Source organism: Malus domestica, chromosome 08 (assembly GCF_042453785.1).
Source record: "Malus domestica chromosome 08, GDT2T_hap1".
Classification (NCBI taxonomy): Eukaryota; Viridiplantae; Streptophyta; class Magnoliopsida; order Rosales; family Rosaceae; genus Malus; species Malus domestica.
In genome coordinates, this window is record NC_091668.1 from 9,192,357 (window position 1) to 9,255,039 (window position 62,683).

Below are 62,683 nucleotides of genomic sequence, written 5' to 3' on the forward strand. Positions count from 1 at the left end.
TCCCCTACCCATAGAGCATCACTTGAGCAAAACGGTCGAATTTTTAGCATATGCTTTAGAGAAACATGATGGGCCATGCATCTAGAAGGGACGACGAACTTATCTAGTTGGTGGAGTAAAGAACAAACTGATGGGCCATGCATCTAGAAGGAATGATGCACATATTTTGTTTGTGGTTTAGTTTTGTTTATTATTTGGAGTTTGAAGATCTGTATATGGTACAATGTAGAGGGTGAACAAATATTATTTTGTGGTGGAGAATTAGCAGTGTGTGTTGTCAGCTGCTTCTGGTTTTTGGGCAGTTACGGCAGGTCATCTCTCACCTAAGCTTTTTTTTTTATAAGTTGAAGTATTGTTTTGGTAATAAGATGTTTTTAAAAAAAGTTGGGAGAGTTTATGGTGTTTGGTAAACACTCCAAACCAACTTTATTTTAAAGTTTTGGATGAAAAAAAAAACCAAAAACCTTCAAAGAACTAGCTTATTTTGAAAAACAAGGGTGAACGGTAAATTCATTAATGAATTTTTCAATTTGCCAACATTGCCCTCCTTTCTCTTGCCTTCCTCACACTTTCAGCACGCCTTCTCGCAAAACCCTTGCAAAACCAGAAAACTTCAATCTCAGCTCAAGCCAGAACCTCCTGCCTCGTAAAACTCCTACACTATTTGATTCCAACCATTTTCGAACCCCGACTTACCCTCTTGACCCAATGTCCCCCCAATCTCCTTCAGAATCCAATTTGCTACACTAGATCTGAAAGAAGCCATCCTTCATCCCAGGGATCTCTCTCGTTCTCCAGGTCGCGTTCTTCGACTCGGCGTCCTTCCTCTGGTAAGCTTATCTTGTCTAAAACTTCGTTATTTATTTGTTTGGATTTTTAAATTTGGGAATGGGCGAGTGAGAGTGAAAGAGGGGTTGGAAGAACAAAGGGATGAGTGTATGGGTGTCGGGAAAAAAAATTGGGGATGGAGGGTTGGGAAAAAATTAATTGGGGAAGGTGATATGGTTTGTGGAAAATATTAATTGGGATAAAATTAGGGTTTGTGGAGGAAACAAGAAAAATTGAAAGAGAAGTAAGAAAAATTAATTACTTCTGTAACGCCCTGACCCGAAATTTTTTATTTCGGAATTTACATTTAGTGGTAGGCCAAAAATTAAACTCTTGTTTATTTTCTACTATTTATCACGCCCCTAAGTTGTTTGGGCTTTGTTCCAGACCTCAAAAGGAGTTGTTTGATGGTGGTGGTCGACTGTACTACCTTCAAAAATAAAGGAATTTGAGTCGTACCCCCACGAACCCGCTGGTGAGTTTATCCCAAAATCAAACCCATTTAACTCAGTTTTTTTTTTATGAGATTGGAAGCCACCCATTTCTAGGGTTTTCGGCGGATCGAGGTCGAGTTGAGGTGTTTCCCGGTCAAATTGGATTTTGGCCCAAGTATGAAAGTTGTTCCTCTCATTGAACTCTACTTGCCTGTAAAATTTGGAAATTTTTAGAGTTGTTCGGAAAATGGAGTTTTCGTTCACCGGAAACCGCCACCCACGGCAGCGCGTGGCCAATGGGCTGACGTTGTCTTTTCATGTAAATTTTGATATTTTAAATTCGTAATTTGTACCCATTTGATGTGATTCGATTATGAAAGCTAATGTCGAATATTTCCGTTACTAGAATATCTCGGAGATGGAAAAAAAACAATGAATGTGAACTACAAAAGGCTTGATCCCGTTTAAGGGTACGTAGGCAATCTAACGGGAGTTAGATGCATCCTTAAAAATAACCGAGATTAATCTTTTGTTGGAAATTTGTCTAAGAAGAGGAATTGGGTGATTAATTTAAAAATTAACCTTATGTTTTTGGTAAATAAATTTGGGTTGTAGATTTTGTGAGTATCTAAGAATTAAATAAAACAATTGTGATAAATAGTAGAAAATAAACAAGAGTTTAATTTTTAGCATACCACTAAATGTAAATTCCGAAATAAAAATTTTCGGGTTAGAACATTACAAGTTCTCTATTCATTTTTTTAGAAGGTCTGGAGGAAACATTTTTATAGTTGTTGATTACTTTTTTTAGATTAATTTCTTGTTTGTCATTATCTCAATTGCTCTGTGAACTGCTTTGAATTGGTTTGTGAACTCTGCTTCTGATTTATATCTTAGGGTTTAGGTATATAAGAAAGGATAAAGTTCTGCTCTGTTTCTGATCTGTGAACTCTGCTTCTGATTGGTCATGCGCCGTTCCCTCGTCTCTTGCGATTCAGCACACCCCTCTAGGACGCCGTTTCATCGTCTTCTTCAAGCTCCGCAATCTCTTCTGAAACTCCAACCTCCAAGTCAGTGCTCGTATCTTATCTCTCTCACTCCATCTATTATCGTGTTTTATATTTTTTTTTGCTGAAGTCTTCATTTATGTTATTCTTTTAATTACTACTAGGTTTGAGTTTTTGGTTCACAATTTTTGGTTTAGGCTGGTTAATATATTTTTTTCCTTCTTTTCAGGATTTCTGCTAATTTTATTTGTCTAATTTTTATTTATTTGTAGAAAAATATGGTTAGATTTGGTTCCTTTAATCGATTTGGTTAGATTTGGTTCCCTTAATCGATTTGGTTCCTTATGACCATATATTTCCTGATATTTACGTGTTTGGTGTCTTTTATTGTCCCACAATAAAGACTGTCATCCAAAAATGATGCAGAGTACTGTCTGTGCCTATATCGTTTACTACAATTATGTATTCTATCTGTGTCTACTAGCTAGGCATACTAAAATGTTTAGACTTTAGTGTAACAGATCTACGTACCCTCTTTTGAGGGTGCAAATGGCTTGAATGTTAAACTTCTTGAGACTTTCTGCTAGTATGATTGTCTATGGTTTGAGCCTGGGAGATCCACGCATACATATGGTTTGTGGGCAGTGGTAAATCGTGAAATTTTAGCATTGGGAGGTCCACGCATACATATGGTCTTTGGGAGGTACTGTGGCTTTAGCTGCTTAGCATGATGATCTTGTCCTTAGTAATGTTATTGTTTATCTTCCAGATGTCAAATTGGCACCTTCTGGACCAATTTAATTGACTAGAGGTAAAAGTAGTGGGTTTCAAACATGAGTTATATAGTGGTAATAATAAAGAAATTGTTTGATTTCAAATTAGTTTGATTTCTCCAAGTGGTGTGTCTTTCCTTAGCAAAATAGTTTGATTTCAAATTAGTTTGATTTCTTGGTTATATTACAATATCATCTGTTCTTGCTTTAATATACACACACACACAAATCACTAGTTGGTATCGATGGCAAAAAATGGGGCATCTTCGTCAAATCCTTCAATTACTTGCTTTGTATAATTATTACGATACAAAACAAAATTTTCAATTGTCAGGAAAATATTACTTGGTAGATGCGGGGGGTACCCACAAATGAGAGGTTGTTTGGGACCATATAAAGGTGAAAAATATCATCTCCCGGATTTTCATAGGGGTGCCGAACCAACGGGTCATAAAGAGGTATTCAACCACATGCATTCTTCTCTTAGGATCATCATTGAACGAACTTTTGGAGTATGGAAGAAAAGATGGGCAATTTTAAGGGGTATGCCTAATTACCCGTTCAACAAGCAAGTGAAGATTGTCATTGCTACAATGGCTCTTCATAACTACATAAGTTGAATGATCACATGAGAGATAAGCATTAAGAAATAGAATAGCGGCAAGTTTGATGAATGCTTCTAATTAGACTACTTTCAAGTACATTAACAATATTGTACTAATGAATCCTAGCTATTCAGTCTAAAATATTTCAATTGAAGTAGTTTGTCATACTAATTAATATTTAAGTTAAAGTTTATAAATATTTTTCTTTTAAAAATAAAGTATATTTAATAATTCACCTTTATTTTTAAAGAAAATTAAATTAATGGCACATCTTGTATTATACCCTTTTTGGTCATTTCACACAGTCACAGTTGTTTTACATAAAAGTTTACCAAACACTATAATACTGTTTTTTTTCCAAAAGTCCTTTTACAAAAAAGTTACCAAACATTCTGCTGTTTTATTTCACAACTGCTTATTCTCACAGCACAGCAGAAGCAGTTTTTTTTCAAAGCATAGCAATACCAAACTAGCTCGAAACCCTTTTATGATTTTTCTTTTATGTCTATTTTGTAATTGTTGCAATGAATAACTATTACTCATGCTTTGTTTGCATAAGTAACGTCTTCTTTATGAATGCCGATTCTTAGGACTTTGTAGTTGTAATCTGTCCGTTTGGATTTCGCATAATGGATGTTCTCTACCATTGACAAAAAAAAAAAAAAAAAAAAAAAACCATCGTCCGCATCATATACAAGTTTCCCTTCTATATTAACTTTACATATATTTGGTTGCAGTGTACAACATCCCATTGAATTTCTTGCTAACATTGTTTTGTCATAGGCTGATGTTTTTTAGGGGAGAATTGAAAATATTAGAATAACCAACATGAATGTACCCAAAGGTAAACTAACACGTTTTAAGAGATTAGGAGAGCTCATAACTAAGTTGAAAGTTGAGATGGCATGTCAGAAGAATGTCATCCTAATTATTCTGTTTGCTCCTACTTTCTTTTATCAACAATTATCATTTGTAAAATTTGAACTCAGCACTCCCTCTAGCAAAGCAGATCTACTCAGTATTGTTAGACTAAATGGTCATTGTGATGATATAACCTAATTTGGAATCTATTATCACACACGTCTTGTGATTTTAGATTATTAGAGCACTTTGATAGTTGGTGCTTTTGATAACATTGATAATAGGCACATAGACATGCATCCAATTTTGTGCTCCAAAAAAGATTTAGATTAGTCTAAAGTGCCTAAGTGGGCTTCCACATACCACTTTTAGAAGTTTGAAATGCTTAAAAAGAGAGAAGAAAAAGCAGAATACCTTCGGGAAAAAAAAAAAAAAAAAAAAAGCATATGTGAACGTAGAAAATGAAGGCTGCATAATTAAAAGTCTCCCATCTAGTAACTAGACTACTTCATCATGTAAAAATTAAGAAAATAATTGTTCTTTTGAACACCAAACATGTTAATGGAGTAGTTAATAGGATAGTATAAGAGCCTAATGAGATTGTTCTTACGTAAACTTCTCAAATTATGTCTAATAACAACACTTAAGTCAGTTGCAACTCGTCCAAGGTGTATGTTCTTAGCAAAATCCTTTTATCTAATACACATAGCTATATGCCGATATCGAAGCATATACTAATTTTTGGTTCACTTCACTCTTTAAATTGGAAGACCTTGTAGGCTTTGAGACCCTTATACAGACCATGAATGGCACCAGATGCTGCAGCCAAAGAAAGAAGCAAGCACAAAAAACTAAACAATTGGAGCCCAAACCATCTAATTGTACATTTCCCAATCTTGTTCTGCACAATGTGCATCTCCAACGGAATGTACACTATGAGTGGCCAGTAGCCCAGGGCTCCAATAAGGCCAAGCATGTCGGAGAAGAAGGGCAGAGCTATGGCAAGAAACGAGACCAACACCCCATAGGCTGTCCTCCATGACAGCCTAAACATGTTGATGTTGAACTTTACCTTCCCTAGTCTGATTGGGATCTCCCTATTTATGAACTTGGACTTCGGCCACCTCCTTCTAGCCAATAGTTCAATAACACGAAACACCGGTTGGCAAAGTACCTGCTCAAATAGAATAACACCGACCTTAAGTTTATACGTTGACAATCTAACTTGTTATGTTATTAAAAATGTCAATTCGAACAACGTATTTAGATATATATAATATTTCACTTAGCTCATGAGGAATAACATGTTATATTTGTAATATGACATATGATGTTATTATATTGTTAATTTGACATATTTCACTTAGCTCATGAGAAATAACATGTTATATTTGTAATATGACATATGATGTTATTATATTGTTAATTTGACATATTTCACTTAGCTCATGAGGAATAACAAGATTTAAATCAATAATCACTAAAAAAACATTATCAACAGACACTAACATAAGTGGCACAAGATGATAGGGTGGCTAAAGCTTTTACTCACTGATAGCGCTTTTACTCACCTCATTTTATGCTACTAAACTATTGGAATGTATTCTTGTAGTGAGTTTAGATTGTCAGTTATCGAGAACTTAACGTGTCAGACTATCTAGCAAAACAAAATCTTCTAACGTGTTATTGTTGTCTTCATGTTTGAGCACACTTGAGAAGCATAAATTTAGGGAAAAGGTATATATATGTACCTGATATGCACCAACTATGTGCACCACAATGAAAACATTAGCCATATCAACGAGCCAGAAGGCTACATCATCTCCAAAACCAGCCAGTAGGTTTTCTGGGGTTTTATCTCCAAATGCAGCATATCCCAACGTACCACACATCGTGAATAATATTAACATAACCAAACCCCCTACTGACACAGCCTTCTTCATCACCTTGTTTTCTGGTGGCGATGACTTTAGAGTGTCCTGAAAATTAATAAATAGCAATATAATGTATAAAACTAAACCTAAATAGAAAAAGCCTCAGTATATTTTTTATAAGTGAGAAAAGAAAGAACTAATTAATTGACTTGGCAATTGGGATGTCTCACTTGGACATCCAAAAGCACTAGAGCATATGAGCAAGCAAAGGCAATATCTCCAGCTGCTGCAAACATCCTCCAAATTTTTTCAGATAAAGGCAGGTCCGCTCCTGCAAAAGAAGTTTTTCCTCCATGCCCTGCCCAATCAAAATTTTAAATTCAATATATACTAAAACTCAAATATAACTGAAGCACTGTTCATAAGCACATTGTATTTCTTTTTTTGACCATGTTAGGTTTTTGTTATTACGGGTATGCCATTGTTTTACAAATTATAATATATGGATCTTTTTTATTTGTTTCTTTTCTTTCTTCTCCGTTCTCTCTCCTCTCTCGCTCCTCTCCATGACTCTGCTAGCGACGACAGCGAGCTGTTGCCGTCCGAACGCCGGCAAATTGGACCTCATCGTTACCGCCAGTCGTCTCCCGTTCATCTCAGGAACAAGAAACAACTATTGCATGCCTTGAATCGCTACTGTTTCGATGAGGGTTTTCGAACTTAACCCCAATTGTATTTCAATCTCTCTCTTTTCATTTTGTACAGGCGTGGATGGGACGCGTAATTCTACAACCTCTTCAAGGTGTACACGCAGCTAGGAAACTTTCAGCAAGAAAAATCCCTAGAAACTCATCCTTCTGTTCTGTCATTGATATCTCAGCTCTGTCTCTCTCAATCTTGAGGTACTTGACGTTGGCTTCCATTTTCAGTCTGAAATATATAATTATTTATTTGAGTTTGCTGGGATTTATTCAATTCAACCGGGGTGGGTTTTTTAGTTGTTTGGATTATTTTTTTTATTAATTTAGGTTTCTGGTTTTTTTTTTTTTTTGTTGGTACGGTTCATACGCAATGAAAAATTTATGCGTTCTTTTGATTCTCGGGCATGCATCAAGCTTCCGTCTTTTTTTGTTTGTTCATGAAATCATGTTCAGTGAACTTGTTTTCTAGGGATTGAATTACCCAGATTGCCCAAATATATACACACACACATACTGTTTGAGAAGGCAATTAAAAATTTACTCATTTCTAGAATATGACGAAAAACATATTGTATATGTTTTGTTTTATAAGAAAGAATAGTACCATCATTTGGCTATTCTTTGGAGAATTTGATTGCAAGTTCCGGAGGTTAGCAATTGTAATTAAGATAACGAAAAGATTTGGACTGTCAAATATCTAACATTTCAAAGAAATATACACTAAACCCAACAACATTCCTATGTTCTGTTTAACAGGTTATTGAATGACACCATATTCAAAAATATTTTAAAATGAGTTGAGATTTTCTTATTAATGTTTAGTCTGGTTCATCTCTTCTTTTTCTGTATGAAGCAATACAACATTTGTGGCTGCTTAAGAGCTTAAAATAAGCCTACAAGAGCTTTTATGATAGATCTCTAGTTATGATTGTAATGAAAAAGTTTGTCACATGATTGTCATTGACTTAGTTCCATTGAAAAGGGATTAACTTTTTATCATTGTTTTAGGAAAAATTAGTATCCGGTCCCTAGTTTTTACTGTTCATTGACTAACACCTTATTAGTTCTCAAATTTTGATTCAAGTCCCTAGCATTAATGTGATAATGAATTTACATGTTTATTATATAATTTTTTTAATATAAAAATTAGTAATTAATTTAGGGTTTAATACTCACACCTCTATTAAACTTCTAATTAATTTTCAATTCAAACATTTCCAAAATAATAAAAAATTAAATTAAATTAAGTTTGTACCTATTAGTTTTTTTTATATATATAAAAAGATTCTCAATTTTTTAATCTTAAATGTACCCATTCATATAATTTTTCAATTTTTTTAATCTTAAATGTACCCATTCTCAAATATATCAATTTGTTATATGTAAAATGTACCCTTTTTTAATATAAAATCCTTTCAAATTTTTTAATCCATGTTTAAACTTATATGGGTACATTCTTTTTCGTTGATTTGAGAATGTATCCATGTTTTGGTACAATAACTTTTTTTTGTTAATTTTGGTTAATGTACCCATACATATGTATATACACACACACAATATAATAGAGAGAATAATTTATATTTTATTATTTTTAATCCCATAATTATGGGTTTTATTTAAAATCTCATTAATATAAACAATTACAAATTTCAATTTTTAATTTTTAATTAAAAAAATATAGTAACTTACATTATTACATTAATATCAGGGACCTCAATCAAAAACTAAAAACTAACAAGGTTTCAATCAAAGAATATTGATAGCTAGGGACCGCATTCAAAGTGTCCCTTGTTTTAAGTATGCTATACACTGGCAAACAAAACTTTGTTCTACATCGCTCATATATATACATGTAATCACTTGATTCACCTATATTATGAGGTATTTGATATGGAGCAGACACAATCATATGACATTGTTGTACAATGCTTAAGAATGTCTAAAACTGAAGAATTTATATGCTTTGTGTGTGTATATATATATATGAAAACTTGGTTTTGATAGGCACCAAAAGTTTGGCCATAATAATTTGTCGTTACAGTAAGATTAACGATTCAATGGGGTTGTGTTTAACTTTTTTGGAGTTTAAATTAAAGGGTTGAGCTTGATGGCTTATACTCTTTTCTTTTTTGCCTTTCCTTTGCTGCATTTTGTGTAAAGTTCAAATGGATTCTTCAATTTTTTTTTTTTTTTTTGGAGTTTTCTTCAGTAAAGTTTGGTTTTTTATGGTGAGTTCTTAATTGGGTTTTGCTTATTTTTCTGTCTCCAAATGTAAGTTATTCGATGCTTTTCTTTGTTTTTCTCTAATTTTTAAATTTATTTTTTTGCTATTTAGTGTGAGAAAATGGCTTCAAAATTGGAATTTCCAATATTTGGGCAAAGGAAAACAGGAAGAGAACACCAATAGTGGTGACGATGGAGAATCCCTTCTTTGCAGTGGAAATCGACGATCTATATGCAACATTCAGCGCAGTTTATAAAAGCAGGGGTCAAAATGAAGAATCAATGACATGGGGATTTGTTTAATTTTATCAAGTTTTGTACTGAGGTAAAACTCCCCCCATTTAACATAGTTTTAAATGCTGATTAGTATGTGTGTAAATAAGATTGTGAGCATGGTTGTATATACATCTTCATAATCTACAAAGTAAGTTTCACATTCAAATTTCCAATTCACAGTTTATCTTATTTGTCGGTTCTCATAGTCGTTTGTTCAACTCCCCAACCAAACAGTAAGGCGTGTTCCAAACAATAAAACCCAGGAGAGGCATGAGCAGGGAAGGGGTTTAGCTAGCACAAGAGGAAGGTGAATCAGAATAAGTTTTCTGTATTTTGTTTGTTTGATTTGTGAATTTTATGAGTAGATTATTTAGATCTAATTCAATGGCTAGCACTAGCTCTAGATCTAGTTTAGGCAATATTCCAGACATTGTTAATGAAGAACAAAAACTTGATTTTTAAACTGATGATAGTATAGATTTTGGAGATTGGAATATTCCCAAAGTCTCAAGTAAAAATATTTATAAAAAGAAATGGTCAGTAGCCTCATTCAGAAGTGAACATCATGTCAAGACAGTTGAAAAAGCTTATGCTCATAGTAAAGAACATGAGACTTGTCAATTGTTTTATTCAGAACAAATTAAATCCCATAGGAGAGATGGTCATAATTACATTCACATAGGCTTAGTTCAAATAGCCATAAAACCCTTAACAAGAAAAGTTCTAAATACCTCCATTTTGCTATGTCTTTGAGATGCTAGATTCACTAACTTTAGTGATAGCATACTTGGTATGATAGAGTCGAGTCTCTATAATGGACCTATCCATTTTGATTGTTTTCCAGACCTCACCATAAGTCTTTCAGACCCACACTTGCTGAAAGCACTCACTCTGAACATCAAAACTTCAGGATACCAAGTCCTTGAAGGAACACAACCCTTGGCATTAATTTATAGAGTTTATTACCAAGTCACTAGCACAAATATGAACTTTCAGGCTTTAACTAAAAGTCCGAGAGTTCATACACTTTTAATTCAAACCAATCAAGAAAATGCAAACATTAAGGTTCCAAGAACCATTAAGTGGTCAGACATCAGTCTACCTTCATATTGGTGTTTAATTGATGAAAGCAGGCCAGTAGCTATCCAAAACAGTCTAGTTAATTTAGATAATATAGAACAATATTTTGACGGGACTGTCAAAATCAATTTTGATCGTCCAGCTAGAAGGTCTTGTGAGTCAGTCCACTCGCATAAATCATTTGCTCCTAGCAGAAATATATATATGTATATATATAGTAGAATTAGAAACATTGTTGTAATTATGTGTAACTAAAGTTGTAAACCCGCGACATCGTGTGGGCTTTTTGCTTGTTATTTCTATATTTCAACCATTATCCTAGTTTGAAGAAGTTCTTACATACGGACGTCATGTCAATATGTGGTACTACCGACACAAATGATGGGCTTAGGCGAAACCAACATGCATGCTATGGAGCCCACTTTTTGTGTGGGTACATAGTGCCACATACGTAAAACTTTGTCAATAGTTTTTTGGACGGAGAGAACTTACCTGCTATGATTTTTGACATGGAAAGTCCAATTCCGATAAAGGCATACCCAAAAGACATAATTGCTGCAAGCTTTGAGAGCCAAGAGAGCTTGTGAAAATTTGGGAGTTGTGATAAGAGAATTTCTACAATTCCAAATGTAATCACATGTGGAATGTTGGAGAACTTGCATGGGTCATCACTACCATGTTTGCGATGACAATTCGATTTCTGTATGGCTCTGATTACTCAAATTCACATAAAAATTCGAATTAGTTTTTAGTCTAGTGATATTAATTTCTCAATTTTTCGTCTATAAATGAAGAACAAATAAGAAAAAACTTACATCATGCTCTTTCCCGTAGTTATCGTAAAGCCGACTCCAATGGTAGCAAGATTTAAATATATCATCCATCCACAGAACTTGTAAATTGTTCCACCTAATAGGTTGAAGAAATTAAAGACAAATATAGTAGTAATAAAAATTTGACCATGGAAAATAACGGAAAATGCTCTAATTTACTACTATACGTACTATTCAAAGTGAATGGTAAGCAACCCATGTATCCATTTCTGTCTAATGCAATAACGGTAGCTCATTCACTTTGAATAGTAGGGGCGGTGGACTAGAGCATTTTCCAAACATAAATTTGCATGAGAGTTTCCAAATCGTATGAGTATTTTACCTAAATAGGCTTTGACAGCCTCCATGTAAGAGTAATTTCTCTTGCCAGTGACTGGGTCTGGGAATCTGTAGCAATCTGCTAAGAGATTAGCAGCATAAAGTGCACCAACTGTGCAGAACAAGAGAATGGAAATGCCACCAAGCCAGCCAAGTTGAGCCATTGCCCATGCCAAAGAGAGCACTCCAGCACCTATTGATGTTGTGATTATGTGTGCACACGCACTCCACACTGTCCCTGCATATATGTCACATAAAAAGAAGATTAATATCTTTTGACGAAGAAAGAGGTCGAGTGCCTCGTGGCATGTGAAAAAATGTTAAAAAATTAAAAGAGACTTAGGATACGATCCTTATGAATATTATTTTATTGAAATCTTGTTGATTTTTAATTTTTGATCGAGGTCCCTGAAATTAATGTGATAATTTATTTCTATGTACGTTACTATATTTTTTAAATTAAAAATTATAAATTTTAGTTGTTTATATAAATGAGATTTTAAATAAAAAAACTATAATTTGTGGAATTAAAAATATTAAAATATAAATATACTATTGTGTGTGTGTGTATAGACATGGGTACATTCATCAAAATTAACCAAAAATTTTATTGTATCAAAACATGGGTACATTCTTCAAAATCTAACAAAAAAAAAAGATATTAGGCTTAATAATATTAGTAAATTTCTTTGATTAAACTTGACATGGATTCATTTTAAAATCAAAGAAAAAAGAATGTACCCATATATGTTTTAAAATGGATTAGAAAAAAAATGAATAGATTTTATATATAAAAAAAGGGTACATTTTACATATAACAAATTGGTATATTTAAGAATGAGTACATTTTAAGATTAAAAAGTTTTACATGATTGGATACATATAATTAGCATGGGTACATTTAGCAAAATAAAAAGTACAAATACAAATAAACTTTAAAAACTATGGGCACAAAAAGAAATTAATATATGGGTACAAATTAAAACTGAAAAGAAAATTGGTACAAGTAAAAAAAAAATTACAAATTAAAAATGGGTACAAACTAAAACTAAAAATATATGATAAAAAATTTAGTCATTAATATAAATATACTAATTGTAACATTTTAAACATTAAATGAATATATTTAAAATAAAAAAAATATTTTATTATTGAAATAATTAATGATGTTATTAATACCCGACCTTAATAAAAAATTGAAAATGAATAGGATTTTAATCAATGGAATAGCAAAAGAAATGATGAGAACCTAATTTCTCCAAATTAAAATCTAATTTAAGCAGTGTTCTAAAAATCGGCTTAGGCGACGCCTAGGCGTTGGACGGTGACCGACCGCTCCGATTAACTGTTAATCGGTCGTAAAATCAAAAAATGTATTGGGCGGATGCCTAGGTGGGATTAGATGGGTCTAGGCGGAGCTATACAGGTCTAGCGGGGTTGGGCAGAAGCTAGGAGGGCCTAGGCGGGCTTATGAGAAGACATCGGGATCTGAAAATGTATCTGGAAAAATGATGTTGCAGGTCGAAAGGAAGAAGATGAAGGGGATCAGGATTGGGACCATCATATTAATTTTTAACTTAAAGTTTAAAGTTTAAACTGACCGGTGGGGTGAATTTGTTATGGTCCCACCATGTCCTCTCTTTTGATTGCACGGGTCCTAGTCCCAATTAACTCTCTTTACCAATTTTTTATTCTTTTATTTCTTTGACCATCTACATAAATTGGTAAAAATCTATTGTTTTATTATTCTTTTTTCTTTTAAGACCATTTACATTAGTATGTATTTAAACCCTAACATCACATATATTATTCTTTTTTCTTTTATTATCTTATCCATGAATTTCATACAAGTATAATTTTTTGTAAGTGTCAATATACACTCATTTACAAGATATACAATAAATTTACCTAAATCCGCCTAGACGCCCGCCTAGACTCCGCCTAGCCGCCTAGGCGCCAGCCTGCTGCCCAACTAGCACCTAACGTTTTTTAGAACCTTGAATTTAAGAAGCAGGATCTTGTATAAGCAGCCAGTATTAGTTGATGAACAACCAGTATTAGACTATTAGTTGATGAAAAGCCAGTATTAGTTGATGAAAAGTGTCTGCACAAAGGAGATTCAGAGAAGATTTCCATCCTATTCTAAAAATGAGTCGTCTAATTTTGCTTTTCAAATTGTTTTTTTAGGCATATATATGCCGATATATTTTCAAATTGTTAAATTCAAACAAAAAGCCCAAACAAAACCAGAATCTGACTACATTAATTAATTTCCAAATTATTAATAGTAGTTTCCAAAGAAAGTTTGTTACATGCATAAATGGCTGTATTTCAGTTGACCCAAATAAAAAGACTCTATTGAAGGTTTCTTTACCACTTTTTTCTAAGAAAATTATTCAAGACATACTTGAACTATTTTTTTGCATACACAATTACGTATATCTTGCACTCATTTTTACTTTTCACACACAATGTTAATTTTTGTCTTTTTATCTTCTTCAATTCATTTCATCCGACGATCACAAATTAAGAGGAATGTATAAAAGGTAAAAAAAAAAGTGTGTAAATAGCACCACTCTAAATTAATACTTCGTGTAATATTTAAAATAAATGCAATTTTCTCCTGAAGAAACCAAGAAAATATGCTATTTTTTATCAGCAAAACGATGCAATAATCTAGACATCAAAACTTTTTTTTTTCTTTCTGAACTGTTGCTTCTAGGTAGTTCTTATGTAATTGCCAGTTTCCACCCAGTCTTCCTCAGCCCAAATATTGGAAGGAAAAGAAAAAGAAGGTAGAGAAATTTATTAAAGGAGAAAAGAGATCAATTTTATTACAGGAGACATATTGAAAAACAAGATGAATGTAAGCCTGTATATAGAGAAAAAGTGGTTAAAAACATGGCAGAGAGAAACTAAAAAGAACATACCAGTTCTTTTCGATTTTCCGTCATCGTCTACATCTCCTTCTTCCACATTTTGGAGAGGATTGAAACCAGTTTCACATAATTCATTCTGAAATTCATGATCAATCACACTAGTAGTACTCGCCATGTCTGCCTAAGGAAGCTCTTCCTTTCAGATAAAATTCTGCAGAGTCTTTGGGAAATGAGTGTAGATACATATGTATTTATGTATATAGATACATAGATATGTATATAGATATATAGATAGGCCCTTTATGGGGAGGGACTCTCATTTTTGAAAAATAATAATTAAGGAATTAGTTATGAGACTCACTTCACATCGAACTGTCTATGTTGTAAATCTCGATTCATATATCATCCTTACAAAAATTCAGTTCAATCAAAAATCATTTACTCATTCAATTGTCACGATAAAATTTCAATGTTTATTAAACCATAGTGTTCGTCAATTTCTTTGAACTCACTTAGATGTGTCAAATATTTCCGATTTAACTAATATTTTGTTAGAATGATTTATGAGGTGTAACTTGAAAATGGACAGTTTAGATTGTTAAAGTTCAATATTGTTTGGACCCCCAACTAATCTCCATTTAAAAAAAAAACAGAATATATTTCCTTAAAGGCTCTGGATATATAGATATCCACAAGACTACAAACTCCCACTCTCAAAAATGGTGGATGCATTAATACCTTCTTATTGTGCATGTCTTATTTTATACAATATTTCAAATTACTTTAATGGATGCAAAAAGGAATCTAAACTCAAATGAATGAAAAAAATGTTCAGTGTGTCAAGAACACAGTTTAACACATGAAGTACAATAATACAATTAGTTAAAAATTTGAAAAAAAAAAAATTCCACCAATTTCATTATAACACTTAGTGTATTAGATCGTGTTCTTGACGCATAAAAAAAAATCTCCAGGGGCAACACACTAGGTACCTTCTTTTGAGGCGATTTGCATGGTCCTTTTATCTTTTAAAGCTGAGGTGACATCAATTTTTCATGTTTTGAATTTGTCTAAGTATTAATTGACCACCGAATTTTGCATGGTGTGGATTATAAATTCATATCCTTATTGAAGGCCAGATGGAGGGAGGCGTTATAGTAACGCTGAGCCTTATCATATACATATGTAAGGTAAGCTGGAAAGACCAGTATGTATGTGCACTCTTGAGTGCACGTCCTTTTTCACTTTGTTGTGCTTTACGGAGATACACATACATATATGATGAGATATTTTTCAAAATGTCGCAAACACAGTTTGGTATGTTAAGTGTTAGAATACAATTAGTTGAAAATTTAGAAAATATATTTTATCTAATTGCACTGTGACACTTACTGTAACGCATCATGTTCTTGGTAGATTGAAAATTTTATCTATAAGTGATACTAAGGAGGTAGGGGGCAATGGGTGCCTGGAAGGAGATAGAGGCAATGGGTGCCTATGAGGAGGTTTGGGGGCCGGGGGTGGGGGGAATGGGTGCCTAGAAGGTGGTAATTGAAAATTTAGAAAATATATTTTATCTAATTGTACTGTGACACTTACTGTAACGCATCGTGTTCTTGGTAAATTGAAAATTTTATCTATAAGTGATACTATAAGGAGGTAGGGGGCAATGGGTGCCTATGAGGAGGTAGGGGGCAATGGGTGTCTCTGACCCTTACAAGATGCTTTTGTTACCATTAAAATTTAGCATCTGATTCCAAGAAATATATTAATACACAGATAAAACAAGTCATGTGCATTTGATACTATTTTTGCACATCATAACACTAAGACCATTCTGAATGTGTATTAATTAGAGCATCAAGAACTTCGTCTTCGATGAATAAGGTCGGAATTTGAATCTAAGACTTTTTTTAACATTAAATATTAGAAAGAAAAATATCGGAAGATCTAAGATATATTAAAAATTAAATTTGCGATGAAAATCAGGGTTTTTAGTGAAAATGGTTTCTAATATTGGCATAACTCTTCACTTTGGTCCCTCACAATGAAAATTGATGGAAGTGGTTCCTGAATTTGTTTACCGTAAATTATTTTGATCATTCTGTGAAAAATCTATCAATATTTTTGTTAAGTGAAGAGGTTGGTTTGACAAAAATACCCTTAAAAGGTGGTCATGTATTCGCATGTGACAATTTAACGATAATATTGGTAGATTTTTCACAAAATGATTTACGATAGATAAACTCAGAAAGTACTTCTATCGATTTTCATTGTCAAAAATCAAACTGATGAGTTTATACCAATCTCATATTTCATTGTGACTAATAAAAAAAATTATATTTTTGTCATATATGCGTATAACCTAAAGTATATATATGTGAACAATCAACATTTGAGGACTTCTTTATCACACCCTCATTGTCATAAGATTCTGACTTCGCTATTAAATATAGGGAGTTTTAACGAAAAACTCACAGTACTGTTCACTTTAACGAAAAATCACATTTTTACACTAAAAAGTCAAACATGCTACTATTCACTTTACCCTTTATTTTGTCCTTATCGTTAAAACTCAAAGTTTTCAAGCCATTTTCATTAGTTTTCGTTTAAATATATGCATGGTTATAAGAAATCGAACAAAACTACGCATTACTTAGTTGCGATCAAGGTCTAAAATATCGATGATATCGGAAATATCGGTAGTCCAAAAACACGGAAATTTCGATGGAAATATCGGGATATTATCGATATTGATAAAAATTAAATGAAAACCACGGAAATTGTAAGAAAAACTTGGAAATTTTTATTGAAACTTTGCATGATGTTTATTTAGTCAATTATCAATTAGTTTATCACAAAATATTGGAAGAAAATGCATTGCATGATGGATTTAACTAATTTAAGTTGATTATATAGCGAGCTGGCAAACATTGTGAATATAGAAAATATGTAGTAATTAATCAAAGAAGTTTAAACACACTATAATCATTTATATATAATGAATTAGTACAATATTTTACACTTTATACATTGCATGGTAAGATAATGAGTGACTTAGTACCACATAGAGTTCCTATCAAGATCTAAAATATCAATGATATCGGAAATATCGGTAGTCTAAAAATACGAAAATTTCAATAAAAATATTGGGATAATATCGATATTTTAGACCTTGGTTCGATATTTAACTTTCGGATCTGCATTTTTCTAGGACCTCCATTTTGTTTGACAATGTAATATCTACATCCAACCTAAACTGACGATTGACTTTGCCTTAATGATCTGTGTACTGCATTCATACCTATAGCAAATAGTCCACCCCAGTGGCAGGGGTTTGGTAATGCATGCAAGACCCCAAAGAAGAAAAAGGGGCCAGATTAACCCACCCTACTGTCACCTAGGCCTGGTAAACAGGTTGTGTCTGTCGTGTTCGTGTCATTTTCGTGGCCTGGTAAACAGGTTGTGTCTGTCGTGTTCGTGTCATTTTCGTGTAACATCTGTTATCTTAACGGGTCGTGTAATATCACACCCATTATGACCCGTTAAGAAAAATATATTTTTTTTCTTAAATTTGCACATACCACACATTGCCAAATAAATATTACTTCAAAACATTAAAATACATTTGTCGTTTAAGTACTACATCTACACTCGAAAATAACAGTCTAATAAACAAACATTCATACACTACTAGTCTATTACAAAATATTAAATGTGCAAGGATATGCAAAATGAAAGAGTTTTTGTTTTCAAGGTTGTGAAGCCCTTCTCAAAAGTTTAAACCTTGGCAATGGAACTCAAAGCTTGCATGTTATTCATTTTACAAAATTCTCAATTTTCATCAATTATCATGACATAAGATTTTGTGGTATCCACTAGTGTAAATATTTTAAATTGAATATCGAATTCATTCATTGTATTCATATAGTGTCAAGGAGTGTAGCTATAAAAAATCATCGAAATCAGAGTTAAAATAACCTTTAAATCGTGACTTTTCGTTGGTAACTGTCGAAATGTTTTGTCATGTTACTTAATATCTAAATGTTTGTTTTTTGCAATTTTTAGCGTATGCATTCTTGAAGCATATACAAACAAGTTTGACGATTGGATCATTGAAATTAGTTTCATAGAATGTGTATCTCATCAAAACGATAGATTCACTAACATTTACAGTTTATTCATACTTTCATTAAGTATAACATAAGATTTTGTGGTGTCCACTAGTGTAAATATTTTAAATTGAAGATCGATTTCATTCATTGTATTCGTATAGGGTCAATGAGTGTAGATGTAAAAAATCATCAAAATCAGAGTTAAAATAACCGTTAAATTGTGATTTTTCGTTGATAACCGTTGAAAAGTTTTGTCCCGTTACTTGATCTCTGAATGGTTATTTTTTGCGATTTTTGGCGTATGCGATCTCGAAGTATATACAAACATGTTTGACATTTGAATCGTTGAAACTAGTTTCGTAGAATGCGTATCCAATCAAAACAATAGATTTGCTAACACTTAAGAGTTTATTCATACTTTCATTAAGTATAACATAAGATTTTGTGGTATCCACTAGTGTAAATATTTTAAATTGAAGATCAAGTTCATTCATTGTATTCATGTAGGGTCAATGAGTGTAGCTGTAAAAAAAACATTAAAATCGGAGTTAAAATAACCGTTAAATCGTGATTTTTCGTTCATAACCGTAAAAAAGTTTTGTCCTGTTACTTGATCTCTGAATGTTTGTTTTTTGCGATTTTTGGCGTATGCGATCTTGAAGCATATACAAATAAGTTTGACTGTTGGATCATTGAAATTAGTTTCGTAGAATGCGTATTCCATCAAAACAATAGATTCACTAACATTTAGAGTATATTTATACTTTCATTAAGTATAACATAAGATTTTGTGGTATCCATCAGTGTAAATATTTTAAATTGAAGATCGAATTCATTCATTGTATTCATATAGGGTCAAGGAGTGTAGCTGTAAAAAATCATCAAAATTGAAGTTCAAATATCCATTAAATCGTGATTTTTTGTTTATAACTGTCGAAAAGTTTTGTCCTGTTACTTGATCTCTGAATGTTTTTTTTATGCAATTTTTATATACAACATGTTTGACGGTTGGATCGTTGAAACTAGTTTCGTAGAATGCGTATCCCATCAAAACAATAGATTTACTAACATTTAAAAGTTTATTCATACTTTCATTAAGTATAACATAAGATTTTGTGGTATCCACTAGTGTAAATATTTTAAATTGGAGATCAAGTTCATTCATTGTATTCATATAAGGTCAAGTAGTGTAGCTGTAAAAAAACATCAAAATTGGAGTTAAAATAATCGTTAAATCGTGATTTTTCGTTGATAATCGTCGAAAATATTTGTCCCGTTACTTGATCTTTAAATGTTTTTTTATTTTTGCGATTTTTTGCTGATGCGATCTCAAAGCATATACAAACAAGTTTGACGGTTGATCGTTGAAATTAGTTTTGTATAATTCGTATCCCATCAAGTCTAATGGCATATATATATTTATTAAGTAAATTTAAATTTATTTATTTTGTACATATAACACTTAAGAAATTGAATGGTATGTATATTTAAGCCGATCCAGTGGTCACCAATTTTTTAATATTTAATTTAATATATATATATATATAATTATTATAGTTTTTAGGGGTGTAAAATTGTTAAATTAATATCTATAATTATTATAGTATTTTTTAGGGTTATAAAATTATAAAATTAATATTTTGCTTATTGTGTATCGTGTTGTCCACGTATATACCCGAACCAACCCGTTATCTTAACATGTGCTTATTGGGTTACCCGATAACGACCCGATTTGTTATCGTGTCGACCCGAACACCTGTTGATTTCTTGTCGTGTTGAGTTATCGGATCATGTCAGGAATTGCCAAGCCTACTATCACCCTTAAGATATATGAAATTTCGAACATAAGGTGATATATTGGCATCGGAGAGTCGGGGACGGCAATGATATTAGGGAACTTTAACGAAAAGCACCCAGTACTGTTCACTGTAACAAAAAACCATATTTTTACACTAAAAAGTCAATCCTGGTACTATTCACTTTACCCTTTATTTTGTCCTTATCATTAAAACTCAAAGTTTTCAAGCTCTTTTCATTAGTTTTCCTATGATATTATACAAATACAGTGATACGTACTGTAATAATCTTCCCGTAGGTAAATAAGGTTTCTTGCTGTTCATATTCTATATTACGATGTCGGAAAGTTTCACTTAAATTTACTTTGAGAGATTCCAAATAAAGTTTCTTAATTAAGATAATAATAGTGTTTTATGTTTTATTAGTTTTAGGTCAAAATCAAATCCAATCTTGACTTGCAAGAAATCTAAACTTTTTCATGTTGTTCTTTTGTACATATTGTTTTGTAATTTTTTAGTATTCTTTGATTGTTTTAGTTGAACTTCTGGCTTGACTTTACAAATCCAACGTTACGGTTGGTTTCATGTTGCATGAAATTTTAACAGCAGCCACGAAATGCCTTAAACAATGGGATCGAAACCTCAAAGCACCCTGAAACCTATTTAAAACGAGAACATTTTGAGCCTCTTCCTCCATCACCGACGTTTTGGGTTGGATACTCTAATTCTATCATAAAGTGACTCCCTTTTTTTTTATTAGACTATAAGGGTGTGTTTGATGCAGCGGATTATCTCGAACTGTATTAGCTTCAGTGACTAAACTAGACTGACTTAGACTAGACTAAGTTGGACTAACTTAGTGAAACATTTGATGCAGTGTCGGACTAAGAAGCAAGATAACTAAAAGACTCAAATATTATATTATTTAATCTACATTTATTAATAGTTTATTAATAATTTATCATCTTTTTTTCTAGAATCATCTCTCTATCTAATAGCCAATATCTTTTTATTTATTTATTTCTAAAATCATCTTAACCCATTTCTCTTTTACTCCGCCAGTCTCCCCCTCTCCTCTCCCTCTTTTTATCCTGTTTCACCATTTTTCTAGAATTCTCTTCCTCTCCGTATACCTCTCGCTATTTTCCTCTGCCCACTCTCTCCCTCCCCTCTCCCACTTTTCCTTTTCCACTCTCCCCCTCTTTTCCTTATGCAAAGATTCACACAGAGGTTTTATCGGAGCTCTCCACCCAACACCTACATTGATTTTCTAGGAAAATCTCGAAATTTTCTGGTGATTTTGCATTTTTATTTTGAATTTGTGTAGGGGATTTGTCTGCAGGTGCTTAATTCTAGGGGTTTTGCATTTTTTTTGTTTTGAATTTTAGGTGTTGATTTTGAGATTTAGGCAATGGGTTTGAGATTTGGGCATGCGTAAGGAAGTCGAAGTTGCAGACGACAAAGGCATGCAAACGATGTTGGAGATAGAATTAGGAATCCCATGCTTTTTGGGGGGTCTCACTAGGCCGACCTAGCGAAGCACTTAGTTTGAACGAGTCCGACTTAGTCTCATTTAAGTTTAGTCCAGCTCGTATCAAACACAGGATTAGTAGTCTTAGCAAAGCAATCCAGTCCAGTGAACTTTAACGAGGGCAAACAAACACGCCTTAATAATATTCTAACTGAAAACACTGTAAATATTGAGTTTTTAAAAATAAAGTTTTGGGTTAAATTTCAGAGTTCTCCTTAAATTAAAATCTCACATAATTCATTATACTCTTCTCCAACTTTGAAGGAATTTAAAAAAAAATAAATAAATAAAATAAAAAGACTACGAAACAAATCAAAACGCAGTAACCTAGAATACCTACAAGATAAAATACTAAGAACAAATTTTCTTCGCCATCATCTTCTAATTTTCCATTGACGGCTTCTACTAGTAATTTAGTAAGGTTGGTATTTTGGAATGCTTACTTCCAAGGTGCCAATTAGCAAACATATTAGTGCTTAATTACTTTTGTTTGGACACCGATATTTTTTACAACTTTTATTTGAATCTTTGTGCTAAGTTGCTAACAATGATTTGATTCCAATTGTTCGGAAGCAAAGGTGGATGGTCCCTCGCACAGCTCCCCAAGGATCGATGGCACTTGGTGACTTGTAGTTGGGTGACCTCTTGCTGCTTGGTGTGTTGCAAAAAGAGTTCACAGTTAGTTTGAAAGGTGTTTTTGTGTGGGCCTTAGGTGTAGGCCTTGAGGCTCACAATCAAAACTAACATAGTGCTAGGTGTGCCACTGTTATCTCAGTATAACAGATGTTGAAACAAAAGTGTTTTGAGTGATTACTTGCGCCTCAAGTTACTCAAACTTCTTGTTATCAAAAGATTGTCACGGATGGGTTGAGTCTGTATTAAGTTTTTTTTTTCTTGCCTTATAAACAAGGACTTTTAGTTTGCAATCTTGTATGTTCGAATGAAAGGAGTCAAGAGCCATTTTAAAACATTTCCTTGGTTCCAAGTTGTTCTTAATGCAAACAGATCTGTTAAGTTAACCTGATCCGAATGCAAATGGGACTCTTAAGTGGGAAATAACTGGAAATGACTTGAATGCATGCTGAAAAATACATTTAGGTGACAAATCTACTAATTTAGAGGACAAACAAAGAGATTCGAACAAGATTTCACCTTGTCGGGTAAGGTTGAACTTCTTGCATTCACTTCTCTTTGTGTTTACAGAGGTGGTATACTAAAACGGATGGATGGTAAATAGATTTTACATGAGGGGATTGATACTACAACACGAGGGAAGGTAGCAGAGATTTTACACTAGACAAAAGATAGATTTTCTAAGGAGACTATGACTAAAAAGACTGAATCTAGGATGGTTTCAGCTTTCTGGATGCAAATCTGGCTTGAGAGCAGAGTTTGTATGTTGTTTGGTTGAGTGTCCTTGTCTTTTATGTCTCTTCCTCATTTTCTAAGCGATTTGGCCCGACTGTCTGGTCTTTGTTCTTGGTTGAGGGCTCTAAGGGGCAGTGAGTCATCACGTAATTACACCTTTATGCTCTTATAAAGTGTTTTTTGGCTGGTAGTGAGCTGGTCTTTGTCACTTGTCACTTCAACCATAGGCACATGGCCTATACTTTGGCTAAGAAGGCTTTAGTTTGACTATGGGCTTCATAGTTGGGCTTCGGGCGAGTTTATCTCATTTTAGTGTCTTTGGGCCTCCCTATTGTTAAGCCTAATATTCAAATATTAACATAAACACCAATACTAAAGATGAAAGACCTTGACATTGATTCAAACCTACATTGTGATTGTTGGATGTTGAGAATCAATCCTACATTGATGAGAGGAGAAACCATACATGAGCTTATAAGTAAATTGGGCTACTCCTCGTATTGCCAATTGATTTTATGGTGAAATCTCAGCTTTCTTCAATTGATCTGACAATTTCCCTCTGGCTACCCTTCAACTAAATTGAACTTGTGTAGATCGATTCCATTTCCAAATCTCATTAGGGTTAGGCCATTACAATCTGCATATCTCTGAGCCTTGTTTTTCTTTAACTGGTTTTTAATGTACTGTCTGCTGCTAGATATGGAAGCAGCTGCAGGCATTGTTTGTCCCCGGCTTAATATCACTTGTCATTTCACCAAATCATTGTGACTTTGTGAGTCATATGAAAAATAAATAAAGTATGTATTCGATTAGTTTTATTTAGTCATTGAAGATAAATACTAATAAGCAAGTACCTAATAAATCATAATTAACAAGTGCAACAAGCAAACTCTAGCTATGATCATTTGACAACAAGCAAACTACAGCTTTTTTTTCTTCAAAACTCGCTTACATGTTGCATAGAGTTGCTCAAAGCGAGTCTGGATAGCAATCTTCAAGCTAAAAAGTTTATGAGATCAACAGTACGCTTCACACACGTTGTATAGTGGATAGCTGTGAGCTCTTCAATACGTGCAGCCTCTTCGCTGTGTATACAAACATGCTGCAGTTATCAATACAATGAAATTAGAACCACGGTAAATCATGAGCAGGTGATCAATTAATTCAGTTTACACACATCCTTCTAATTAATTACTCTTGTTTTTGTTAATTAGTGAATGATTTTGTGTTTTTAAGAAAATAAGCAGCGTTAACCTGTCATCCCATCGGAAGTACACAAGGAGGCTAGGCATGGCTTAGCATAATGATGAAAGCTTGTTGACGACAATGAAATGAAAGTTGCTCACTGAGAAGAGGTTTGAAAGAAGAGATCAGCTGCCAGATGTGCTCGCTTCACCGGACTGCCTAGCCTGAGGTGGTCCGATGTACTTATGCGGGACGTGTGCTATCTTCAACCAATCCTCACCACTACCTTGTCTACATCTTTCCTCAAGCTCCGGGCATTCTTGAATAGAGAGGTGTTGGAGTTTAGTGAGAATCTTGAAACCTGGTGGCAATTGTTGTAAACCGGGGCAATCAAATATCGTCAAGGACCTAAGAGAATCAAGACCCTCAAACCATTCTGGCAAAGCTGTTAGATTGAGGCAGCTACCAATTTTGAGACAGTGCAGTGTTCTCACATGTTGTAACCCTTCTGGCAGAGAATCAAACCAAGGACAGCTCAATAGGATCAAACTTCGAAGGGAGGAGAGGTGTTGAACACCTTCTGGAGAAGAACCAAGATTTGGACAGAACATAATCGTCAAGTGCTCAAGCAACGTGAGCCGTTCCAAACTCGACGACAGAGAAGTTAGGTTACTGCAGTTTTCAATGGACAATGTTCGAAGGGAACTCAAACCTCCAATCCAACCATCCGGCATGGATATTATACTGTGACAGTTACTAATCTCTAGTGACTCCAGCGCTTTGAGGTTTTGTAAAGTCTGAGGCAGAGAGGAGAGCTCTTCGCAACATCGAATGGTCAATGATTTCAGAGCAGTAAGGTTTCGGATCTGCAAAGGAAGTGAACGAAGTTTGGGGCACGACAAGATCTTCAAAGAAGACAGACAAGCTGATGCAGTGAGCCCTTCTGGGAGAGTAAGTAGACCTGGAATGTTCTCTAGAACAAGCACAGAAAGCAGACCTAAATTTGCTACGGACGTCAGCATTGGATTACAGTCTTGCAGCTTTAGATGTTGAAGGGATTGAGGAGATGGGATATGTGCTAGCTTGGGACATCTTTTGACGGTTAATTTCTTCAGGCTTGGGAACGAATTTTCGCTATTTGCACTTGTCCACTCTTCCAAGTTGGGAAAATCACTGAGTGATAGTTTTTCAAGTGATGGAAATCTTATGTCCGCACCGTCACCGTAGAACTCTGTACCAATGCGCCTTACGCCATGCATCCCATGCAGAGAAAGAGTCTTAAGCAGCAGCAGATTCCCAAGGGCTGGAAGATGTCCACAATTTTGGCAATTCGCAATTTCAACTGCAACTACATATTCCGGGAGAGCCCAAGCAGCAAATCTAAATCCTGGATAGCCATTTATGAATAGCTTTTTCATATTTTTCGGTGGTTGTAAACTGTCGAGAATTTCTTCGGCATGTTTATACTGCTGTGCTGCAGAGGGTGCAAGTTGTTCCCGTATGCCAAATACCTTTCCGCGTTTAGGTACTATCCCCAGTGATATGTCCACATCTTCCGATCTCGGCTGATACAGTCCCCAGTATAATCCCAATGAATCGAGATTTTTCTTCATCATCAGCCCAGCTGTTTTTGCTTCCGCTGCGTGCCGTACTTTCTCTAAGTGTGTTAGATTCAACTTGTCATAAAGATTTAATTGTTTCAGCTCACTAAGGCGATTATCTCTCCCAGCGACATATAATGGCAATGTCTGAAGTTGATGTAAACTTTCAATACCAGCAGGCATTTGAAATAATTGTTCACATCCAGTTAGATTGAGATGTCTTAGGCAGGTCATTCTTTCCAAGGAAGGCAAATTAAGGAGATTATAGCAACCAATTAGGTTTAAAGTCTGCAATGATACAAGCCCACATACCCTAAGAGGAAGGTTTTCAATAGGCGTGTAAGAGAGGTCAAGATACCTCAAACATATCAAGGCACCCAATGCATCCGGGAAACTAGAAACACCACAGCCACTAAGATCTAGCAAACGCAAATATACAAACCTTGAAAACATCTTCTCCATGTTGCTTGACAAGCCAGAATCTCCTAAGAATAATAGAGTTCGTAAATGTTCCGCTGCATATAGAGCTTCCAATGGGATTGTGATTTCTCCATCTCTGTTTGTATAAACAATAGACGAGTGTCGAATTTGTGATGGATTAATATATGGTGGAAGACCTGCTTCGAGTATCAAAGACTCTTCTCCTGCAACATATCGTGCAAGATCATGAATCATGTTCATTCTATATCCGACTACATCATCATTTTCAGAAACCTCTACTTCTTGAAAGAAAGCCATCCACAGTAAATCGGAAAAGTATTCATCACCAATGTCTTCTAGTCGCTTGCTCCCTTGTCCTAGAACGAAGCCTTCTGCCATCCATTGATGAATTAGCTTTTGCTTCTTGAATTCATAATTTTTGGGAAATAATGAGCAGAAGGCAAAGCATTGTCGAAGATATGACGGAAGACGATGATAACTCAACATCAACGCAGGTAAAACTTTTTGTTGGCATACATCTAATTGCCAAAGTTCACTGTTCTGCATAAACAACCAATGTCCTTCCTCTCTTTTAAAGCGCATTACACTTCCCAAGCTTTTTACCGCTAGAGGAAAACCTCCACATTTTTTGACAATCTGCTTCCCAATCAGAACAAGGTGTCGATACTTTTCTTCTCCTCCTCTTCCAAAAGCCCTTTGATTAAACAAAGACAAGCAATCATCAAACGTTAAACCATCCAACTGATACGGAATTGAGCTGTCCATCATCAACGGGATCTTTCTGCTGCGTGTGGTAACAACAATCTTACATCCATCAACTCCCTCTCTAAACAAAGGTGTTAGCTTTTCCCAATCATCCAGATCTTCAGTCCATACATCATCTAACACGAGGAGAAATCTTTTATCGTGCAGCAAATGCCAAATCCGAGTCTGGAGTTCGTCAATCCCGGTAATCTTGCACTTACTCTTTGTTACCGACTCAATAATTCCTTTCATGATCTTGGTGATATTGAAGTCATCAGAAACAAAAATCCACATCCTAACATCAAAGTGTTGCTTTACCCTATTATCATTATATGCCAATTGAGCAAGAGTCGTCTTACCAATTCCTCCATGACCAATTATTGGAATGCAAGCTGCATATCCTCCTTCAACCTGGTTAGCATCAGAAGATATTAACAGCTTGATTAACTTCTCCTTTTCTTCTTTCCTCCCATGTATTTCTGTGTCCTTAACAAAAGAGCTGGTCTCCCTTTTCGCAGAACCTTGATCCACGATACCAGGCAGCAGCTGGGTAGGCTTTGAACATGCGAAATCCCTCGGTTATAGTCATTTCCAACTCCTGGAGCATAATCCTGAGTTTTTCAGGTTTTATAATTCCATCATCTGAAATTGAAAGACGAAAAATATGATTCCAGTTTTTCCGAGCAGTAAAGAAGTCAAGAAGGTCCTGAGTATGGCAAACTGCGTTCTTGAGGTCCAACAACCAAAGTCTGGCAGCTCTGTTTGTGAACTGTTGTTCTTCTGCAACTTCAAGAGTAGCTTGAGCTCGCACCAATGCATGCTGCAGGCTCTGGAAGTTGTCGTTGTAACCAAAGAGATCAGAAGCCTTTTGTAGGAGCGGTGACGCCAATCTGTCAAAGAGCACTTGCAAAGCCGGGGATAAAACAATGCTCGCAGCTGCATCCATATCTAGCATGCATGCAACAGACAGTAACTAAACCAGTTAAAGAAAAAAGAAGGCTGAGAGATGAGAATGGTAATGGCTTAAAGGGATTTGGAAGTGGAATGCATCTGCACAAACTGAAGAGCTAAAGGGAAATTCTCAGATCCATAATGTGTGGTTTACTTTGAATGTCAAAGTCTTTCGTCTTTAATCCTACTGGGATTCAATATATCGTTAGCAACTAAGCATGGCATGGTCCCCTATGTGAAAATTACTTAGCAAAAATATCCATATATAAGTACCGGTTAATGCTAGGGAGACCATCTATTAAACCATATTTTGTAAATTTTGACATGATTGTTGAAGATTGAATTATTACAGTGTTGATTAACGTACTTATTTCATATTGATGACACATCATATGATTTGTATATGTGATCTAAAAAGTTGGTCTATTGATCATTACTCATAAGTAGGCCCAAAAGTCAAAACTAGCATAGAAATATCTGTGTCCAAATAAATGTAAGCAATAATATGTTTGGTAATTAGCACAATAGCTCATTGATCTTATCTAATCACTTTGGCCGGGTTTGGTTTCTAGGATTAGATTGAAATTGATAACCTTGTATTGAAGGAAGAATTGATAAAATTGAGTTCAACTGAAGGTAGAAAATGGAATACTTGAGAATCTATTTCAATCCCTTCCGAATTACAAAGATTAGAAGGACAAGTTTCCTTTTTGTTTAATCCTTCTCTAATTTTCTCAAAATAAAAAATCATTCACCTCTATAGTGGGTTATGCTTCCAATTCAAGAAACCAAACGAGGCCCCTGTTTTCTATGTATCAGTTGGGGGTAAGAGAGACTAGGGCTGGAAAAAAATCCCAAAAATCCCAAACCAAACCGAAAAAATCTCGATCCCAAACCAAAATTTCCAAAATTTTCGGGATATAATCCCAAACCAAACCGAAAGTTTCGGTATGGGATTCGGTTTTACGTTTCATTTTTTCGGTATTCCCATACCGAACCAAAATATATATATATATATATATTTTTTTTTTAATTATAAGAAAATTATTTGAACCGTTCATTGTTTTAGATTTAATCTGTGCCGTTGATTTGTTTTAGGTCTGATCTCATTACTTCACTTCACTTCACTTCCGTCTCCATTTGTTCTATTGAACTGGAATGGAAGCGGAAGCGCTGCGCAGTCCTTATCCGATTATCCTTGCTTGAGCCTCCCTCACTGATCCCTCATCTCCAGCCCCTGAGCCTCCTTCACCACACCATACTATCATCTCTCTCTGACTCTCCACTCCAGCCTTCCTTCACCACACAACCACCGGCCGACCGCCACACTACTGTTTTCTCTCTGGATCTGTTATCTCCTCGGAGGCAAAATTCGAAGACCCAATCGCAGGCAGGCAACAATTTTATCAAGGTTGGTGCTTTCTTGATTTTTGAGGCATTTTATTTTCTGGGTTTGGTCAAACCAGTTTGATGACATGAATATTTAGTCTACGATCATGTACATTTAAATGCAAATTAATCCTTTTTCCTGGTTCCACTCCTTAACTAATGCCAAATATGAAAGCTCCACTATTTACTAACAAGTGAGAAGAATAATTGAATAAATGTGTTGTGGTGCACTTGATTAAGCCGCGGTTTGGGCAAGGAGAGTAGAAGAGAGTAGTTTTGTAATGTTTTAGGAAATTGGACACTTTGCTTTTGGTTTTTTAATTAGGTGAGTTTTTCAACCACTCTTTGACACTTGGTTGATCATGCCTCATTATGTACTTTTGTTCTCCCAATCTTTTCATACTGCAGAGATGAAGAAACTTCTAGATTACTGATCATATTAGTCTACTATGTTGTTGTGTTGTTAAAGAGTGATTCTCTACTAATTATTTTCTTGAATTATTATTCTTCAAGTTGTTTTTCTTGAACCTGTTGATGCTCGAGCAACTTTTAAAGGTTTAGCATACAAGCGCTACAAATAAGTGTTGATAAATCTTGTATGTAGGTTCTAGCTTTCATGTTTGTACTATCTTTGTGGGGGTGGGGCTACTTATATTCTCCTAGTTTAGAAACGAGCTATTTTTATTTGCTTCCTAGTTCAAATACACGATACTTCTATGTTGAATGCTCATATTTTTGAACCATTTATTTTATTTATTGATGGGAATTTGGATAATATGTCAAATTTTAGTCCAAAAGCCCAAAACCATTTCGGGATTCCCGATTTGTCCCGAAATCCCGAAATTATTTCGGGATTCCCGAAAATTTGGTTTGGGATCGGTATTGAAATTGGGATTCCCGAAAATTTTGGTTTGGAAATCGGGACAAGGATTTCAGTATGGGATTCCATACCAAACCAGCCCTAGTAAGCAGTACTATAGCTCATGTTGTTCAAGGTGAGAATTTTCTAAAGACCATTCACAAGAGGAAGACCTAAAGGCAATTCACAAAGTGGCACAACGAGAAGAATTTTTTTAATACATCTTCTGACACAACAAATTCAAACAAAATACCTCCTCAAACAAAAAAAAATATATTGACTAGATGCAACTAGACCAAATAGATATTGTAGACATCGAAATTTCGGTAAATAAATGTTGACCAATAAATCAAAGTTTCAACGCTCATGTATTACATAAATTTTACACGTAGCGTGTGTCTAAACAAAAAATCGAAATAAATTGGAAAAGTCATCAAACAGGACACGTGTCAACACCTGGCAGAAACGACTTATTTCATCTGGAATATTATATTCAAAATTAGGCCTTGGAAATTTCTATAAATAGAAGGCTAATTCACTCATTTAAGGGGACCAATTCATATTACACCTTGAAGCTCTGAAGTTCTGAAACTCCGAAGCTCTCAAGCATCCAGGTTCCCAAAGAATCAAGAAAGCCTTCTTCGTTCTTCGTTCATCGTTCTTCCAAGATCAAGCCTCGACGGCCCTTGAAAAAAGTGTTATTCGTTCATCGTTCTTCCAAGATCAAGCCCCAACGGCCCTTTGGATCAACAATCATCCACCAATTCAAGATCAAGCCCCGACGGCCCTTGAAGAAAGTGTTCTTCGTTCATCATTCTTCCAAGATCAAGCCCCAACGGCCTTTTGGATCAACAATCATCCACCAATTCAAGATCAAGCCCCGACGGCCCTTGAAGAAAGTGTTCTTCGTTCTTCGTTCATCGTTCTTCTAAGATCAAGCCCCGACGGCCCTTGGATCAACCATCCACCAATTCAAGATCAAGCCCCGACGGCCCTTGAAGAAAGCACCATCGTTCATCATCTGTTCATCCAAGATCAAGCCCCAACGGCCTTTTGGATCAACAACGTCGACAAATCCACACATCCAACCGTTCTTCAAGATCAAGCCCAAAAGCCCTTGAAGATCCGTTCATCACTGTTCTTCAAGATCAAGCCCAAAAACCCTTGGAGATCCGTTCATCACTGATCTTCAAAGATCAAGCCCAAAAGCCCCTTTGAAGATCCGCTCAAATCCACCTTCAAGATCAAGTCCACGGCCCTTGAAGAACGTTCATCCTTAGATCAAGCCCAACGGCCCTTTGGATCAATCACACATCCACAAATACACACCTTACGGAGATTGAATTAGAGGATCAAATTTAAGAGAGATTGTAACCCAAAATCATCAAATACAAATATTTGTTTGTGCACGTTGTTCTTGTCTCTTTCGTTTCAGGAAATTTCTGTGTTCACAAATTGGCACGCCCAGTGGGACAATCTCTGTCTCTCATCTCTTTCTCCGTTCAAGAAATTCAAGCGCACTTCCAAAATTAATGGCATCAAGGAAGGCTCAAACTGTTCCCGCAACCGACGCAAAGAACAAAAGCGTCTTCGTCGTAACTGGTGTCACTTTGGGCATCACGACTCGAAGCATGGCAAGAGCTACTTCTGCTGCCTCTTTCACCTCTGCATCAACTCTGCCAAGGGAACAAAAACACCCAAGGCACGAGCCTTTGATCACCTTAGCCTCACTAAGGGCACCAAGGGGGGAAAGCCCAAGGAAATACTCCGAATCCATGCTCTCCGATGCCGATTCAAGCGACAGTTCAGCCATGCAAGTCATGACCATTGGAGCAACTTCAATCGATGAGCAGCTGGCTCAAATGAATGAAGCAATCGCAAGGCTAACCCGAACTGTGGAAGAAAAAGACTTGCAAATCGCTGCACTCGTCAGCCGACTGGAGCCACATGACGGAGTTAACCCTAACCCAGAAGAGGAGCCTTCAGTGGAGAATATCGATGTGAAGCCGGAGCCAGACCAAGCAGCGGCACTCACGGGATCTCTTTCTATCCAGCAACTGCAGGAGATAATCGCCAACACCGTCAAGGCACAATACGAAGGGAGCTCAAATACCTCCGGGTTGTACTCGAAGGCGTATTCAAAGAAAATTGATGCCCTAAGGATGCCAAGGGGTTATCAACCGCCAAAGTTCATGCAATTCGATGGAAAGGGAAACCCGAAACAGCACGTTGCCCACTTTGTTGAAACTTGCAACAACCCAGGAACCGAAGGGGACTACCTTGCCAAGCAGTTTGTGCGCTCGTTGAAAGGAAACGCCTTTGAGTGGTACACGGACCTAGAGCCTGAGTCCATCAACAGCTGGGAGCAATTGGAGCGGGAATTCCTCAACCGCTTCTACAGCACCCGCCGCACTGTGAGCATGCTAGAGCTAACGAGCACAAAACAGTGGAAGGATGAGCCAGTCATTGACTACATCAACAGATGGCGCACTCTAAGCCTTGACTGCAAAGACAGGCTCTCGGAAACCTCTTCAATCGAGATGTGCATCCAAGGCATGCAATGGGGTTTGCAATACATCCTCCAAGGCATTAAACCACGGACCTTCGAAGAGCTAGCCACCCGAGCCCATGACATGGAGTTAAGCATCGCCCATCATGGGAAGAAAGAATCGATCGCCGACTACAAAAACGACAAAGTTCTTGAGACAAAGGTGGAGAAAGCTGCGTGGAAATCCACCAAGGAAGCAATGACAGTCAACACAGCTCCCGTCAAAATCCCTACACGAGGCAAGGCGATTCAAGTCGAAGGCTTTCGTGATCAAGAGATGTGTAGACGCACTTTGAAGGAGCTTGAGGAGAAAACTTATCCATTCCCCGACTCTGATGTGGTTGCCATGTTAGAAGACTTGCTGGAAAAGAAGGTGATCGGCTTACCTGAGTGCAGACGGCCAGAAGAGAGGAATCGCACCGACAGTCCAAGGTACTGTAAATTCCACCGCTTCATCAGTCATCCGACAGAAAAGTGCTTCGTGCTAAAAAATCTTATCATGAAGCTGGCTCAAAAAGGAATCATCGAGCTAGATCTTGACGATGTGGTGAAGTCAAACTATACCACCATCACTTTCGGCTCTTCCAACTCAAAGTTTTCACCTCAACCACTGGGGGCATCCTCAAAGACAAGCAAAGTTGAAGGATGGACTCAAGTCACTCCTAAGAAATTGCACAAGAAGCATACGTCTCCTCCACAAGTCCGCCAATCAGAAAGGGGGCAAAGCAGCTCTTGTCAACCTTCAAAGCAACGTGAACGTGTTGAAGATGATGAAATTGCGACACAAAGATCGTCCGTTGCCATCACGATGCGCGACTTCTTGCCCGAAGACTTCTTCAATCACGTGGTCAAAGCTCCTTGCTATGAAAATTGTGAGGAACGCCTCTCCCGGATTGCTTGACAAAATTCACAAATTCTCCTTGCCCGCACGAGTCTAAACTGCATGGCACAAAGCTCCTTGTCCGCACGAGCCTAAACTGTAGGACACACTGCTCCTTATTCGCACGAGCCTAAAACTGCACGAACCAAACGCTCCTGGTCTGCACGAGCATAAAAGGCAACACCAACGCTCATTGCCTGCACGAGCTGAAACTGCAACACGGCACCAAACGCTCCTGGTCTGCACGAGCATAAAAGGCAACACCAACGCTCCTTGCCTGCACGAGCTGAAACTGCAACACGGCACCAAATGCTCCTTATCTGCACGAGTTGAAACTGCAAACACACCAACACTCATTGCCTGCATGAGCTAAAACTGCAAACGGCGCAAAAAAAAAAAAAAAAAAAAAAAAGTATTTGAACTACGTTACGACTTGATCTCTTCTTTGGAAGGGTACGTAGGCAGCTCGAATGTTCAATTTTTCGAGTTCAGTCACATCAAAATAAAAAAGAATAAATGTTTTATTAAAGAAAGTCAATTTTATTACAAATTTATTTTGTTAAGAAAATTTGCAATTCTCTTTGTACAAAATAAATTACAGTTTCTTCGAAAAAAAAAAAAAAAAAAGGAAACATATATATATGTCTCTGCCCAGCACGGTTCACGCCATCAACCTTACTCCTCATGCAGGCCGTCATATCCAGCGTCGTTTATGACGGTTTCGCTCTTAGCCTCGATCATGTCCTCAGAAATTACCAGTACTTCTCCAGCGGCAACCACGTGATCCGGCGGTCAGTGACAGTAGAGAGCAGATATCCGACCCAATGGGAGCATATGATCCGAGTAGTAATCAAATTATGAGTAGTACAGAAGAACAACTAGCAGTAGCAGTGCATGATCATGATCCTCTCGGCCTTGCGGATTTACGTTTTTTCCTTGTCTCTTGATACTCCTCATGCAGGCTGTCATATCCAGCGTCGTTCTCGACGGCCTCACTCTTACCCTCGATCGTGTCCTCAGAATCTACCAGCACTTCATCTGTGTCTAAAACCAAAAAAAAACCAGACATAAACAACAATAAAGGCAACGGACTTTCTAGCTGCAACTAATTATTCTTCTTAAAGCTTTCAAGTTTTTCCATATTTTTTTTAAATGGGAAGATCTCCTTGCTGTGAAAAGGCTCACACCAACAAAGGAGCTTGGACCAAGGAAGAAGACGACCGCCTCATTGCCTACATCAAAGCTCACGGCGAGGGTTGTTGGCGGTCACTGCCCAAGGCGGCGGGCCTCCTCCGATGCGGGAAGAGCTGCAGGCTGCGGTGGATCAACTACCTTAGACCTGATCTCAATCATGGCAATTTCACTGAAAAAGAAGATGAGCTCATCATCAAGCTCCATAGCCTCCAGCGCAGCGTCTATCGAGCACACAAGCTCTATAGTCTGCTCCACCTTTTCTCCACCCTGAACCGCTACCTGAGCCGGAGCTGCACCGTTAGGGCCTTGCTCTTCCATGGCCGCCCACCCAAACCTTCCTCCATTTCACAGAGTCCATACCAGATGAGGACAACATCCCGGCCCCACTCGTCGGCTGCGGCTTCGGCTTCCCGTTTATCCTTATCGTCTCACCTTCTTTCAATCTATGATTGACGGCGGGATGAATATCGATGTGGCAGTCGTCGCTGGTTTCGCCGCCGTTGCTCTCCTTCTCGTGCTCCCTCTTCACGTACTTCTCGTGGTCCGAAAGCGTCACGTTGAAATCAAAAGCCTTGTTCCGCTCCGCGAATCATAGTCCGATGAAGGCGTACTTCCCGGTGCCATCCTCGATCTTGAGCACGAAGTAGGCGGCGAACAGCTCGCTAGAGTTCAGATCCTCCAGCCGGATCTCGCACCGGTCCTTGCACGACACGACCCGAAGATCGACCCGACCAGATCTTATCGGACTGGAGCCACTCGCCTACGCTGACGACCCGAGAATCCCACCTCGTTGCTCAGAAGACCGACACCGTCCACTACAACCCGTCTGATCTCTCCGCATGGGTCCAAAGCATGCTTTCTGAGCTCAACACCGGCGACGAGGCTCTGCAAACCTTCTTGAATCTGAGCAGCCCATATCTGCTGCTCTGCTATCATACCTCCGTCCGGTACGCCATAGAGAATCCTCCGTGCTCCTCCTTCTTCCTCCTCCAAACTCCTATCATGCACCATATATATATATATATATATATATATAAAATAATAATAATAAATAAATAAACAAATAAATAAAAAAGAAAGTGGATCCTTGGTGGCTAACACCATGCAAAAAAAAAAAAAAAAAAAAAAACAAATGCATTGAGAGAAATAAAGTCCATTTCATTGATTTCTCTGGAAAAATTACAGACGGAACATTTACATACCAAAAAAAAAAAAGGTAAAAAAAAAGAAAAGTGCAAACAAACAAAAGCCTTCATTGATCAGGTGGCGTCTCAGTACTCGGCGGAGCCCCGGATCAGAGAGGCACCAGAGGGTGATTATTCAGAGCATCATCACTCGGTGGAACCCCAGAAGGAGAAGGCACCGAAGGTTGATCATTTGAAGCTTCATTACGCGGTACAGCCCCAGAAGACGAAGGCAAATGCTGCTGGAACAAACCCACAAACCTCCGATGATCAAGTAAAATCTGACCATCAGATTCCTGCATCTGGTCAATCTTCCTCTTCATGTTTGTCGCATAGCTATGTGCGAGCTTATGCAACTGTTTATTCTCTTGCTTGAGCCCTCTAATCTCCTGTTTGAGACTTATCACCTCAGCTGCCAATGATTCAACTTGATGGGTTCGAGCAAATAGGCGTTGGGCCATATTAGACACAGAACCTGCACACTGCACACTGAGAGCCAGAAAATCCTTAACAGCCAACTCATCAGACCGTTTGGAAAATAGTTTGTTATCTCTGGGAATGACAAGGTTTCGGGCCACCACCGCAGCAGTCATATCATTCTTCACCACCGAATCCCCAACGGTAAGAGGACCAGTAGGGGATATGAAGGATGAGCGCCATATGTTGTCTGGAGAAGGCGGGACTGCCTCTTCACCAAGATTCAAATCAAAACGACGGTCGGAGGGTCTAGACATTTTCAAAGGTGTTGAAGAAATAAGAAGTCGGACAAAATCAAGATCTTAGAAGTGCACAAAGGGAGTTTCTACAAGCGAAAATTCAAGTGAGCTTTGAAACGAACTGCGTGCCTCTATAAAAAATCAACACTCGACGGGATTTCAGAGATCGAATAGGCGAGCTCAGAATTCGAAGAGGCAAGCTCAGAAATCGGAGAAACATCTTGCTTTTCCAGACGCGTCAGCACCCGTCACGCGCAAATTCAGCTTTGCGGAAATCACGGGCAAGTTGTCGAAACGCCGATCCCAGATATCGAAGAGGCGCCAATCTTTTTCAGCCTCGTCAGCACCCGTCACGCGCAAACTCAGCTTTGCGGAAATCACGGGCAATTTGTCGAATCGCCGATCTCAGATATCGAAGAGGCGCCAGTCTTTTTCAGCCTCGTCAACACCTGTCACATGCACACTCAGCTTGACGAAAATTACGGACAATTTGTCGAAGATTTCTGATAAAGAAGAAAGCACGTGAAGCCATACTGATCAATCACGCATTGGTTACCGACACGAGTAAAAGAATAATACCTCTATAGGTACTAAAGAATTTCCTATAACTGTCCACCTTCACCCTCCATAGCAAGGCAGACATACATAACCTTTCTTCATCTCCGAGAATGCCTTCCCAACGAAGCCTCTCGAGTTACTCAGTGTTTCTTATTCCTTGGGGTACCTCTGCAAACAAATGACACCAAAGCAAAAGTATCTCATATCACCAGGGTAGAAAGCAAGAGTATCTCATATCATGCGTTCTCCTTGTCCTTTCCTTTGTCCTTGTTCTTACCTACAAAGACAAGGATAAAGAAAACAATATGCCGGAACCTCCACTCAAACTCGGATGCCACATTTGCCTGGAGAACAGATAAGGCAAGTGAAAATGATACCTTGCAGCATATGGAGACAACGTGCAGAAGAAACAAGCAGAGAAGAATGCAGTCTTCACAGTCAGCTCAACAGAAGGAGTCCGAGCTGAGGAACTCAAGAAGCTGCCATATCTGCCTGAAGAAACAAGCAGAGAAGAATGCAGTCTTCACAGTCAGCTCAGTAGAAGGAGTCCAAGCTGAGGAACTCAAGAAGCTGCCACATCTGCCTGAAGAAACAAGCAGAGAAGAATGCAGCCTGCACAGTCAGCTCAGCAGAAGGAGTCTGAGCTGAAGAACTCGAGAAGATGCTACATTCTGCCAGAAGAATAGATAAGACAAGGGAAAATGATACATTGAAGCATGTGGAAACAAGAACAACAAAGCACGTGTCGATTCATCTGCTACTTCTTCAAAATCAAAAGTATCTTATATCATCAGGTTTGCAATCACTCTGGGTGGATGACTCGTTTTGACCCTCAAATTCTTGGGTCGACTTGCTAGGCGTTGTGGGCTGCATGTGCCGTTTCACCACCCTTGGATCAAATCCTTAAAGATTAAGTCACCAACTGGAAGAAGAACCCATCAATCTTGAAGATCATACTGTTGACCAAACTGCTCAGGTGTGAATTAAAAAGATTGAACAAAGCAACAAGCCGTCACCTTCACCTCGTGCCTGCTTGCCATGTGTTCGAGTCAACCTTCAAGAATCAAGCCTCAACGGCCCTTGAAGAAGTTTCCGGCCAAATTCAAGATCAAGCATCGACGGCCCTTGAGGAAATCACAAGTCCGATTCAAGATCAAGCGTCCACCATATTTGAATCAAATCCAGTTCAAGAATAAGCTGTGGAAAATCAACAATTGGAGGAATCCAGAAAATCCTCCAACCCAGTTCAAGATCAAAGGTATGGAAAGTCAACAAGCGCAACAAAATACGTGCCGATTCATCCACTACCAAAGCCAAAGATCATCTACCACATGAAGCTCCTTGTGGTCCAATTTCAACCTTCAAGATCAAGCATCGACGGCCCTTGAAGAAATCTCCAACCCAATTCAAGATCAAGCCTCAACGGCCCTTGAAGAAATCTCCAGCCCAATTCAAGATCAAGCCTCGACGGCCCTTGGATCGACATTTACATTAAGGGACTTCAAAACGCATCTCCTACACGTGACAAGCACATGTATACGACGCGCCTTGAAGTGGGGGCATTTGTAGACATCGAAATTTCGGTAAATAAATGTTGACCGATAAATCAAAGTTTCAACGCTCATGTATTACATAAATTTTACACGTAGCGTGTGTCTAAACAAAAAATCGAAATAAATTAGAAAAGTCATCAAACAGGACACGTGTCAACACCTGGCAGAAACGACTTATTTCATATGGAATATTATATTCAAAATTAGGCCTTGGAAATTTCTATAAATAGAAGGCTAATTCACTCATTTGAGGGGACCAATTCATATTACACCTTGAAGCTCTGAAGCTCTGAAACTCCGAAGCTCTCAAGCATCCAGGTTCCCGAAGAATCAAGAAAGCCTTCTTCGTTCTTCGTTCATCGTTCTTCCAAGATCAAGCCCCGACGGCCCTTGAAGAAAGTGTTCTTCGTTCATCGTTCTTCCAAGATCAAGCCCCAACGGCCCTTTGGATCAACAATCATCCACCAATTCAAGATCAAGCCCCGACGGCCCTTGAAGAAAGTGTTATTCGTTCATCGTTCTTCCAAGATCAAGCCCCAACGGCCCTTTGGATCAACAATCATCCATCAATTCAAGATCAAGCCCCGACGGCCCTTGAAGAAAGTGTTCTTCGTTCATCGTTCTTCCAAGATCAAGCCCCGACGGCCCTTGGATCAACCATCCACCAATTCAAGATCAAGCCCCGACGGCCCTTGAAGAAAGCACCATCGTTCATCATCTGTTCATCCAAGATTAAGCCCCAACGGCCCTTTGGATCAACAACGTCGACAAATCCACACATCCAACCGTTCTTCAAGATCAAGCCCAAAAGCCCTTGAAGATCCGTTCATCACTGTTCTTCAAGATCAAGCTCAAAAGCCCTTGGAGATCCGTTCATCACTGATCTTCAAAGATCAAGCCCAAAAGCCCCTTTGAAGATCCGCTCAAATCCACCTTCAAGATCAAGTCCACGGCCCTTGAAGAACGTTCATCCTTAGATCAAGCCCAACGGCCCTTTGGATCAATCACACATCCACAAATACACACCTTACGGAGATTGAATCAGATGATCAAATTTAAGAGAGATTGTAACCCAAAAACATCAAATACAAATATTTGTTTGTGCACGTTGTTCTTGTCTCTTTCGTTTCAGGAAATTTCCGTGTTCACAGATATTGGGGAGCAAATTCCTCACAAATTTTACGGTTTATACAGTATATATATAAATTGAAGCTTGTTCACTAGATATTACGATCGAAATGTAGACATGGTCTGTGAACTAAAAATTTATAAAAAAATAGTATGAATAATAGTAAAAGCATCCATGCGGTGCTGCAGGTTTTGAAACTGTATAAAACATGTAGAAAGTTTTAAATATAAATGATAAGCCATAGTGCTTATATAAATCTATTTACAACCCTATCTAGAATAAGAAACAATGAGTAGTGTTGAACTTCTTTAATCTAATGGGTTTGTTTCTTCACTTTGTTCCTCCTTTCTCCTGATATGTAGGTGTTTTCATTTATTTGTTAGAAATTGGAAAAATAGAAGTTAATGTGAACAAATGACAGTTGGATTTGTTAAAATAGTTGGATTTGTTAAAGGATCCTCTTGCTAAAGATCAAAACAATAAAAGGACTTACAAAAAGTTAATAAAATGACTTACGCAGTTGATGACTGTTGGCACACCAGGTCCTGCATAGACGAAAACATTAGGCATTATTAACCAAACGTGTAAAGTTTATGTCAAATTTTATATTATGTGTGTTTTGAACTATGAATGATAACGATGAGATAACAAAACATATGCGTGGTTTGAGCTATGGCCTTAAACCTTAAATACTGTATGAATCCAAGTTTTACAAAGTATTCATATTCATACCAATCAATTGAATTATGCTAAAACAAATTTGGTGTTTAAAAAGTGAAATATAAACCCTCATTTTGCAGAATTGTTAACTTAGAAAAACGAATGCATAAATGGACAGATGGTGTTTTAGAGAAAAGTTTCTCTATCTTGCTATTCAACACACAAAATGTCAAATATAAAGTATTTAGCATACTTAAAATGGCTTCCGGAATTGATTTGTTCAATGAGATAATGAGTGAAAGACATAAAAATCAGATTGTACAAAACTTTTTTGTGCATTCATTGGTTCATTGTTAAAAAGATTTGCAGAGAAGAGAGATTTTTACCTTATTTTTTAGAAATGATGGTGGAGCAGCAGATGTCGCAATCTTAGTTATAATTTGACGGTAGGAACTCTTCTATGACGGTCCACATGCGGAACAAAGACTTAATATTAATAAGCATTTGACCAAAGAGCAATCCAATTCAAGTTCAAGGGATTAAATCTGCAACAAAAAACAATAACAAAGCAACCCATAAAGTTATGAAATTAATCCTATGTATTTGAAACTATGTAACAATTTTTACCTTGAGTTTCAAAAATTCGGAATCCAATCAACTTAAAATCCCTAGTATGAAACTAAGAATCCCAATTAAACAAAAATTGACCTAATTAATTGCATATCCTGGAGAGTACTACTCAAATGTTTCATTACAGAAAAGTGGTACTTGAAAAACCTCATATTTAAGAATTGAACTAAGGAGCTGGTTTACGTTGTGAAAGTGAACCGAGAAGTAACTTCTCCATTTCGAGATCAGCAGATCAGAGTTTGGAGCTGTCGGATTCTCTCTGTCTCAATCAACCAAGTTCTCTATTTCAAACTATTCATCAATTACAAATCCAAATACTAAAACTCTTTTAATTTTCCGTGTGTATTCAATGATTTGCTTCCTGTAAAAATAGGAAATATGGAATAATTATTTGGAGATGGAATCATATATAGAGCTAGAAGAGGAAGTAAAGAAGATATGTAAAAGCAAATTAAGAGATCATCATATTACAAAAGCTACAATAGTAAATTAAGAGATCATCATATTTGGAAATAGAGACACGTATAAAGCTGCAAAAAAAAATATTATTACCGACAAAATACTAGAAATTCTAAAGGCTAGGGATTTTCACTTTCTTAGTGAAAAAAAAAAATTGTTTCTGAGAGATATAACCCAAAATCATCTTAGACAGCAAAGAAACATAGGATTGAGAATTCAGACCTTAATTTCCAAAGGGACAAAATTGGGAGACCGCTGTTTAAGGAACAGTGTTTTAGGCAAAAATGAGTTTTAGTTATGTATCAGTATTCAAAATTCTGTAAATTTTTTTACAGAGTTAAGAAAATATAGAAATAGAACTGTTAAATTGAAATCATAAACCCAAAACCCAATCAAATTAAAATTTAAGAATCCCTATTAAACAAAAAGTGATCTAATTAATTGGATATCCTGGCAAATATTGGGTACAAAAAAGAGGAGTTTGTAGCTGTCCTGATTCATACCATTTTAAATTTGACATTAGTTGTAATGATAAAACTCAAATCTCTCCTACGTATGAAAATGTTGAGTAAGTAGCCAAAACAACAGGGCAATCAAGCAAGTGATCACAAGTACAAAAAGTAATTTGTTATGTAAGCAGTGAACATATATATACTGTGAACACGGAAAATTCCTGAAACGAAAGAGACAAGAACAACGTGCACAAACAAATATTTGTATTTTTTGATGGTTTTGGGTTACAATCTCTCTCTAATTTGATCCTCTGATTCGATCTCCGTAAGGTGTTGATTGATATTTCGTTGATCCAATGGCCGTCAAGGTTTGATCTTGGATGAACTGTTGGAAGTTTCTTCAAAGGGCCGTGGGCTTGATCTTTGGAGGTGGATTTGAGCGGATCTTCAAGGAGCCGTTGGGGCTTGATCTTGAGGATGAATGTTTCTTCAAGGGCCGTTTGAGGCTTGATCTTGAATAACGGTGATGAGCGGATCTTCAAGGGCGTTTGGGCTTAATCTTGAAGAACAGTGATGAACGGATCTTCAAGGGCTTTTGGGCTTGATCTTGAAGAACAGTTGGATGTGTGGATTTGTCGACGTTGTTGATCCAAAGGGCCGTTGGGGCTTGATCTTGGATGAACAGATGATGAACGATGGTGCTTTATTCAAGGGCCGTCGAGGCTTGATCTTGAATTGGTGGATGGTTGATCTAAGGGCCGTCGGGGCTTGATCTTGGAAGAACGATGAACGAAGAACGAAGAACACTTTCTTCAAGGGCCGTCGGGGCTTGATCTTGAATTGGTGGATGATTGTTGATCCAAAGGGCCGTTGGGCTTGATCTTGGAAGAACGATGAACGAAGAACACTTTCTTCAAGGGCCGTCGGGGCTTGATCTTGGAAGAACGATGAACGAAGAACGAAGAAGGCTTTCTTGATTCTTCGGGAACGTGGATGCTTGAGAGCTTCGGAGTTTCAGAGCTTCAGAGCTTCAAGGTGTAATATCCATTCCCTCTTAAATGAATGAAATGGGCTTATATTTATAGAATTTTCCAAGGCCTAATTTTGAATATAATATCCCGGATGAAATAAGTCGTTTCTGCTAGGTGTTGACACGTGTCCTATTTGATGACTTTTCCAACTCATTTCAATTTTCGTTGAGTCACACGCTACGTGTAAAATTTATGTAATACATTAGCGTTGACACTTTGATTTATCGGTCAACATTTATTTACCGAAATTTCGATGTCTACAAATGCCCCCACTTCAAGGCACGTCGTATACATGTGCTTGTCACGTGTAGGAGATGCGTTTTGAAGTCCCTTATTATAGATGTCGATCCAAGGGCCATCGAGGCTTGATCTTGAATTGGGCTGGAGATTTCTTCAAGGGCCGTTGAGGCTTGATCTTGAATTGGGCTTGAGATTTCTTCAAGGGCCGTTGAGGCTTGTTCTTGAACTTTTGTTTGAAATTTCTTCAAGGATCGTCGAGGCTTGATCTTGAAGGTTGAAATTGGGCCACAAGGAGCTTCATGTGGTAAATGATTTTTGGCTTTGGTAGTGGATGAATCGGCACGTATTTTGTTGCGCTTGTTGACTTTCCACAGCTTTGATCTTGAACTAGGTTTTGATTCAAGGGTGGTAGACACTTGATCTTGAATCAGACTTGTGATTTCTTCCAGGGCCGTCGATGCTTGATTTCGAATTTGGCTGAAAGCTTCTTCAAGGGCCGTTGAGGCTTGATTCTTGAAGGTTGACTCGAACACATGACAAGCAGGCACGAGGTAAAGGTGACAACCTGTTTCTTTGTTCAATCTTTCTAATTCACACCTGAGCGGTTTGGTCAACGGTATGATCTTCAAGATTGATGAACTCTTCTTCCAGTTGGTGACTTGATCTTTAAGGATTCGATTCAAGGGTGGTGAATCGGCACGTGCAGCCCACAACGCCTAGTAAGTCGACCCAAGAATTTGAGGGTCAAAACGAGTTCTTCATCTCAGACTCTTTCTGCCGAGTTGGCTGTGCATGCTGCATTCTTCTCTGCTTGTTTCTTCAGGCAGATATGGCAGCTTCTCGAGTTCCTCAGTTCGGACTCCTTCTGCTGAGTTGACTGTGCAAACCGCATTCTTCTCTGCTTGTTCCTTCTGCACCTTGTCTCCACATGCTGCAAGGTATCATTTTCACTTGCCTTATCTGTTCTCCAGGCAGATGTGGCAACTTCTTTGGAAGTACAGCAGCAGTGCGAAACGAGTACTCGAGAGCAGTGCTAGGTAGGCAATCAGGGAAGGGTTCCAAGCAGTCGGTTCCTTACCCGAGTTTGAGTGGAAGTTCCGGCATATTGTTTTCTTTATCCTTGTCTTTGTAGGTAAGAACAAGGACAAAGGAAAGGACAGAGAGAACGCATGATATGAGATACTCTTGCTTTCTACCCTGGTGATATGAGATACTTTTGCTTTGGAGTCATTGGCTTGCAGAGGTACCCCAAGGAATAAGGAACACTGAATGACTCGAGAGGTTTCGTTGGGAAAACATTTTTGGAGATGAAGAAATGTTATGTATGTCTGCCTTACTATGTAGGGTGAAGGTAGACAGTTTATAGGAAGTTCTTTAATACTTGTAGAGGTACTATTCTTTCACTCGTGTCGACAACTAACGCGTGATTGAACAGTAAAATTTCACGTGCTTTCTCCTTCACCGAAAAATCTTCGACAAATTGCCCGTGATTTGCGCAAAGTTGAGTGTGCATATGACAGGTGATGACGAGGCTGAAAAGACTGGCGCCTCTTCGATATCTGGGATTGGCGCTTTAACAAATTGCCCGTGATTTCCGCAAAGCTGAGTTTGCGTGTGACGGGTGTTGACGCGTCTGGAAAAGCAAGATGCTTCTCCGATTTCTGAGCTTGCCTCTTCGATTTTTGAATGGCCTCTTCGAATTCTGAGCTCGCCTCTTCGATCTCTGAAATCCCGTCGAGTGCTGATTTTTTATAGAGGCATGCAGTTCGTTTCAAAGCACACTTGAATTTTCGCTTGTGAAAACTCCCCTCTTGCACTTCTAAGATCTTGATTTGTCCGACCTCTTCTTTCTTCAACACTTTGAAAATGTCAGGGCCCTCCGATCGTCGTTTTGACTTGAATCTTGGTGAAGAGGCAGTCCCGCCTTCTCCAGACAACATATGGCGCCCATCCTTCATATCCCCTACTGGTCCTCTTACTGTTGGGGATTCGGTGATGAAGAATGATATGACCGCTGCGGTGGTGGCCCGGAACCTTGTCACTCCCAAAGATAACAGACTACTTTCCAGGCGGTCTGATGAGTTGGCTGTTAAGGAGTCCCTGGCTCTTAGTGTGCAGTGTGCGGGTTCTGTGTCCAACATGGCCCAACGCCTATTTGCTCGAACCCGTCAAGTTGAATCGTTGGCGGCTGAAGTGATGAGTCTCAAACAGGAGATCAGAGGGCTCAAGCATGAGAATAAACAGTTGCACAAGCTTGCACACAACTATGCCACAAACATGAAGAGGAAAATTGACCAGATGCAGGAATCTGATGGTCAGATTTTACTTGATCATCGGAGGTTTGTGGGTTTGTTCCAGCAGCATTTACCTTCGTCTTCTGGGGCTGTACCGACTGCTGAGGCTTCAAACAGCCAACCTCCGACGCCTTCTCTTCCTGGAGCTCTGCCGAGTTGTGAGGCGCCACCTGATCGTCCTTGAAGATCCCCTCTTGTAAACTTGATTTTTTTTTTTTAAGTATGTATAATGCAAATTTATGTAAAATTTCCAGAAAAAATGAATAAAACGGACTTTATTTCTCTCGATGCATTTTTTTTTTTTTTTTTTTGCCGTAAACATGCATAATATTATGCACACACACACATACATACATATTAATTTTTTCACATGGACTGATCCACCATTCCAAAACCTTTTCCCTTTTTTTTTGCATGGTGCTAGCCACCAAGGATCCATTTACTTCTTTATATATATATATATATATATATATTTTTTTTTTTTTCTTTTTCTGCACATGGTGCCAGACGCGCCATTTTTTCTTTCTTTTCTTTTTTTTTTTTTTTTTTTTTTTTTTTTTTTTCACATGGTGCCCATGCACCACTAGAGGCTTTTGATCTGGCTGTTCCCCATCTTTGATCCACCATCCCCTTTTTTATTATATATTTTTTCATATAAAATTGGATGATGGGGTGAGGAATTTGCAGGGATGGAGCCGAGCTTCGGGGAAGAGCTTCTCGACCGGCTAGTCGTTTGACAGCGGTCTTTGAAGTTGGTGGCAGCTGCGAGGCAAGAGACGGAGGAGGTGAAGGTGATCTTGACGTCGGATCCAGCTAGAACCCAGAGCATAGCCACTGAGCCCAACCACCGAACACAGCCGCCGCACACCCGTTGCACTGCTACTGAGCACAACCATGGCGCATCCGTTGCACTGCCACCGAGCACAGCCACAGAGCACCGTTACTGAGCACAGGCACACAGCACAGCCCACTCATCCCTTGGCAGAGATCCAAAGCAAGAAGAAAATTCCAAAAACTGAGGAAAGCTCCTGTTCCTGTCCCAGCGATGATCCTTGTGCCATGGGACCTGGTCCAGGCCGTATGGGTTGGATGGAGCCACATGCGGCATGCCCTGCATCTAGCTTTGGTGCCTCATCTACTGCAAAAAGCAGTGTAGCTGATCATGGAGGAGATCTTGGTGCAGGTGAGTAGAGCCCAGTCCCGCGGGTCCTCCTTGAGCTTGACGAGGATATTCAGAACGACGTCGTCGGAGAGCTTCGAGAACAGGGCTTCGACTATCGGATTACTGATGCGGGCCTGCCGTGAAGGGCTCAATATATGTGGACCCTCATCGTGACAACCAAATCCCAAATTCTCTTGCCATGAAGCAGTACTGCTGCAAAATTGGATCCTCTAGAGGTTTTGCTATTTTCAGACTGTCACCATCTTTGGCACCTATAAATGAAAGACTTTTCGAATAGTAGATCAATTTTACTCCGGCAGCAGTTTTGACGAGGCGAGAGCATGTGGCAAAATTGGCGGCGAGATTGTTGACGGATGTCATTTGGGCGGCGGAGGAGAAAGGCTGGACACTGAGGATAGTGCAAGCAGTGGAAGTGGCGGATGGTACAGACGACATCCGGGCAGAACGGCGAGGAAGTGACCTGGGCAAGTGAACTCAGATCTGGAACCAACCTTGATGTTATCGATGGTATCCGAACTCTCGACCTCGAGAGTGATTGTCTTCCCCGTTAGGGTTTTCACGAAGATCTGCCTGGTTTCAGAAATTGGGGGAAATTGGGGATTTCGGCGGCGCGAGAATGGCTCTGATCTTCAGAGGACGAAGCGGAGAAGAAGCTCGACCGTACTCTTCGATGATATTCGTCAAATCCTCGTCGGACTTTACGGCAATCAAGGTCTCTAAATCTCCGTTCGGCAATGGACACTTCAATTCCACAGAGTAGCCACAGAACTCCTTAAGCTTCTCCACTAACTCTGTACATGTAATGGAGGAATCGACGGCGAGGACGCGGTTGTGGCCGTGATGAAGTGAGTACACGACGGGTTGCCGGATCTCCGGCGAGTATGGGACCATAGCGGTGTCGTAGATCTTAACGGGGCCATCGGCGATGGCGGCGACTAGGAGGGAGTCGTGGGACTCAGACCATGCGACGTCGTATACGCCGTCGGCGGTGTCGTAGGAGACGAGCTCGGTGATTGGTTGGCGGGGTGCGCCGGGGCTCAGAGGAGCTGCTTAACATACTTCCTAGCATTATCACTTCTTTAAAAGACCAAGATCTGATTCATCTGGTGAACCTAGGAGCCCATTTATAAGACTCGACTGCTGAACATAGTTTTTACCGGGAAACAGTGGTTCCCTCCTAAGAATCTCCATGACGATGCACCCTAATGACCAAATATCAATTGCTCCGGTGTATTCTGAACAGTTGAGTAGTAACTCAGGGGCTCGATACCAACGAGTTACAACATATTCTGTCATGAAATCTGTCTCTGATGTAGTTCTTGCAAGCCCAAAGTCACAAATCTTAAGGTCACAATTTGCACTGAGAAGCAGGTTGCTTGGTTTCAGATCGCGGTGCAAAACATTTGCAGAGTGTATGTACTTCAATCCTCGCAGTAATTGATACAGGAAATATTGACAGTGATCATCTATCAAAGCCTGGCTGGAGTTTATTATCTGATTCAAGTCAGTGTCCATCAATTCATACACAATGTAAATATCATTGAACTTTTCCCTATCTGCCGGCCTTATGATGTCCTTAATTTTGATAACATTGTCATGATCCATATGGCAAAGGAGTTCTATCTCTCGAAGCGTCTTCTTCGCATCAATCCTATAGTCAAATGCATTCCCAATCTTCTTGACTGCAACTTCTTCCTTTGTCTCAGAGTTTGTTGCACAGCAAACGATGCCATAAGCACCGCGACCGACTGGGTGAATAGGAGGAGCATACTTGGCGGAGACTTCAAAGAGATTACCCAGAATGTTGTACTGTAAATACTTGCCTCCATACAGAGGAATCCCTTCTTTTTGCGAACCCTCCATCTCTTTCTTCCTTCCTCTTAATCCTCTTACAGAAAGAAAATGAAGAAAGCCCTGCGGAGTTCTCAAGCTGACAAACGCAGAAGAGAGAGATGGAAATGGAAAGGGTGGGCCTGTGAAATTGAAGGGATACCTGGGCCTGTGGCTTGAGGGAGTTCATGGGCTGCAGAGAAAGCGAGCTGCTGGGATGAAGATGGTACTGTGCTCCCGAGGTGGGGTCCAAGATAGGAATGAAAGGTCTTGATGACTCGACGTGTGCTTCATGGCCCATTTCAGCGCCTCTGCTGCTGTGGTTCAAATGGGCTTCGTGCCGGGCCTGACTGTCGGGTTAGGCGTTGAAGAAGATTTGAAATGAGGATGAGAACGGAGCAGAAGCAGGACTTGATTCTTTTGGACCTCACAGAGCGTAGCAGAGACTATGCCTTCTTCACGCGAAGCTCAATCAGCAATGCAAATGATAGCAACCGCTTCACATTTACATATATATATATATATAACATATGTATTTTTTTTCTCTTTTTTTTTTTTGTACAAAGAAATTGTAATAGCATCAAAAACTTTTAATTAAATCTTTATTCCTTATTTTGGTGTGACTGAACTCAAATTTTGAATATTCGAGCTGCCTACGTACCCCTCCAAAGAAGAGATCAAGTCGTAACGTAGTTCAAATACATACATATTTTTGGTATTTTCTTTTTGTGCCGTTTGCAGTTTTAACTCATGCAGGCAAGGAGTGTTGGTGTTGTTTGCAGTTTCAACTCGTGCAGACAAGGAGCATTTGGTGCCGTGTTGCAGTTTCAGCTCGTGCAGGCAAGGAGCGTTGATGTTGCCTTTTATGCTCGTGCAGACCAGGAGCGTTGGTGTTGCCTTTTTATGCTCGTGCAGACCAGGAGCGTTGTGCCATGCAGTTTAGGCTCGTGCAGGCAAGGAGTCTTGTGTCCTACAGTTTAGGCTCGTGCGGACAAGGAGCTATTGGTGTTGCCTTATATGCTCGTACAGACCAGGAGCATTGGTGTTGCCTTTTATGCTTGTGCAGACCAGGAGCGTTGGTGTTGCCTTTTATGCTCGTGCAGACCAGGAGCGTTGTGCCATGCAGTTTAGGCTCGTGCAGGCAAGAAGCCATTGGTGTTGCCTTTTATGCTCGTACAGACCAGGAGCATTGGTGTTGCCTTTTATGCTTGTGCAGACCAGGAGCGTTGGTGTTGCCTTTTATGCTCGTGCAGACCAGGAGCGTTGTGCCATGCAGTTTAGGCTCGTGCAGGCAAGAAGCCATTGGTGTTGCCTTTTATGCTCGTACAGACCAGGAGCATTGGTGTTGCCTTTTATGCTCGTGCAGACCAGGAGCATTGGTGTTGCCTTTTATGCTCGTGCAGACCAGGAGCGTTGGTGTTGCCTTTTATGCTCGTGCAGACCAGGAGCGTTGGTGTTGCCTTTTATGCTCGTGCAGACCAGGAGCGTTGTGCCATGCAGTTTAGGCTCGTGCAGGCAAGGAGCCTTGTGTCATACAGTTTAGGCTCGTGCGGACAAGGAGCTTTGGTTCGTGCAGTTTAGGCTCATGCGAACAAGGAGCATTTGTTCGTCAAGCGATCTGAGAGAGTCGTTCCTCGCAATCTTCGTAGCAAGGAGCCTTGACCGAGTGATTGAAGAAGTCTTCGGGTAAGAAGTCGCGCATCGTGATGGCAACGGACGATCTTTGTGTCGCAATTTCATCATATTCAACACGTTCACGTTGCTTTGAAGGTTGACAAGAGCTGCTTTGCCCCCTTTCCGATTGGCGGACTTGTGGAGGAGACGTATGCTTCTTGTGCAATTTCTTAGGAGTGACTTGAGTCCATCCTTCAATTTTGCTTGTCTTGGAGGATGCCCCCAGCGGTTGAGGTGAAAACTTCGAGTCGGAAGAGTCAGAAGTGATGGTGGTATAGTTTGACTTCACCACATCGTCAAGATCTAGCTCGATGATTCCTTTTTGAGCCAGCTTCATGATAAGATCTTTCAGCACGAAGCACTTTTCTGTCGGATGACTGATGAAGCGGTGGAATTTACAGTACCTTGGACTGTCGGTGCGATTCATCTCTTCTGGCCGTCTGCACTCAGGCAAGCCGATCACCTTCTTTTCCAGCAAGTCTTCTAACATGGCAACCACATCAGAGTCGGGGAATGGATAAGTTTTCTCCTCGAGCTCCTTCAAAGTGCGTCTACGCATCTCTTGATCACGAAAGCCTTCGGCTTGAATCGCCTTGCCTCGTGTGGAGATTTTGACAGGAGATGTGTTGACCGTCATCGCTTCCTTGGTGGGTTTCCATGCAACCTTTTCCACCTTTGTCTCAAGAACTTTATCATTCTTGTAGTTGGCGATTGGTTCCTTCTTCCCATGATGGGCGATGCTCAACTCCATATCATGGGCGCGAGTGGCCAATTCCTCGAAGGTCCGTGGTTTAATGCTTTGAAGGATGTATTGCAAACCCCATTGCATGCCTTGGATGCACATCTCGATTGAAGAGGTTTCCGAGAGCCTGTCTTTACAGTCGAGGCTTAGAGTGCGCCATCTGTTGATGTAGTCAATGACTGGCTCGTCTTTCCACTGCTTTGTGCTCGTTAGCTCTAGCATGCTCACAGTGCGGCGGGTGCTATAGAAGCGGTTGAGGAATTCCCGCTCTAATTGTTCCCAGCTGTTGATGGACTCAGGCTCTAGGTCTGTGTACCACTCAAAGGCGTTTCCTTTCAGCGAGCGCACAAACTGCTTGGCGAGGTAATCCCCTTCGGTTCCTGCGTTGTTGCAAGTTTCAACGAAGTGGGCAACGTGCTGTTTCGGGTTTCCCTTTCCATCAAATTGCATGAACTTTGGTGGTTGATAACCCATCGGCATCCTTAAGGCGTCGATCTTCTTTGAATACGGCTTTGAGTACAACCCGGAGGTATTTGAGCTCCCTTCGTACTGTGCCTTGATGGTGTTGGTGATCATCTCTTGCAGCTGCTGGATAGAAAGAGATCCCATGAGTGCCGCTGCTTGGTCTGGCTCCGGCTTCGCATCGTTTTTCTCCACCTGAGGCTCATCTTCTTCGTCATCTCTTCTTTTTAGTGGATCATTCTCTGGGTCGGGTTTATCGCCGTCCTGCGCCTCTAGTCGATTGACGAGTGCTGCAATTTGCAAGTCTTTTTCTTCCACAGTTCGGGTTAGCCTTGCGATTGCTTCATTCATTTGAGCCAGTTGTTCTTCAACGGAGGTAACGCCGATAGTCATGACTTGTGCGACCAATAGACGTGACTTTCCTTTAGACATCCAGGATGCTGATGAAGAACGTCGTTGGCTGCTTTGGGATGTCATCTTGTGCGCCCCAACATCGTGCTTCGGTGCCCCCAGTGAGGTCAGGTTGATGACATACTCACACCTTGGATGCTCCCCTTGCTCTTTTAGCGGCACCAATTTTGAAGTGGCATGTTGAAGAGCGGTTGTGGCGCCAATGGATTGTTCGTTTGCAGCAGAAGTGCTTAGGATCCTTCCCTCAGTGGTTGCAAGAACGGCTTGTCCCTTGCTTGATGCCATTGACTTTGAGGTGTGCTTGGATTCCTTGAACGGAGAAAGAGATGAGAGGTAGAGATTGTCCCACTGGGCGTGCCAATTTGTGAACACGGAAAATTCCTGAAACGAAAGAGACAAGAACAACGTGCACAAACAAATATTTGTATTTTTTGATGGTTTTGGGTTACAATCTCTCTCTAATTTGATCCTCTGATTCGATCTCCGTAAGGTGTTGATTGATATTTCGTTGATCCAATGGCCGTCAAGGTTTGATCTTGGATGAACTGTTGGAAGTTTCTTCAAAGGGCCGTGGGCTTGATCTTTGGAGGTGGATTTGAGCGGATCTTTAAGGAGCCGTTGGGGCTTGATCTTGAGGATGAATGTTTCTTCAAGGGCCGTTTGAGGCTTGATCTTGAATAACGGTGATGAGCGGATCTTCAAGGGCGTTTGGGCTTAATCTTGAAGAACAGTGATGAACGGATCTTCAAGGGCTTTTGGGCTTGATCTTGAAGAACAGTTGGATGTGTGGATTTGTCGACGTTGTTGATCCAAAGGGCCGTTGGGGCTTGATCTTGGATGAACAGATGATGAACGATGGTGCTTTATTCAAGGGCCGTCGAGGCTTGATCTTGAATTGGTGGATGGTTGATCTAAGGGGCCGTCGGGGCTTGATCTTGGAAGAACGATGAACGAAGAACGAAGAACACTTTCTTCAAGGGCCGTCGGGGCTTGATCTTGAATTGGTGGATGATTGTTGATCCAAAGGGCCGTTGGGCTTGATCTTGGAAGAACGATGAACGAAGAACACTTTCTTCAAGGGCCGTCGGGGCTTGATCTTGGAAGAACGATGAACGAAGAACGAAGAAGGCTTTCTTGATTCTTCGGGAACGTGGATGCTTGAGAGCTTCGGAGTTTCAGAGCTTCAGAGCTTCAAGGTGTAATATCCATTCCCTCTTAAATGAATGAAATGGGCTTATATTTATAGAATTTTCCAAGGCCTAATTTTGAATATAATATCCCGGATGAAATAAGTCGTTTCTGCTAGGTGTTGACACGTGTCCTATTTGATGACTTTTCCAACTCATTTCAATTTTCGTTGAGTCACACGCTACGTGTAAAATTTATGTAATACATGAGCGTTGACACTTTGATTTATCGGTCAACATTTATTTACCGAAATTTCGATGTCTACATATACATCTCGAAATGAAAATTTCACCTGGTGATCCAACCTAGTAGCATCAAAGTAAACTTTCACTCTGCACTCCAACCGTCTCATTCTTTCTTCCTGCTAGTTTTCAAACAAATATGTAGAGTAGACTGAATGAGTAAAACAATAGATTACCACAATCAAAAAAACAATTAGAAGTAAGATATACATGAACAATTAGGAGTAAGATATAGATGAACAATGGATGAATAGTGAATATGTGATATTTACCAACAAACTAAGATAAAGAGTTCATTTTACGATAATTATTCATAAGCAATATCCTTACTGCATTATTGGTTAGAAGAAAAAAAAAAGAAAATAACGATTAATATTATTTGCAATTCTTACTCTTTTTACCTAATCATTTACCGGATCCATAAGGGGGAAAAAACATTTTTACTTCTCTCATCGCATATATTTGGATTTCACCTCATCCAAGCAAACGAACTAATCAGTATTATATTTTTTCAGTATGCTAACACCAATCTGAAAAAGAAAAAGATAATCTAGTTGACAAATTTAAATTCAATTTTTATATTTCAATATATTTGTTTGTCAATATGACATCCAGTCCCAAAATTCATTATATTTTATTTTTAATAGTAATGAAATTATCAAAATGCCCCTAAGATGTCAAGTAGGCCTTCCATGTGAATCTCAGTTTTCCTTTCACGTTTCCACTCTTATTGTACAACTTTCGAATGGTACTCACTTTTACAAACACGTGGCCGTAGACAGAATTCAATTTGAAATTATATTGAACAAGTTATGTCTAATACTGTGTAAAAATACATGAGGCAAATGAATTTCTCCTTGTGCAACGCGCACCATTGCATGGGTTCTATCTGGAGCACAAAATAGGACAGAGATCCCAACCGAATCTTATCCCATCAAATTCTAAGGATTCAGAAATTCAGAATGTTAAAATTTAATCAAATGACTACAAACAGAAAAACTTTTATAAAAGTGATAATAATTATAGTTATTAAATCAAATTTCAAAGATCCGAATCTTCAAATTCTTAGGATTTGATGGGAAGATCCGGCTGGGATCTTTGTCCCGTAAAATAAGCCTTTGTGCAATGTAAAAACTTGCATGAACTGACTGATTTGACTAAAGAGAAGCAAGTGGCCATTAATTAATATTTTATTGGGTTTAATTTAAATAAAATAAAAAATCCGATGCTGGATTTCGTACAATGGGTCTGCATGAGGAATTGCTTGGCTTTATTGAAGGCAAGTGGATGATTTAATATTGTTTTGTTTGAGTTTTGAGAACCCCACTTTCTACACTCCATCAGACACCATTAGTCAAATTTTTAATCTAAAATTTAAATTTGATAATTTATATAGTATTTTGACATATTTTCATGTTTTGTTCTTCATCTAATATGTCAAATTAAAATACTGTTTTGTTACATTATTATTTTTTCTTAATTTCTGTCTAATACTTGCTGATTTGTCCCAAGACGACTTACTACGATCTCCATCTAAACTCTTTGTTGCTCCCTACCAAGAACCATTATCACTAACCGGGGTTATACTTGCTGATCTGTCTTATACTTGCTGACTTCTGGGTTTTGCAACAATCCCCTTTTCGAGAATCGCACATTACGAACCGGTCGAAAACCGAACCAAATGTGACAACCCATAATTTTTTTCACCAAACCCAGATGTGGATTTTGTGAGTTTGATCGGACTAAAGGTTTATTGGGGGTTTTGGATGAGACCCAATTTGTAAAGATTGAAACTTTGAGGTGTGAAACAATTTGGGTCTCGAACAAACCTTAATTGCCAAGGGAAATGCTTGGCCTTTTGCTAAATTCGCATACATTGCATTCACTGTTTCAAAAAGAATCAGAAAACTGAATCCGAAAACATAAAAGGGGGTACAGAGAAAGAACAAAAACCTGATTCAGAAACGATTTCTGAAGAAATTGGAGGCCTTTTGATTCCCTGTGAAGCTTATCCGCAGTTCAAACGACATCGTATTGCTGAACGGTTCCAGCCATCACTATTAAGCTTTACTGGACAGTGAGGATGGCGGGGAGGTTAACGGCAGCCTTGGAAGATAAGATACTGTAAGCTGCTATACGACGTCGTACTCTAGAACCTACGACGACCCGACTGACATGGATTCGGATGGATGATATTTGGTGGTGGTCGTTGGGTGGTGGTGGTTGAAGCTCAGAAGCCAAACCAACTTTACCGTTTGAACAATCAAATAATAAATGACATTAAAATATTAATAAAAAAATTCATAATTAATAAAAAAAATTTGAAACAGCTGTCAAATTTGACATCAATACCCTTTGCTGCCATTTCATGTCATGCCATATAAGATTTGGCATTTCGGTTGGAAACAATAGTGGCTTCTTTTTTTACTATTATAGCTTATGTGGATAATTTAACATCTCATTTGGAAATGCTAATTAACTTTCTACTGTTAACTATCTCTCACTTCTCTCTCTTCCCACACACTTGCGCTCATTTCTCCTTCTTTCTTTTCTTTCCATTTAGGCATCTGTAAACACGGAAATTCATGTGATGAACGATACAAGAACACGTGTACAAAATAATATTTGTATTGATGATTTAGGGGTTACAATCTCTTCTACAAATTTAGCCTCTGATTCTATCTTTGTAATGGATGGATTTGATGTTGTTGATCCAAAGGGCCATCGAGGCTTGATCTTGGGATAAACAGTTGTGCAGATTTGTTGACATCGTTGATCCAAAGGGCCGTCGGGACTTGATCTAGGGATGAACGAATGATGAATGATGAACACTTTCTTCAAAGACTGTCGGGGCTTGATCTTGAATTAGTGGAAGTTCTTCAAGGATCGTTGGGGCTTGATCTTGAAGGAGGATTTTGACGAAGAACAAAGAGGGCTTTCTTGATCCTTCGGGATTTGCTTGGAAGCTTTGGAATTTCAAAGCTTCAAGGTTTTGGTATAAGGTGAATGGTTATGAATTGGTCTCCTAAAATGAAAGCCTTGACCTCCTATTTATAAAATTCCAAAACTTGATTTTTTGGATTTAAATAATCAGATGAAATCAATCATTTCTGTTAGGTGTTGACACGTGTCCTGTTTGATGACTTTTCCGATTTATTTTGACTTTTCGTTTAGTCACATGCTATGTGTAAAATTTATGTGACACATGAACGTTGAAATTTTAATTATTGATCAACATTTATTTCACCTAATTTTCGATGTCTACATTATCGTTTGGTATGCAAAGGGACGGGACGGAACAGAATAGGATGGGACGGGACTGAACGGAGAGGGAGCAAAGATGCCCTCGGATGGAAACAAGGAGGAAGAAGAAGGAGACAGAGAGATTATAATTTTGTGTTCCATGGATTTGGAACGAGTCATTCCAAAGGGTGAGGCGGAACGAAAATTCACCCAAAATTCGTCCTATGGAACAGCGCGTTCTACCCGTTTTAGGCGCATCAAATGTGGGATGGAATGCCTCGTTCCACTCCGTTCCGTCCCGTCCCACATACCAAACGGTACCTTAACTCTTTCTTCTGTAAACCGAAGACGCCTTACCCCGCTTTCTCCCTCAGCTTTGTGCACATTGCATGGAAGGTGCAGCAGCACCAATCCAACATCACCATCGCCACTCCAGCGAGCTCCACAGGAAATGCTAAACCAAACCAGACCACCATGTAATATATATATATCTCACTCTACCACTCTCCCTTCTCTATGAAATCACCAACGCCACCTCACCTCACCGACTTCGATGACGTCGCTGCGTCCACTCTTTCCTGTGAATCAGCACCACCATCATCACTTCATTCATTTTCTCAAACCGAGGCCAAAATCCTTGAATCTCGACAGTGACAGAGACCAATGTACACTTCCCCTCCGACGAACCACCGGTGAGTTTCGATGATTCCGAGCAAGGTAAGGTTTAGACCACCTATTTTTGCCTCCCTCGTCTCATTTTAAAGACGATTGACTCCTTAAACATGAGTTTTGGTAGTGTTATTGCAAAAAGCATCTCGAGGAAATTTTTTCCTAGATTATGTCGAAGGACCCGCGTGGTTGCAGGTATTTTCCGACCAACTCTAGCCACAGCTTAGCCCCAGTTAGGTATATTTATGTTCCTTACCTCTTGAGCTTTATCTTGGCTTTTGAATCTATGAATTTGGTTGAGAAATGAACCTGTACAAAAAAAAAAAAAAAAAAAAAAAAAGGTCTTCATCCCAGACCTTCGGCCCAACCCAGCCCAAACCTTTGGGGCAACCCGCGAGTCCAAACGAGTCAACCCGATCCGATTGAAAAACAAAGGGCCCAAACCCATGACCGTCCAACCCGGATATGGATCCGAACCCAGGATCTGGCCTAGCCCAAATTTTAAATGCATTCTGGAATATTCCAAAAATTCTTGGAATATTCCTTGTGTTGACTTTTACGAAATTTTTTCGGAAACCCTTCTAGTCTAACTTCGACGTCCCGAGTCCGTTTTTGACATCTATTTAGTGAAATTGCAAAGTTTTAACGTAGTTGACCATCGGGGCAGCTTGATTGACTTTATACAAAATTTGCACAGGGCCCCTCTTAGCGTATAACGTTCAGATTCTGAATCCGTACTCCGTTTTTCCAAATTTAGTTGTTTAAGTTGAGTTTTACTAATAGGTTCTAATATTATGCTTAGATGCGATTACTATCGGAGACTTCAACTTTCCTAGCTCGAATAGATGTGACATCGCAAGTATTTTTTAGTGAGTCTTTTCGTTTTTACATATATATATATATATGCTGATGTGATTTTTCTCCGACAAGTGCTTTTATATATTATGATGTGATATGTCATGTTTAGCTTTACAAATAGACTTTTCGTACACTTAATGTTGTTAATATTATTTGTGAGCATAAACTTATGGCATGACATCCTTACGTTTTATCTGCTCATTATTACATGTTTGCACGGTGTCTCTTAGTTATTTGTATTGTCCTAGGCCAAGGACTAGCTTCACGTGTAGTTCACATGCACCGTTTACATTCGCTTTGGATCTAGAGTTAGGTGCCAGCATGTCATTTTGTGTGATGTTTTGGACTCGTATGTGAAGCGTCTAGCGCAACTCACCTGATGTAGTACTAGAATGTAAAACATACACACAACCTATTCCATTGTTTGAATATCTATGCAGTGGACTTGTGTGCCTACATAAATTAATGAGCATTGATTTCTTAGAATAACAAATTGAGATTAATGTTGAGATATCTTGTTGTTGTACCCTACATCTTTGACTCACTTCTGTTGCAGGGTACCTATTATATACTATTATTATAATATTTTTTAGAAACCATATACTTGCTTTATAGTGAGGGGTTACACTTTTCGAAAAAGTTTTACAAAACTTTATTTTTAAGCCCACTCACCAGTGTTTTTCGCCCCTCTAGGATTTTAGTGGCAGAGGTTTCGTGACGACGAGGAATGTTGGTATAAGTTGTCATGCATGAGACTTCTCCTTTCGGTATAAATGTCCTTACACTTATTTTACTGCAATTTATCTATTATCTAACATCACTTGTGTGATATGGGTTCAATCCTGCTCGCACTCTAAATTAGTCACTTTTAGTTTTTAATTTATTCACATTTTCCACATCAATACACTTTATGGCTTTATCACATTCGAGGTGTCGGCCAGCACATCGCGATTCGGGTGTCCAGGTGGACATTCCGGGTCAGGGTGTGTCAGTTTGGTATCAGAGCATAGGTTAGGCAGTATCACAATCATCACACGGCTCTTGAATTCTAGCGTCATAATTATGCCACCTCGTCGAACACGAAATATGACAGCTTTTTATGACTTTTGGGCAACTTGGAATGACTATCGCTGATATTTTTCTATGACTTACCGACATTCTAAAAGAACGCTTTGGTGACCGCCATTAGACTTTTAAGCGAAGAACCTCCTTGCTAAGGAAACACCCGAATTAAAGACGCTTTGTTGACCCTGAAGTAGGGTAGTCGTATCGATAATTGTGCAACATCGGAAATTTATCAATTAATCACAACTACAATCCAACCATCGTTACCAACCCTTCTTTGTTAGGAAACCACAAGTGCTTTCATCCTTGGCAGTCTTTATTTAATATGCCACCTCCCAAAAATTTCTCAAGGTTTTGCTTCACCTCGAAGTTATGAAAATGTCTCAAATAACTATGTTAGTGTTGATGTGGTTGCACTTAATGGAAGAACATCTAGAGGACATTCACATTTGGTCCCCGACAACGTCAATCTTTCAAACATAGCAGTTACGATTCCGGATTTTCAAGAGGAATATCAATTTTCAATAAATCCCATTCTAAGGTAAAGTTAACCACAATTCCCATTCTTGAGCTTAGGGTAGTTTCACAAACACTAGTTTCCATAATTACATACCAAAAACAATAGTCAGTGTTCCCAAAAGCGTCAAAATCACCTCATAGGAACAACCTTCCTAGAAAATCTTACTTACTCTCTTGACCATGCCTTAGGTAGTAGCCAACCTAGGTGACGCTAATTGTCACCAGAACGAGATTGTCCTGTATCTGGGAGTTATGAACCAGTATCTAGGCGGTATGATTTCTTTATATTGAAAATACAATGCGGTGTATAGTTATCATACCTCATTGCTAGGACACCGGTTTATTGTTCCAATGAGTCATACATTACTAGAATACCATAGAAACGCTAGGTAGCGACACCACCGAAGACAATTAAGGCTAACGGAACCACAATTATGGAAACTTAGGAGCAAGCCATGCATGAGAACAGCAAACCCGTAGTCATGACAACGACATTAACCACCAATTAGTTATATTATCCTTGTTTGCTCAAATACTTCAATCACATGGTACCTTAGTCGGGTGCGTCTCGCCAATTCCAATGCCACAAGGCAAGTTTATTATGCCAGTACGAGTGTAGTGATTGCACCATTTCCATTACCAATCTGGTAATGTTAGTTAATCTTATTTTATTCGATATCGTGGAATTCCACGTAATCTAAGAGATGGATCGACTGTATTATTATTATTCCTTTGGTGGAGCATCGACCGAAAGTAGTCATTTTTTTACGACTTGTCATCCCTGTGGTCACCTCCATAGGCAAACATCAGAAAATGAAGCATGAATTAATTCTCGTTATGAAGGTGAATTTTTTTAAGAAAATATGGTGAAGGCTTTTAGCACTTGTTGTAGAGGAAGATGACGATCCAGTACAGCTGGAATTTGTGAACCTAGTCAAACTAAATTCTTGATGTCATTCCTAAATATCTATTTGTGATACCACTAGATTGAGATGTGTGAGGCACCATTGATCTACGTCCAAGTATAACACCTATTTTCCTTGAACCTTCATCGTGGAGACTTTTGCTTCCATTCATGAAGAGCAAAGACTGAACCTTAAGATTGTACATTATTTACTAGCAATTCAATTGGGCGATGATTAAAAACCGTTAATCCATGTCTTGAATTGATCTTTCTGACTAACTCTATGGAACCTGAGCTTTCTTCGAGATCGATCTGAATTTTGGTTGCGACCGGCTGAAGATAAAAAATGAAGATGTTCCTAAGACTACGCTTAAGACTTTGCATGTTCATTATGAGTTCCTTGTGATGTGATACGGGTTGGCGAATGCTCCAATATCGTTTATGAACATGATGGACCGTGCATTTCGTCCATGTCCTTAAAGATTCATGATAACCTTATCGAGAACTTTCTTGTTACTCCAATAATGAAGTCAAACTTTCTAAACATCGATGGTTTAATCTAAGCAATCTCAAAGCGAATCATCTTTACACTAAATTCCCCAAATGCCAGGCTTGTTCAAATCACGTTTCTTTTTTGGAGACGTGGGCTCAACAGATGACATTCTCGTCAATCCCCAAAAATGTTGTAGTTGAAGAAAAATTAGGAACCCCCACATGGTTTTACAAAATACAAGGTATCTTTGGTCTTGTCGTTTACCATTGACGATATGTGCTAACTTTCTTCACCATAGCCTTATTTGTTACAAGTTGACCAGGAAATAAGTGAGTTTCATTCGAGATGTAAATGTGATTAAGTTTCTAACAATTGAGATGTTGTCTCTTTCTGATTATTGTTCTTACACTCCTCGATGACATAAATAATTTCGAAATCTACCGTGATACTTCACTGAATGATCTTGATGCGTGTTGATGTAGCATGGTAGGGTAAGCACTTATGCCTTCCGACAGCTGGGACCACATGAAGTGAACTTCTTTACCTACGATTTAGAGTTGACAATTGCTACCTGTACAAAAAAAACTTGATGACGGTTTCTTTATGGAGAAATTTGCCAAAATCCTCATCAACTCCCTTAAACCCCTCAAATACATCTTCACTTGGAGGAAGTTTAATTGTAGACGGCGACGATGGAAGAAATCAATCAACGCCTACGATTGCACCATCGTGTACTACCCCGGTTGTGCAAAGGTAGTTGCTGACGATCTCAGCAGAAAAACACGTGGATGACTCGACTGTCAAATCCTATTTCAGTTACAACTCACGAATAGTGATGTGACGTTACTTACAGATCATCAAGAAACCTTGTTAACTAATTTCCAAGTTCAACCCTTCCACTTTTGACTTGGGATGAAAAAAGAAGATTGCTTAGGCATTAAGCAAGAACTTTATTGGTTAGCTAGTCAAAGCAGGAAAAAAGAAATTGTTCGAGTTGTTA

The 62,683-nt window shown here is 38.6% G+C and overlaps 3 protein-coding genes and 2 long non-coding RNA genes across 8 annotated transcripts; 1 reads left to right on the forward strand and 4 right to left on the reverse strand.

The window, feature by feature from the left end:
- Positions 1-270: 270 nt before the first annotated feature.
- On the forward strand, positions 271-10,037 carry LOC114826518 (uncharacterized). Of its 3 annotated transcripts, XR_011583819.1 has the most exons (6): positions 274-830; positions 1,216-1,303; positions 2,160-2,332; positions 7,148-7,284; positions 9,419-9,631; positions 9,817-10,037. It is a non-coding gene; the product is annotated as an uncharacterized lncRNA (long non-coding RNA). The 3 variants fall into 3 exon arrangements; XR_011583817.1 differs by lacking the exon at positions 9,817-10,037 and having other exon boundaries at positions 271-830; positions 9,419-9,748; XR_011583818.1 differs by lacking the exons at positions 1,216-1,303; positions 9,817-10,037 and having other exon boundaries at positions 273-830; positions 9,419-9,748.
- On the reverse strand, positions 5,109-14,963 carry LOC103441050 (amino acid permease 8-like). The gene is made up of 7 exons (XM_070827004.1): positions 14,744-14,963; positions 11,818-12,051; positions 11,478-11,571; positions 11,155-11,372; positions 6,613-6,740; positions 6,260-6,487; positions 5,109-5,682 (listed from the first exon to the last, which is right to left on the reverse strand). The coding sequence occupies exons 1-7, from the start codon at positions 14,865-14,867 to the stop codon at positions 5,260-5,262; spliced, it is 1,449 nt and encodes a 482-aa protein (XP_070683105.1). The 5' UTR covers positions 14,868-14,963; the 3' UTR covers positions 5,109-5,259.
- A 9,328-nt stretch (positions 14,964-24,291) lies between these two features.
- LOC103441297 (putative disease resistance protein RGA1) lies at positions 24,292-28,570 on the reverse strand. Of its 2 annotated transcripts, none has more exons than XR_011583828.1 (2): positions 24,757-28,570; positions 24,292-24,604 (listed from the first exon to the last, which is right to left on the reverse strand). XR_011583828.1 is itself a non-coding variant. In XM_029106934.2 (2 exons), the coding sequence occupies exon 1, from the start codon at positions 27,765-27,767 to the stop codon at positions 24,873-24,875; it is 2,895 nt and encodes a 964-aa protein (XP_028962767.2). In that variant the 5' UTR covers positions 27,768-28,570; the 3' UTR covers positions 24,303-24,604; positions 24,849-24,872. The 2 variants fall into 2 exon arrangements, 1 of the variants encoding a protein (XP_028962767.2); XM_029106934.2 differs by having other exon boundaries at positions 24,303-24,604; positions 24,849-28,570.
- Positions 28,571-41,675: 13,105 nt separating this feature from the next.
- LOC114826519 (uncharacterized) lies at positions 41,676-56,193 on the reverse strand. Its single transcript, XR_003775339.2, has 3 exons — positions 55,886-56,193; positions 53,983-54,051; positions 41,676-42,085 (listed from the first exon to the last, which is right to left on the reverse strand). It is a non-coding gene; the product is annotated as an uncharacterized lncRNA (long non-coding RNA).
- LOC139198383 (mitogen-activated protein kinase homolog NTF6-like) lies at positions 48,440-49,348 on the reverse strand. Its single transcript, XM_070827029.1, has one exon. The coding sequence runs from the start codon at positions 49,244-49,246 to the stop codon at positions 48,455-48,457; it is 792 nt and encodes a 263-aa protein (XP_070683130.1). The 5' UTR covers positions 49,247-49,348; the 3' UTR covers positions 48,440-48,454.
- Positions 56,194-62,683: the final 6,490 nt, after the last annotated feature.

Excerpts from the sequence above, each read along its gene's own strand:
- LOC103441050 (XM_070827004.1), bottom strand. The coding sequence starts at position 14,867 with ATGGCGAGTACTACTAGTGTGATTGATCATGAATTTCAGAATGAATTA. Across the intron at positions 12,052-14,743 it reads CGGAAAATCGAAAAGAACTG|GGACAGTGTGGAGTGCGTGT; the intron begins GTATGTTCTTTT and ends ACATATATGCAG. Across the intron at positions 6,741-11,154 it reads CATGTCAAAAATCATAGCAG|GGCATGGAGGAAAAACTTCT; the intron begins GTAAGTTCTCTC and ends TTGATTGGGCAG.
- LOC103441297 (XM_029106934.2), bottom strand. The coding sequence starts at position 27,767 with ATGTGGATTTTTGTTTCTGATGACTTCAATATCACCAAGATCATGAAA.
- LOC139198383 (XM_070827029.1), bottom strand. The coding sequence starts at position 49,246 with ATGGAGGGTTCGCAAAAAGAAGGGATTCCTCTGTATGGAGGCAAGTAT.